This window comes from Rhinoderma darwinii, chromosome 3 (assembly GCF_050947455.1).
Source record: "Rhinoderma darwinii isolate aRhiDar2 chromosome 3, aRhiDar2.hap1, whole genome shotgun sequence".
NCBI lineage: Eukaryota > Metazoa > Chordata > Amphibia > Anura > Rhinodermatidae > Rhinoderma > Rhinoderma darwinii.
In genome coordinates this window covers 427,706,251-427,778,339 of record NC_134689.1, presented here as the reverse complement: position 1 = coordinate 427,778,339, position 72,089 = coordinate 427,706,251, and the positions used below count along the sequence as shown (strand labels likewise).

At 43.9% G+C, this 72,089-nt stretch overlaps 3 protein-coding genes across 3 annotated transcripts in view; all 3 read left to right on the top strand.

Annotated features, from left to right (window-relative positions):
* Positions 1-20,415: 20,415 nt before the first annotated feature.
* LOC142750724 (olfactory receptor 5G9-like) lies at positions 20,416-21,360 on the top strand. The gene has a single exon (XM_075859709.1). It carries the CDS (start codon positions 20,425-20,427, stop codon positions 21,358-21,360), a length of 936 nt encoding a protein of 311 aa, XP_075715824.1. The 5' UTR covers positions 20,416-20,424.
* An 8,959-nt stretch (positions 21,361-30,319) lies between these two features.
* LOC142750723 (olfactory receptor 5G9-like) lies at positions 30,320-57,308 on the top strand. Its single transcript, XM_075859708.1, has 4 exons — positions 30,320-30,391; positions 42,177-43,076; positions 56,223-56,389; positions 57,263-57,308. Exons 1-4 carry the CDS (start codon positions 30,320-30,322, stop codon positions 57,306-57,308), a joined length of 1,185 nt encoding a protein of 394 aa, XP_075715823.1.
* A 13,961-nt stretch (positions 57,309-71,269) lies between these two features.
* Positions 71,270-72,089, top strand: part of LOC142750722 (olfactory receptor 11L1-like) — a 936-nt gene continuing 116 nt past the window's right edge. The window contains exon 1 of the mRNA XM_075859707.1: positions 71,270-72,089. This exon is cut by the window's right edge and continues 116 nt beyond it. Coding sequence (XP_075715822.1) covers positions 71,270-72,089 — 820 coding nt within the window.

The window sequence follows — 72,089 nt, the reverse complement described above, 5'->3', positions numbered from 1 at the left end:
ACAATGTAGATATGTATATATATATATATATATATATATATGTATACATATATATATGTTTGTGTGTGTGTGTGTGTGTGTGTGTGTGTGTGTGTGTGATGGTGCTTTTTTCACAGTAATAAAGCTGCTGTAACAGTCAGTCTGCTTCTCTCTCCTCAGATAATATCGCTGTGACAGGGGGTTGAAAGTTCAGCAGCTGGTCAGAAGTTTGTTTACAAACAAACTTCTCTGTGCTCATCATAATTGGATAAATAATGATGATCACATGGCTGCAAAGTGAACCGATTGTTTCAGTTATCACTGGGGATGTCCGGCAGCATGAGGGGGGTGAGAGGAGAGCTGGCCACGGGAAATCGCGCCTCTTCATACTTTACTCTGTGATCATCATGATTGGTTAAATCATGATGATCTCATAGCTGATAACTGAACACATTGGTTTCATTATCATAGCAGAGGTCCTAAGGATGCCGGCAGCACAGGGGAGCTGTTCCTGAGAGCGTGCACGGAGGCATGCTTCAGGAACAGAAGAGTGACTTTAATTAACGTGGCTGCAGCATAAGGCATATGCTGCAGCGACGTTAAAAGGCAGAACAGCGGTTAATAGAGGCAATGGATATCCGCCTTAACTGTATACCTTAAATATACATTAGTGTGGATTTAAGGACCAGGACCTCCCGTCATGCTTTATTATTATTATTATTATTATTATTTTATAAAGTATGTTAAGATATATTATAACATTTACTGTATGTCCGGAACATTCATTTGGACCAGTCCAGCTCTTAAAAATTTAAAGAAAAATAAACATAATTTTTATTTTTGTTAATTGTAGCATAACTACTATTTGTTTTACTTGTAGGAAAATAATCTGACGTTGGTCACTGAGTTTTTCCTCTTAGGATTCCAAGTCAGTCACGGTATAAGAATTTCACTGTTCTGCCTTTTCTTTATGGTTTATTGTTGGACAATATTTGGAAATCTCCTGATCATCACCCTGGTGTCCATCAGCAAGAACCTCCACACTCCAATGTACTTCTTCATCTCACAACTGTCCATCAGTGACATCTTTGTAACCACAGATATTGTCCCTTACATGCTCCATATTCTACTGAGTAACGGGGGGACCATTACTTTTATTATCTGTATTACTCAGTTTTATTTTTTAGGTGCCTTGGAAGCATTTGAATGCCTTCTTCTCGCAGTGATGTCTTATGACAGATATGTGGCCATCTGTAACCCCCTCCGTTATACTTCTATCATGACAAGTCGACATTGTGTGATATTGACCGTCATCTGCTGGTTGCTTGGATTTTCCTTTAATTTGATTTTCATCATTACAACAACAAGGCTAATTTTTTGTGGACCAAATATCATTGACCATTTCTTCTGTGACATTGTCCCATTACTGGAACTTGCCTGTTCTGATAACTTCATTGTTCACTTGGAGATTTATGTAGTATGCATTCCAGCTATCTTTATTCCGACCACAATCATTGTAATATCTTATACTTACATCATTCTAGCAATCTTAAGGATTCCGTCCAGTACCGGTAGACAGAAAGCCTTCTCCACCTGTAGCTCCCACCTCATTGTGGTCTCCATATTTTACTGGACTCTATTCAGTGTTTATGTTTTCCCAACTAAAGGACAAACAGTCACCATGAGTAAGATCCTATCCCTGCTTTACACCGTGTTTACACCTTTAATCAACCCCATTATATACAGTCTGAGAAATAAAGACATCTTGAAAGCTGTGCAGGAAACACATCGTAAGCGTTCGATCTGGTGAATTGTGAGTTATAGTATATACATCCCTGAGTGTCTACCTGAAGTTCCATCAGGCATCAGCTTAGTTATAGTCATCTACTTTATCTTGTAAGGCTCTAATATATATTGTATAGGTCTAAGACATGAGTAGTACAGAAATGATTTATATCTTAATGAACAGAATTAAAAAGGTGTTTGTATATATTAAATGTGTTATATGTTCGTAGAATGTCATGTATATTTCAAATCTGTGCAAACCGATTGGCCATAACATTAAAATTGCCTGCCTAATATTGTGTAGGTCGCACTGAGACCCCCACCAATCACTCAAACAAAGCGGCAGAAGCACTCGTGTGAGCACTTAGCCGCATCGTGTCTGTTCGACTTTTTCCGGAAATCAATGTTTTAGAGTACGGGCTCAATAGAAAGTCTATGAGCCCGAACTCTGATACATCAGCTTTCTGGAAAAATCGTAGCAGAAACAAAGCGGCTGAGCGCTCACACGAGTTAATAGCCCCAGTACTCCTGAGGACGCTACTTGTGAAGTGAAAAAATGTCGGGGGGGGGGGTTCTGAAAAACTTTTTCAATTACGTGCATTGCTGCTAGCTTTTGAAATCAAACTTGTGATTGGGCTTGGCGTTCTACAGCCACCGACCATCTCTAACAATGTGCAATATACACTACGTGGACATTGTCCCGCGGTGTTAATCTTGCAGCAGCATGCACGTTTATGTTTTAAACATATATGTGGTTCGTTTGACCGCTTTAATCGCATAATAAAAGTTTAAAATTATTTTCTAAGGGTAGTTTTATTTTGCCGGTGGCAATTTTGTATATATGATGTGCTAGTGCCCGCCCACTACCAGGGTCTTTTATTTTTGTGCTATTCCCTATTAACACCCATGGTTTTGGAATTGGATGTCCAATAATCTCATAAGGCTGGATTCACACGAGCATGTGCGGTCCGTAATGGACGGACGTATTTCGGCCGCAAGTCCCGGACCGAACACCCTGCAGGGAGCCGGGCTCCTAGCATCATAGTAATGTACGAAGCTAGGAGTCCCTGCCTCTCCGTGGAACTACTGTCCAGTACTGAAAACATGATTACAGTACGGGACAGTTGTCCGGCAGCGAGGCAGGCACTCCTAGCGTCGTACATAACTATGATGCTAGGAGCCCGGCTCCCAGCAGGGTGTTCGGTAAGGGACTTGCGGCCGAAATACGTCCGTCCATTACGGACGTAATGTGCTCGTGTGAATCCAGCCTTAGGCCTCATTTACACGAGCGTGTGTGTTTTGCGCGTGTAAAAAACGCAGCGTTTTGCGTGCGCAAAAGGCACTTTGCAGCTCCGTGTGTCATCCGTGTATGATGCGCGGCTGCGTGATCATAGAGATGAGGCTAATCGATGTCAGTCACTGTCCATGGTGCTGAAAGAGTTAACTGATCGGCAGTAACTCTTTCAGCACCCTCGACAGTGAATTCCGATCACCATATCGAGTAACCTGTTTTAAAAAAAAAGAGGTTCGTACTTACCGAGAACTTCCCGGCCGTTGCCTTGGTGACGCGTCCTTAGTGACGCGTCCTTGGTGACGCGCCTCTCTTGACATCTGGCCCCACCTCCCAGGATGACGCGGCAGTCCATGTGACCGCTGCAGCCTGTGCTTGGCTTGTGATTGGCTGCAGCTGTCACTTGGACTGAATTGTCATCCCGGGAGGGCAGACTGGAGGAAGAAGCCGGGAGTTATCGGTAAGTCAGAACTTTTTTTTTTTTACACGTTCACATATATTGGGATCGGAAGTCACTGTCCAGGGTGCTGAACCAGTTTAACTCTTTCAGCACCCTGCACAGTGACTGTCTCCTGCCGGGTTCGGGCAAAACGAGTTCAGCCAAACCCGGTGAAGTTCGGTTCGCTCATCTCTAAGACACTCCGTTCGGATGTTTGTATACAGAAAAGCACGTGGTGCTTTTCTGTTTACATTCAGTTTGACAGCTCTTGCGCGAATCACGCAGTGCTTCCGTGCGACCTTCGTGGTTTTCACGCACCCATTGACTTCAATGGGTGCGTGATGCGTGAAAAACGCACGATTATAGAACATGTTGTGAGTTTTACGCAACGCATTCGCGCTGCACAAAGTTCACGCATTGTCTGCACTGCCCCATAGAGTAATATAGGTGCGTACGACACGCGTGAAAAGCACGCGCATCGCACACGCGTATATTACGCTCGTGTAAATGAGGCCTAAAAGTGATGACCAGGAGTCCACATAGTTTTAACTATATAATGTACTATACAGTTTCTAAAGACACCCAACTCATGAAATCACTACACAAAAGTGCTGCTGTTATCTAAATAGATGGCCTGTCTTGTCTTAAAGGCTCAGTGGAGCTACATGACACACAACACCTTAACCCCTTAGTGACCAGCCCATTTTAGGCCCTAATGACCAAGCTATTTTATTCGTTTTTCTATAGTCGCATTCAAAGAGCTATAACTTTTTTTATTTTTTCGTCTACATAGCTGTATGAGGACTTGTTTTTTGCGGGATTAGCTGTACTTTTTAATAGCACCATTTTTGGGTGCATATAATTTTTTTATTAACTTTTTTTATGGGGATTATAAAAAAAACCTGAAATTCCGCTATTGTTCTATGCGTTTTTAAATTGACGCCGTTCACTATGCGACATAAATAACATGTTACCTTTATTCTATGTGTCGGTACGATTACGGCGATACCACATATGTGGAGGTTTTTTATGTTTTATGACTTTTGCACAATAAATACACTTATGAACTAAAATTATTTGTTTTTGCATCGTCGCTTTCCAAGAGCCGTACCTTTTTTATTTTTCCATCAATGCAGTGATTTTTTGGGCTTGTTTTCTGCGGGACGAGACGTAGTTTTATTGGTACTGTTTTGGGGTGCATGGCACTTATTGATTCATTTTTATTATGACTTTTTTGGCGGGCAATGGAAAAAAATTTCAATTTTGCCGTTGTTTTTTGCGTTTTTTTTTTACGGTGTTCACCTTGCGGTTTAAATTACATATTAACCTTATTAATGGAGTCATTGCGGTCGCGGCGATACCATATATGTGTACTTTTATTTATTTTTTACACTTTTACTAAATAAAACCACTTTTTATGGAAAAAAATGGTTTTATTTATTTTTTTACTGTAACTTTTATTAATAATCTTTATTTCCCATTGATGACTTATTTCATTAGTCCCACTAGGGGAATTTACTGTGCGATCTTCAGATCGCTGCTATAATGCTCTGGTATACTTCGTATACCAGAGCATTATTGCCTGTCAGTGTAAATATGACAGGCAATCTGTTAGGACGTGCCTCCGGCGCGTCCTAACAGGCATATGTCCAGGGCAGACCCCCGGCTGCCATGACACCCCATCGGAGACCCACAATTGCATTCGCGGGCCGCCGATGTGTGACAGAGGGAGCTCACTCCCTCTGTAAACAAAGTTAAATGCCGCCGTCGCTATTGACGGCGGCATTTAACGGGTTAAACGGCCGCAATCGAAGTAAACTTTGATCGCAGGCGTTGGAGGAGGAGCTCAGCTGTCATCAGACAGCTGAGCCCCGGCTCTAGCCTGCACGGGAGACCCGTGCAGGACTTAGACGAGGCTCACGTGAAAAGGTGTCAGCCTAGCCTAAGGCTCCTAAGGCTCCTTAGTGACCAACGTAAAAAGGCGTATTGGTGGTCACTAAGGGGTTAAAGGGAAGGTGTCATGATTTTTTTTTTTATAATATTGCTTTTAGTATGATAAAAAAATAAAATTTATTTATTTGTGTTCGTGTGTTCTACTTTTTACTTTTTTTTTATTTTTACTTCTCTAAGGGGGCTGCCATTTTTTGTTTCATCTCTGTATGTGTCTATTAATACGGCACATAAATCCCCATAGAGAATGGGAACGGGAGCCGTTCCATTCACTCCCACACAGACCAAAACGAAACTCGTTAGCAGAGCGAAATCCGGCGCCATTTTCATGTGGACCGGAAGCTGCTGCCGGACAGTCAGATGATGACTTCCGGCCCCGGCTTCCAACCATATGTTCAAGGAAGTGAAGGTGCAAGGAATAGGAGCGGAGTCGGCAGCGGCGGCAGGAGCTGGTAGGTTATGTTTGTGTATGTCATGTGTGTATTATGTTCGTGTATGTTAGTGTTATACTGTCTGCTTAGCACTGTATCTAATCCTCATACACTGTGCATTCGCTCAGAAAATGGTGGCACACAGTGTAGGAGGTTTGAATATTCAACCCCCTCCTTCTCCTGGCACGAGCCAGAGTAAGGGAGGGGGGCTTGTGTGAGGACACTAGAGCGAGTGTGTATACCTCAAATTTTCAGCATAAAGCAATGAGGTTGCTTTACCACATTGACAATGCTGCAATTTCGGTAACTGCTCCCTCTAGTGACCAGCACATGGGAATGTTAGAAATTAGAATCTAATTTATAATATTTCCTGACTTGTGGAAAAATTAAAAAAATTAAAACAATGTGTAATCACTGAAATACTAATTGTTTAACTAAAAAATAAATAACACAATTTCTAGCTACAAATTCCATTTAAGCACCAACGTGGCATGGATTCGGTCCAGTGGGACATTCAATTCACATAGAAGGCTTGCTTTCATAAAAGTCATGCAATAGAAGATTATCTTTGGGCAACTATTAGATGTCTTAGTTTTATCAGGTTACAGATTCCCTTTATATATGATAAATATAATATTCGACTCTTTGTTTGGAGATTTTACAAAAATCAAATGATATTTTTTCATTTTTCAAAGACTTCAATGATGTCTTTGTTCCTCAAACTATAAATCTCTTCGTTAAGAAATGTCCAGAATTTAACATTATCTCTGTAGATGACAGGTTGATCTTTTGGCATCTACAGTGATGCCGGCTTCATCTTTTTGCATCACCAGAGATGCTAGATCCTGTTTTGTGGATCACCACAGATGCGTTGATGACCCAGATGCCACTTTACACACACTGTCTGATTAAAAATAAAAACGCTGATGCATTACTGATGTGGCACACTCACAGCAGTGTTCTGAGCCTTTACATGGAATTTGGGGGGCATACTCACATTTTGGGGTGACCGCCCCAAAATGTCAAAATTGCACTCTGGGTGCTATGTAAGCACTATGGCTTTACAGTGAGGGGTAGAGAAAGTACATTGATGTTGATGGTCACAGGATGAAAGTTCTGAAGCACTGAAACCAGCAGTTCTATTATTAACTGCCAGGTTCACTCATGGATCTCAGGCGATTGACATAGAGCTCACAGTAAAATAGCACATAAAGGTACTCACTGGTGAGGTACTCTGAGTCCTCGCAGGAAACTTGCACTCTGGGTGCTTTGTGTGCCCAGGGGATTAAATACCTTTCTCATGTGATTATACCATGTTAAATCTGTTTTCAGATAGATCTGTGAAATAAGACAGTGAAAACGATACTGCACTTATTTAATATTCATCGGTGGATTTTTATGAAAAACCGGTCATTTCAAAAATCCACATCCAAACAGCTCTTGCATGCATGCCTAACACCTCTTCCTAAGCCCTGTTATGGGATACACTCAAAGAAGTGTTACAAACCCTCACAGGAGACATGGGGGGAGGGAATGCACTCTGGGTGCTATATGTGCCGTGGGGCTTTAAATAGCTTTCTTGTGTGATAATACAGTGTCAAATCTGTTTTCAGATGGGTCTGTAAAAAAACACTGTGCAATCGATACTGCGCTTCATTTACATTCATCGGCGGTGTTTCACCAAAAAACGGTCTAAACTGCGTAAAAACAGGCGTTGCTGACGAGGGTTCTGTGGGCCAAGCGCGCGTCACAGATCCTTGAATTTCTTTAGGATAGGTCAGAGTGTCAAGGGCTACATGTGTAACAAATATAAGGGATATTCAACGGTTAGTTTTGGAGATGTTCATTTTGTAATAAAATAAATGAATAAGGGAATTCCACCATGTGATAAGAGACTCCAAGGCCTACTGAGAGCCTTGTCCTTTATTTGTATTTGTTTCTACAAAAACAGCCTGATGCAGTACCGATGAATGGTCTGTGTGCCCTGGACTGCACCCAGGGACCAAGCACAGAAGATGTAATGGGTTCTCGGCTGTTCACCCATCTCCCAATGTGAAGAATACCCTTGGCAGAGATTTGACGTTGCCATTTTTATGTAGAGGCCTCTTCAGGAATATAGACATATATGACTATTCACCAGAAATGTTTATCTGTTATGTAACACATGTTGTGGTTTCTTACTATGTATTATTCAGGTCTGGATGCCATGGTGTCGAGGACAACACCTATTTAAGAGGGGAGACATGTGGTACCCACAAAGTGGAGTCTTCGGAAAGCAGGAATACACTGTATTTTGTATATGTGATGTGTTTTACTACTGTAATCTCTGTAAAGTGATTGCAGGCAGTGCTCAAAGGACTACTTTCTTTACAAGGTTTTTTTAATACTTAAACCAGCTCAGGGTAGAATTCCCTGGAAACATTATGTCTTTTGGAGAAGCAACCAGCAAATCACAGCGCTCCTAACTAATAAGCCTGTGAGGGAGGAGTTAGATAGTGGAGTGAGAAAGGAAAAAGCGTGCTGAGCTAGTCTCCGCAGAGGGAGACATCTAACTCCTAAAGAACCCTGTGTACAGAGACATATTGTCCAGGGAGTAAAGAAATCTAACAGACAGAGAGAGATGAAGAGTTACAGCTGAACTTCTAGAGACGCAAAGACCTGTTGGCTGAACACTAACCTGAGAAAAGAAGAAAGGAACCTCATGAGCCTGCCTGTACTAAATGCTACATCCAGCCTGCCTGTACTCCATGCTACATCCAGCCTGCCTGTACTCCATGCTACATCCAGCCTGCCTGTACTCCATGCTAAGAATGCGACACAGACCCTTGAAATTTTTTGGGGTAGGACAGAGTGTCATCTGCTACAGGTGTCAGAAGTTTGATGGCTTTGAGGCGATTCGCTTTTTAAGACATTATTTTTTCATTAGAACTAAATTGTAAATGTGCATAAAAATAGCCGTCGCTCACAAGGCTTTTGTGGGCCAAGTCCGCGTCACAGAACCTTGACAATTTTTAGGATAGGTCAGAGTGTCAAGGGCTCCATGTGTAACAAATATTAGGTATATTCAACAGCTAGTTTTTAAGACATACATTTTTTTAATAAAAATAAATTGAAGCTGTGTGTAGAAACAGGCGTCGCTAGCGAGGAGTTTCCTCACTAACCGAGCGACGTATCGTCACGAGTCTTGGCGTACATACTCAGGAGATGGTGAGGTATAACTCCACATTGAGCGGTTACGGAAATAGTTTGGTAAAACTGTCAATATTAATGTAAAGGATCTGCCAGGCACAGCTTCGGGGTTAACTCCCTTAATTAATCAGTCAGCACCTGAATCTACATCCCTGAGACTGACTCCAGCTTCCACCACTCAGGCTGGCAGGCTTAGGAGTGGGTGAGCCTATCGCAGCCTGGCCAGACTCAGCTAGCTCCCGCCCTCTGTCTATTTATACCTGCATTTCCTGTTCCTCCTTGCTTGCTATTCTTTTTCGTGTGGTTTCCTGGCCCAGCTACAGCTCCTTCTATTTTGTACCTGCTCCATACTGACCCTGGCTTACTGACTACTCTTCTGCTCTTCGTTTGGTACCTCGCACACTCCTGGCTTGACTCGGCTCGTTCACCACTCTGGTTGCTCACGGTGTTGCCGTGGGCAACTGCCCCTTTCCCTTGCTTGTATTCCCTTGTATGTTTGTCGTGTTTGTGCTAGGTCCAAGACTCCCAGGTCCCGACCAGCGGGCTTACTGTGTTCGTTGCCCATTCCCCAGAGACCTTGGACACATATCTCCATGGATTTTATCACCGATTTGCCTCCATCCCAAGGCAAGTCGGTGGTGTGGGTGGTGGTAGACCGCTTCAGTAAGATGTGCCACTTTGTGCCCCTCAAGAAACTACCCAACGCCAAGACGTTGGCTACCTTGTTTGTCAAACACATCCTGTGTCTCCATGGGGTCCCTGTCAATATTGTTTCGGACAGAGGGGTACAATTTGTTTCATTGTTTTGGAGAGCCTTCTGTATGAAGTTGGGGATTGATCTGTCCATCTCCTCTGCCTTCCATCCTGAAACCAATGGTCAAACGGAGAGGACTAATCAATCTCTAGAACAATACTTAAGGTGTTTTGTCTCTGACTGTCAATATGATTGGGTCTCATTCATTCCCCTTGCCAAATTTTCCCTTAATAACCGGGTCAGTAACTCGTCAGGGGCCTCTCCCTTTTTCTGTAATTTTGGGTTTAATCCACGGTTCTCCTCCGTTTCACCTGGTAATTCCAACAATCCCGAGGTAGAGGTCGTTCATCGGGAACTGTGCACAGTCTGGGCCCAGGTTCAGAAGAACCTAGAGGCATCCCAGAGCGTACAAAAAACTCAGGCTGATAGAAAACGTTCTGCTAACCCCCTGTTTATGGTCGGGGATCTGGTGTGGTTGTCGTCTAGGAACTTGCGTCTCAAGGTTCCGTCCAAGACGTTTGCTCCCCGGTTTATTGGGCCGTATAAGGTCATTGAGGTCCTCAATCCTGTCTCCTTCCGGCTGGAGTTACCCCCATCTTTTCGTATACACGACGTGTTTCATGCCTCCCTCCTTAAACGCTGCTCCCCGTCCTTGGCACCCTCGAGGAGACCTCCTGTTCCCGTCCTCACCCCTGAGGGGGTGGAATTCGAGGTGGCCAGGATTGTGGACAGCAAGATGGTCCAAGGCTCCCTCCAGTACCTGGTCCATTGGAGAGGTTACGGGCCCGAGGAGAGGACTTGGGTACCCGCCCGGGATGTTCACTCTGGGGTATTGGTCAGGAGGTTCCACCTGCGTTTCCCCAGTAAGCCAGGTCCACTTAGAAAGGGTCCGGTGGCCCCTCATAAAAGGGGGGGTACTGTAAAGGATCTGCCAGGCACAGCTTCGGGGTTAACTCCCTTAATTAATCAGTCAGCACCTGAATCTACATCCCTGAGACTGACTCCAGCTTCCACCACTCAGGCTGGCAGGCTTAGGAGTGGGAGAGCCTATCGCAGCCTGGCCAGACTCAGCTAGCTCCCGCCCTCTGTCTATTTATACCTGCATTTCCTGTTCCTCCTTGCTTGTTATTCTTTTTCGTGTGGTTTCCTGGCCCAGCTACAGCTCCTTCTATTTTGTTCCTGCTCCATACTGACCCTGGCTTACTGACTACTCTTCTGCTCTTCGTTTGGTACCTCGCACACTCCTGGCTTGACTCGGCTCGTTCACCACTCTGGTTGCTCACGGTGTTGCCGTGGGCAACTGCCCCTTTCCCTTGCTTGTATTCCCTTGTATGTTTGTTGTGTTTGTGCTAGGTCCAAGACTCCCAGGTCCCGACCAGCGGGCTTACTGCGTTCGTTGCCCATTCCCCAGAGACCTTGGACACATATCTCCATGGATTTTATCACCGATTTGCCTCCATCCCAAGGCAAGTCGGTGGTGTGGGTGGTGGTAGACCGCTTCAGTAAGATGTGCCACTTTGTGCCCCTCAAGAAACTACCCAACGCCAAGACGTTGGCTACCTTGTTTGTCAAACACATCCTGTGTCTCCATGGGGTCCCTGTCAATATTGTTTCGGACAGAGGGGTACAATTTGTTTCATTGTTTTGGAGAGCCTTCTGTATGAAGTTGGGGATTGATCTGTCCTTCTCCTCTGCCTTCCATCCTGAAACCAATGGTCAAACGGAGAGGACTAATCAATCTCTAGAACAATACTTAAGGTGTTTTGTCTCTGACTGTCAATATGATTGGGTCTCATTCATTCCCCTTGCCAAATTTTCCCTTAATAACCGGGTCAGTAACTCGTCAGGGGTCTCTCCCTTTTTCTGTAATTTTGGGTTTAATCCACGGTTCTCCTCCGTTTCACCTGGTAATTCCAACAATCCCGAGGTAGAGGTCGTTCATCGGGAACTGTGCACAGTCTGGGCCCAGGTTCAGAAGAACCTAGAGGCATCCCAGAGCGTACAAAAAACTCAGGCTGATAGAAAACGTTCTGCTAACCCCCTGTTTATGGTCGGGGATCTGGTGTGGTTGTCGTCTAGGAACTTGCGTCTCAAGGTTCCGTCCAAGAAGTTTGCTCCCCGGTTTATTGGGCCGTATAAGGTCATTGAGGTCCTCAATCCTGTCTCCTTCCGGCTGGAGTTACCCCCATCTTTTCGTATACACGACGTGTTTCATGCCTCCCTCCTTAAACGCTGCTCCCCGTCCTTGGCACCCTCGAGGAGACCTCCTGTTCCCATCCTCACCCCTGAGGGGGTGGAATTCGAGGTGGCCAGGATTGTGGACAGCGAGATGGTCCAAGGCTCCCTCCAGTACCTGGTCCATTGGAGAGGTTACGGGCCCGAGGAGAGGACTTGGGTACCCGCCCGGGATGTTCACGCTGGGGTATTGGTCAGGAGGTTCCACCTGCGTTTCCCCAGTAAGCCAGGTCCACTTAGAAAGGGTCCGGTGGCCCCTCATAAAAGGGAGGGTACTGTAAAGGATCTGCCAGGCACAGCTTCGGGGTTAACTCCCTTAATTAATCAGTCAGCACCTGAATCTACATCCCTGAGACTGACTCCAGCTTCCACCACTCAGGCTGGCAGGCTTAGGAGTGGGAGAGCCTATCGCAGCCTGGCCAGACTCAGCTAGCTCCCGCCCTCTGTCTATTTATACCTGCATTTCCTGTTCCTCCTTGCTTGTTATTCTTTTTCGTGTGGTTTCCTGGCCCAGCTACAGCTCCTTCTATTTTGTTCCTGCTCCATACTGACCCTGGCTTACTGACTACTCTTCTGCTCTTCGTTTGGTACCTCGCACACTCCTGGCTTGACTCGGCTCGTTCACCACTCTGGTTGCTCACGATGTTGCCGTGGGCAACTGCCCCTTTCCCTTGCTTGTATTCCCTTGTATGTTTGTCGTGTTTGTCGTGCACTTACTGAGTGCAGGGACCGCCGCCCAGTTGTACCCCGTCGCCTAGGGTGGGTCGTTGCAAATAGGCAGGGACAGAGTGGTAGATCACTTGTCCGTTTCCCTACCCCCCGGTCATTACAATTAAGCTCTAAATAAGTGAATCCCGCCATTTTATGGGGCCAAAGAGGAGTCCCCTTTTAGAAAAGATGACCAAGTCAGGTGTCGTATTGTTTGGCTTTGCAAGGCGAACGAATGGACACCTAGCTCAGGTCCATCGGGTGAAGCGCTAGGTTTTCGACTCTGTCAAAGTTTTCAACTACGCATTTCGAACGTTTTTGTTGGGCATAAACCGAGCATGCCACCGCCACGAAACTGTTAATATTTTTTGGTGATACCTTTAATGGTAAACTTAAACTTAGTGGTAAAAGTTTTTAAAGTTTAACTAAACTTTTAAAAAACTTCTGACATGTCACAGTGACATGTCAGCAGTTTTGATCGCTAGGGGTCCGAGCCTAGAGACCCCCACCGATCACTAAAACGAAGCATCAGAAGCGCTTGGGTGAGCACTCTGCTGCTTTTTTTCTGATCGGCTTTCTTCGGAAAGCCGATGGAGCGGTGTACGGGCTCATAGACTTTTTATTGAGCCTGTACACCGCTCCAAGGAAACTTGATCAGAAATTAAGCAGTACAGCATTCACCTGAATGCTTTTGCATCTTTGTTTTAGCAATCGGTGGGGATCTCAGTGCTCGAAACCCCACCGGTCAAAACTTCTGACGTCACTATGACATCAAATGTTTTTTTTAAAATGTAGTTACACTTTAGAAATGTAAATCGTATAATAAAGTAAATAAAAGACGTCACAGAGAGGAGAACTGCTGATAATGTTGCTCTCCGTCTTGCTCAGATGGTTTATTATTACAGTTTGAGTTTTTTTAGGGAATAATTAGTATAATGAGGCCAAGGGGAATCCCTTACAGGATACTTAATAAACTCTCAGGATCGTTCATTCCCATGCAATAGAGGATGATTGTGAGGTGATTCAGCTTTCACATGAAGCATCAAGGATGTAACCGAGGTAAACTCAGAAGATACGAACCACAAACACAAGATTATCCATCTTCACATGTCTTCAGCTCCACTACCTTCTATTGAGTTTGTTCAGGTACCTGTGTTTAGTAAGATACAATGGATTTCTGGCACTGGAGGAGCTGATGTTCTCATGAGGAATTATCTGTGGTCTGCAGGTACTGCCTGTACTATGAGAGTCACCACCAGACACAATCGTTAAAATTTAAACCGGATCGGTCAAGAATCAATTAGCACTAAACAAGTGGGTGATACTGCCATAGCTATAGGGGGTGCAGTAGTAGCAGTCACACCGTGGTACCTCTGCAGTATATGAGAAGACTCCAGTATTATAAACTGCACATGGTCGGTGGGGTCCTGTTACAGATTTTGCATTGTGACACCAGAGCTTTAAGTTATGCCTTTAGCTACTGCACTCACTGAACAGCCCCCCCCCCCAAACTCCATCCAGAAAGCAGCACACATCATATATGCTAATCAGCACGTTGCTGTAATTTGAGCTTCAGAGAGAATTCAAGTGGCCTGTGTCATGGCACAAAGAAAGGAGTCACGGAGCTGGTCATGTAACTTATCTCAACCAATCAGCCAGAAGTTTGAGCAATTTGAATAATATGCCCTCTCTAATGGCAGTTTCAGGTGGTGTTAAGTGAGCTTAATAGCACAGATCTTACTCTTAGGGCTTATTCACACGAATGTTGAATACGTCTCTGTGACTTCCGTTAAAACAACTGCCGTCACACAGACACATGTATTTCAATGGGGCCGTTCGCGCGGCCGTTGTTTTAATAGACCGTGTGAAGAGTCGTTTGAAAAATAGGACATGTCCTATTTTCTTCAGTTTTCACAGATCCATCGATAGACTCAAGTCTATGAGGGATCTGTGAGAACGGGCCCCGCACGGGTGCAACTCGGACGTGAAAAATTTAGAATTTTCACATCTGAGTTTCCCCTAGTTCGTGTGAATAAGCCCTTATAAGGCCATAATAGCAGGGGGTCCTATGTTCAGGATGATTATTTCTTGGCTAGAGTGGAGATCGGTTATATAGTGCATCTCACAATGGACACTGTGTAATGCCTAATGTCCCCTGTGGTGGCGCTGCAGGGATACTGAACACTTACTCTCAGGTTTCCCCATAGATTACAGCTGATCGCTCGGGGTTCCAACAGGGAGAACACTCTGTGATCAGCTTATTGTTAAGGGAGCCTTCTAACAAGTAGGAAAGCAGAGAGCCCCTTTAAATCAGATCCTTTTGAAATCAATATTTCCTCTCGGCTCTATCTGTATGAACCTTTGTATTCAGCCACTCCACCATTATTTTTCGGGGATTTTCTTTATGCCAATTGTCATATGGTTTTAACGACATCTTATCTTTATTCTACGGGTTGTTTTGATTGCAACAATAGCAAGTTTTTTTTTAATATATATAGTATATATATAGTATATTTTACTATTTCTCCACAACAAAAGCAGTTTTTATTGAGAGAAGGGATTTATTACTTTAAATATTTTTTTCCCGATATATTTCCGGCTATTGCAGGGGGATGTTGACTTTATATTACAGCTGACACTTACTATTGATGGCATGGGTATAGCTCCTGTGCCCGCACCATCACTGCACCTTAAGGCTTTATTCAGACGAACGGGAAAAACATCCGTGCAACGCGCGTGATTTGCACGCGTGTTGCACGGAACTATATTAGTCTATGGGGCCGGGCGGACATGTGCGTGATTTTTACTCAGCGTGAGTCCGCTGAAAAAAAGTCACGACATGTCCGTTCTTTCGCCGTTTTTTCGCGCATCACGCACCCATTGAAGTCAATGGGTGCGTGAAAACCACGCATGCCGCACGGAAGCACTTCCGTGCGAACTGCGTGATTCGCGCAAGAGCTGTCAAAAGGATGAATGAAAACAGAAAAGCACCACGTGCTTTTCTGTTTACAAACATCCAAACAGAGTGTCTTTGAGATGAGCGAACCCGGACAACCGAACCGAACTTCACTGGGTTCGGCCGAACTCGTTTTGACCGAACCCGGCAAAAAAATTTCCGGTACGCGACGTCAGGAGATAGTCACTGTCCAGGGTGCTGAAAGAGTTAAACTGTTTGAGCACCCTGGACAGTGACTTCCGATCACAATATACATGAACATGTAAAAAAAAAAGAAGTCCTGACTTACCGATAACTCCCTGCTTCTTCCTCCAGTCTGACCTCCCGGGATGACAATTCAGTCCAAGTGACAGCTCCAGCCAATCACAGACCAAGCACAGGCTGCAGCGGTCATATGGACTGCCGCGTCATCCAGGGAGGTGGGGCCAGATGTCAAGAGAGGCGCGTCACCAAGGACGCGTCACCAAGGCAACGGCCGGGAGGGAAGTTCTCGGTAAGTACGAACGTCTTTTTTTTTTTTAAACAGGTTGCCCGATATTGTGATCGGAATTCACTGTCGAGGGTGCTGAAAGAGTTACTGCCGATCAGTTAACTCTTTCAGCACCCTGGACAGTGACTATTTACTGACGTCGACTAGCCTCATCTCTATGATGGCGGTTGCGCAAAAATCACACAGCCGCGCATCATACACTGATGACACACGGAGCTGTCAAGTGGTTTTTGAGCGCGCAAAACGCCGCATTTTTGCGTCCGCAAAAACGCCACGCTCGTGTGAATCCAGCTTAAGAGTACTGAGGTTTACAGGCATTACCCAATTACTGCAGCTTACTATTATGGTTCATGCAGTGAAGGGGTTGAATAAAACTTCACCTTAAGATTTCCATATTAATATCCATGGCTGTCACCATATGGTAAAACTCATCTTATGTGTTATAGACTAGAAGCCCTAAGTCCTAGGTCTGCCTAGTGCCACCAAAATGCTATGATTCGTCAAGGCATGGACTTCACAAAACCTCTGAAGGTGTCCTAAGGTAACTGGCACTAAGAAGTTAGCAGCAGATCCTTTATGTCCTGTAAGTTGTGAGGTGCGGCCTCCATGGATCGGACTTCTTTTTCAAACATATCCCTCAGATGCTTAATTGGATTGAGATGTAGGGAATTGGGAGGCTAAGTCAACACCATGAACTCTCTGTCATGTTTGTCAAACCATCCCTGAACAAGTTTTGCAGTGTAGCAGAGCGTATTATCCTGCTGAAAGGATCGGATAGGTAGGTGGTACATGTCAATGTTTCATCCTTATGAATACCAGAACCCAAGGTTTCGAAGAACAACATTGCTCAGCGCATCACACTGTCTCTGCCGTCTTGCCTTTTCCCCATATGTTATTATGGTGCCATCTTTTCCTCAGGTAAGCGACACACATGCAACCGGCCACACATGCACCCAGCCACCTTCTTTAATTGCTCCAAGGTCCAGTTCTGATGCTAACGTGCCCATTGTGGGTGCTTTTGTCAGTGGACAAGCATCAGCATGGGCACCCATGGGTTTAACTACTCCATACATAGCAAGCTGCGATGATCTGCATGTTCTTGCACTTTCTATCATAGACATACCCCCAGACAAAGGCTTCCGCCGAAACATGCGTTGGTGTGTGACGCCAGACAGCCGGACACTGTGCAATGGGTAAGACTCTTATTTGGTATTCAGGATATGTTGTATTTTGTCAAAACCACAAACACACTACACTGACACACATTTATCGCACACCTTTGAGCACTTAGTCCGCCACTCCCCTCAAGACTAGTGGGAGGGGCTATCACTATTTAATGCACACTCCTTCTGCAGCATTCTTTGACCCGTCTGCGTCCTGATGGGAACGGGTTTTCACCCACCCACCCACCTACCTAGTGAGTATGGCCTTTTTTGTGGTTTTGATATTTATGTCCCATTTTTTCTGTTTGTGTTTTTAAATTAGGAACGAAAAGTTCTGGTTAGGGACTCGCAAGGCACTGGGGACCCTTGACGTTGGGTTGCGAGCTTTGCGTATTTTGGCCAAAATAACAACTAATACCCCATGTTTCATGGATATTTCTTACTACGTATACTACACTTTTTTCAGGACGCAGCCGGGTCTTATATGCTGGGAGGGCATGATGTGCTGGCGTTTGGTTTGGAATGCAGAGCAGCCCGCTTTAGCTAACACTGGCGGCGTTACAAATAGGCTGTTATTCGGCATGATATGCCATGCCTGACGACCAGCACATTATCCCTCCACGTATTACACATAGTACTGACACCCCATGTACTATTCACAGCACTGACCCCTATTCATCACATTTATTTTATTTATTTATTTTTATTACATTATTTCACAGTTCTGACACTTTCATACATACATATTTATTTCTTACCATCCATTCACACCCTAGCACTACACTGACACACATTTATCGCACACCTTTGAGCACTTAGTCCGCCACTCCCCTCAAGACTAGTGGGAGGGGCTATCACTATTTAATGCACACTCCTTCTGCAGCATTCTTTGACCCGTCTGCGTCCTGATGGGAACGGGTTTTCACCCACCCACCTACCTAGTGAGTATGGCCTTTTTTGTGGTTTTGATATTTATGTCCCATTTTTTCTGTTTGTATGTTGTATTTTGTACCTTTGTGTTTATGTGACTGGCATTGTCCAGCTACTTCACCTACCATACCTTGTGTTTGGTGGGTGATGGCCTGACATGTCATCATATGTTTGTGAGCTTTACCTGGGCTATCACATAAGTGACTCCCCTATCGGTATTTCAAGTAAAGCTCTTATATACATTTTGTATTTATACATCCATATCCTCGTTTCTTGCCATATATGTATTACATGCATATTATCATTTCAGACTTATGCTGTCTGGCTTCCATGTTCACACACTGTGGTCGCTATCATCTCTGTAACTTTTTTATGTAATAGCTTTTATGTATTTGTACACAATAAAATGTATACATTTTATAGTAACTAGTGGTATATTGACTCCTTTTTAGGTTATTATTATCAATGATGAGTCATTACCAATGACCACATATCGGGCCTATATGTGCCTTTCCTCCTTGCTTCCTTCTGATCATCACTGTGTTTATATTTTGATCAAGTGGAAGTGGGGGTTTATGTTTGTCCTCCTTCTAGGTTTGGACTTTCTATCATGGGCAGCATAAAAAAAAAATCAGCAATTTGTGCTACAGTGCTTCTGTGGGATTGGAGCAGACGGGCTAGCCTTTTTTCCCCATGCACATCGATAAGCCTCAACCCTCCATCCTTGGACCAGTTTGGGTCTCTACTAACCACAGCATAGCGGAAACACCCCACAAGAGCTGCCATTTTGGAGATTCTATGGTGTAGTCAAAGTGGGTCAGATACTTATGCTTGTCAAATTTTACTGCTTTCTACACATGAAGTTCAATTTTTGGCTTTTCTTTTCGTTTCCCACCGCTGATCAGGCACCATTGTTACTTCAGCTGTCAGTAGTTTTAATGTTATGGTTTATCGGTGTATAGCCAACGATGGGGAAAATTTTAAGAGATTTGAAGCTCCCTGTAAGGGTATGTGCACACAGTAGCAGGCTTTTACGTCTGAAAAGACAGACTGTTTTCAGGAGAAAACAGCTGTCTCGTTTCAGACGTAAATGCTCCTCCTCGCATTTTGCGAGGCTTCTCTGACAGCCGTAAATTTTGAGCTGTGCTTCATTGCGTTCAGTGAAGAACGACTCAAATTATGTCTGAAAGAAGTGTCCTGCACTTCTTTTGACGAGGCTGTATTTTTACGCGTCGTCGTTTGACAGCTGTCAAACGACGACGCGTAAATGACAGGTTGTCGGCACAGTACGTCGGCAAACCCATTCAAATGAATGGGCAGATGTTTGCCGACATATTGTAGCCCTATTTTCAGACGTAAAACGAGGCATTATATGCCTCTTTTACGCCTGAAAATAGGTCGTGTGAACCCAGCCTTAGACTTAGTTATGCTGAAGGAGGAAATCCACTGCCTTTATCAGAAATTCCTTAGAGGGGCTATGCATGTCTAGATGGTGGGAAACAATGTGTGGTGCCAATGATGTGTGAAGAACATGAGTTGATAGCCAACCCAGGTTATCTACCCACTCCATTCTTCCAAGAAGGTCAACACTAGCTTAGTAACTTGTATAAAGCCTGTCATATCTTGGACTATTAATGGCAGGCAATGGTCTATCAGTGGCAGGCAATGGTCAACCCAGACACCTAATCGTTCACCTAGAGAACCAATGCTTGGAATTATGGGTCTAAAGGGAAGAACTTGTGTTCAAATCAGTAAGTGGAGGGAAACTTTTTTAGATCACCTGCAGAGCTAAATCTACGCCTGGATCTCATGCACTGTTATTAATATTGTATATCCTTATATTTCAGCTTGGCCGCAGATTTCATGTACGCAGCGGAATATGAGTTCTGATCACTGGGGATCTTAAGTTAAAACCTTTAAATGTTTATGTGTTCCTTCTGCAAATCTATGTGAATTATTTTTAGTTATGTGTGGGCCACTTTATTGTATGAGAGATATTTCACATTTCTGAGATACCTCATACCAGTGGCATGAAGTGGAATTTCCCTTTTAACCAGTCAAAGTGATGACATTTTTAAGATCCTATCCATCATTCCATCTTATGTGGATCTACCCAGATGTACAATGAATAGGACATTCATAACTGAAATAGTCCTCAGAGGTTTTGGAAACCTAAAGAATTTCGAGTTCTTCTTCATCTGTATGTGTCTGCTCCTCTACATGGTAACAGTCATGGGAAACCTTATTATTATCTTGTTGGTGTCAACCAGTTATCGCCTCCGATCTCCAATGTTCTTTTTTCTCGGTCACCTCTCCTTCTCGGATATATTGGTCACTTCAAATGTTGTCCCAGTCATGGTGAGCATTACTTTGGCAGATGGTAGCAGTTTGTTCCTCACAGGTTGTATAGCTCAGTTTTTCTTTTTTGGGGCTTTGGCAACTACCGAGTGTCTTCTGCTGACAGCAATGTCCTATGACCGTTATCTCGCTATTTGTAGCCCACTGCACTACTCCACCATTATGAACCACACACTGAGTATATATCTGGTTGTGGGCTGCTGGTCTCTTGGGTTTATACTTACCCTTATACCAATATTTTTTATACAGACATTGTGGTTCTGTGGTCCCAATGTTATTGACCACTTCTTTTGTGATTTTGGACCTCTTCTAGATTTATCATGCTCCGATATTTCCATAGTAAAATATGAGGTGCTGTCTCTCTCTGGTCTCGTTACCATTATCCCCTTTGTGTTTATTGTGGTCACCTATGGTTATATCTTTGTAACCATCTTGAAGATCACCTCAGTCACTGGGAGGAAGAAGACATTTTCGACATGTAGTTCTCACTTGGCTGTTGTATGTACTTATTATGGAGCACTCTTTGCAATATATGTAGTACCCCGCAGAGGTTATTCCACGACTGTCAACAAACTGTTATCTCTTATGTATACTGTGTTTACTCCATTATTCAACCCTATTATATACGGCTTAAGAAATCAGGAAATAAAAATGGCCATGCAGAACTATTTCTTTATGTGTAGGAAAAAATGGAGGAAATGAATGAAAAGATGTACCATCACTTATTATGTATATTGTATTCATTTGTATATGTTTATATTATATGTATAAAAATCATTCAGAGCTGTATGAAACTGGAGCCTAAATAGTAAATAAAATTGTCACCCTACACAGTAGACGGGCCCAGAGCCGTAAAGAGGGGTAGGCAACTTCCTAAAGTGGGGTGGCCCAGAAATAAACCAAAAAAATAAAACTTTACATTTCTTGGCACAACCAAATAGTCTGAGCTGATGATAATGCTGTAAGTGTTGGTGGAAGATGAGCACTTTCTTTTTAGTATCCTGGAGAGGAAAAAGAGGAGCAGGAGAAGCCGGCAGACCCGGTAGAGTAACCAGCTGGCTATACATTGAGAGCTTCACATGTCAGAACGGGATGGGGGTGGAGGTGTGTAAATATTCAAAGTAATACTTAGGATAGTTAGTGAAGGGAGATGATGGGAGTGTTAAATAAATGATCACCGATGTGACAATTATCATTCTGAGCTTCACGGCCTAAGAGTGATGGTAAAGAGAGAGCAAAAGACACACAGCGCCACCTTGTGCAGGTCAATATGTTGAGTGGGTGAAGCAAGGGGGCAAATACCATGCTCACCTAGGTAGGATGTTTAAAGCGTAAGGATAAATCCACAGTGCTGCTGCCAGATCCGGATCGGTTCCCCGAAGGGACCGCTTGGTTATCGGAGAGAGAAGGAGAAAAAAATGGATCTTATGGGGGCGCTGCTACGTGGCGAGCCTGAGGAAGACGCTTGTTCAGCGTTGAAACGCGTAGCCACCCATTGAAATAAAAGATTCTTATTTATTATATTCTGGATTTCATTTCTACAAATCTCGCCACGTAGCAGCGCCCCCATAAGATCCATTTTTGTCTCCTTCTCTCTCCGATAAGAGTGATGGTAGGGAACTTTCGGAAACCCCTGCTTTGGGCATCAAGAGGGATCATTCCTTCTCTGGACAGGTCTTTTGCAACTTGCTATTTATTTTTTGTGGAGACTAAATGGACTCTGAATGAGTCCATGGAAACTGATTTACAAGTTTTGTCATTGGAAGGTACAAATATAATGAAGTTAGAGCATACCCTCCAGTTGTGTTAATCCATTCATATAGTGGAGAACTCACCATCTGGCACAACTTCATTAAATATTTCCATTGACAATTTCACTTCTTCGCTGCTCCATGTGATCACGTGTTAGCATATGCTGCCAAGTGTCTGGAGTGAATGCAGCAGAGGAAACCGGTAACACGTTGATATGCCTGTTGCTACATGAGGGTATGAGAACCGCACGTGTAGGTAATCTATTTTTTTATGGTTATTTTAAGGCCTTACAAATTAACATGCTTTCCTGTTTGTCCATTATCTTTTTTTCTCCTACTATAACCCATGAAACCGTTTTGTTGTCAACTCTCTTCGTTATATTTTTGGAACACATCATAATTAAAGGGGGAACTCACAACAAAAACTCCTGTCCATATGCCCTATTAGGGGATATAGGCGTCATAGATAGGGCACTGGCAGACTTGGCGATCAAATGGTTAAAAAGCTGAGATCAGAGACTCCTCTGCTTCCGGCCATTACAGCGGGAACTTTTCTGTCATTAGACAGGATGGCACGGGATACCCGGAATAATATAAAGGCATATCAGTTGTCACTAAGGGGTATCTAGGAGCTTGTGTTCTTTGTCTACAGTAACCAGCATTTATTACAATGGGCTTGGCTTTCAGAACTTCTCACGTGACCCCATTTACACATTGCATAGTAATTCTCTATAAGCATTCCTGGGCATGGTCACCATCAGGACCGATTTAGTTAGTTAATGCAGCAAGGCCATGTACTAGCTATATCCACGGCCAGACAGCTTGTAGAAGGTAGGTAGATGAGGAGGTCAGACAGATTTATATGCTGATAAGAAAATATAGAAGGAGCTCTTTTTCTACCGCCAAAAAGCCCTCGCCACCTTTTAGATCCCCCCCCCCCCACACAGTTCTTGGCTCAATCCCAGTCCTACGTAACTATGACCTACATTGTTATTATTAACAACTTTATGCCATATATTTTTTGCGAAAATATATTTCATGGAAAATCATAAGGAGTTGTGTCAAATCACAAACCATCCCCCAAATATAAAAGCTGGAAGATTGGAGGGGAGAGGAAACATTTTGCGTATTTTGAGCCTTGCTTCCGGCAGTAAAAAAAATAAATAAAATTTGGCATCTGCTCTGTAGATATTTCACAACTGTCGTGCTCTATGGGTGTGTTATAGTTCAAGTGGCATGGGCCGCAATTTAAAAACATGTCATAGACACAGATTTCCCATCAGAATCATGTCCTATGGTGGCCACAACGAACCCCAGTCTGACTCGGACTATAACCCTCAGGGTAAAAGTTCTTGCATTGGGTATCATTTCACATAAATATATGACACACCATCTGATTGGAGACGCTGTCCTACATCAGACGTTTGACCCGTGTTCATCATTCCATATCAATATGTGAACTTCCCAGTAGGAAAGGGACACAGCAGAATTTCTTTGCAATATCAAATACTTTATAATAGTCCAGTTCATGTTTGTGAGATGAAGTTTCTTTAACCACGTCCAGTGTTAAGGCCCTTTTACACCAGCCGATTAGTTGCCGGTGCAGCGAGCGCAGATCAACGAGACATTGTTGATCGACGCTTGGTTGCTTCTGTCACACGGAGCTATGCATCGGGACGAGCGCTCGTTACTCCGATCGCTCAACCCCATACATTATTATCATGTTGGCATCGTGTCACCCTGTTTACACACCAAGATGTGCTGGCGACAACAATAATATTTCACTTTTTAAAAACTATACGACTAGCAGAGAATCGAGTGTTTGCTTGTTCATCTGCTGACCACTGCCCTTTTTACACAGGGCAATTATCGGCAACGAGCATTATATGAACCGATAATCGACCAGTGTAAAACCCCCTTAATTTTATCAGAGGTTTTAACCAATTCCACCTGCAGTGGTAAAGAGGAGCCTAAATCCCTGTCATGTGATCCACCATATCCATAATGGACTCTCTCTTGCCTGACACTGGTGCATTATTATCAGCTCAATCATATCCTGAGAATACAACATAATCTGCAGGCTCCTGTGCCAACCAGAACAATGGGGCACTTCTTCATCTTCTACGACCAGCTCCTCAACATGAGGTTGTTGACATGTCCAGAGGTGTAGCTAGGTTCTCCTGCACCCGGCTCACAGATTCATTTTGGCGCCCCCTTCGAAACTCTTTCCCGGCATCTAACGGGAAATCTAAAACAGATTGAATAACTGAGGCTAGTGAGACTATATGGTGACATAATGAACAGCCTCCTCTTGTAGAAACTGTCACCCCCTTGTAGATAGAGCCGCACACCCACTTACAGATAGTGCCTCCCTCTCCTTGTGGATAGTGCCACACAGCCTCCCTGTAAATAGTGGCACACACCCCCTAGTAGACAGAGGCATAGCTAGGTTCTCCAGCACCCAGGGCAAAGATTCTGTTTGATTTTGATTTCAATGGTGACAGAGCCGGTGCCCGTGGTTTCTGTTTGTCTCTTTTGTGCACCGGATCCGTCGTTTTGCCGGAAGCAATAGCGTAGTCGACTACGCTATTGCTTCTGGCAAAACGACGACTGCCGAATGTCTTTCATACTTTTGTTCTCAACATGTCTGATCCTTTATTGTTTTAAGAGATGAGATCCCTCTGGCAGTAACGATTGAAAAAATGATGGAGTCGGGTGAAATAGCGTTCAGCCAACATCTATCTCATGATGTTGTCAAGCTCAAGCGTTCGTCTATTATTACTCCTATAAATAGACTGATCATTGCAAGTGCACTCTGGTGACTAGTAAATAATTCTAAAAAAATAACAAAAAGTACCAAAAAAATTATAAAATTAAATAAAAAGTGAATCCACCCAGTGAAGCTTGTAGCACTCAATATACACACACCGCTCTTTATGTCTAAACACCTATACTGTAAGGGGGGATTAACACGAGCGTGTATTGGGTCCGTGCGGGCCGCGTGGTTTTCACGCGCCACGCACAGACCAATACAAGTCTATGGGGCAGTTCAGACAGTCCGTGCTTTTTGCGCAGCGTTTGTCAGCTGCGCAAAAAGCGCGACATGCTCAATATCTCCACGTATTTCGCACATCACGCACCCATTGAAGTCAATGGGTGCGTGAAAACCATGCATGCCACACGGAAGCACTTCCGTGTGAACCGACTGAAACAGCGCACCAGCTGTCAAAAGGATGAATGTAAACAGAAAAGCACCACGTGCTTTTCTGTTTCCAAACATCCAAACGGAGTGTCTTTGAGATGAGCGAACCCGGACAACCGAACCGAACTTCACCGGGTTCGGCCGAACTCGTTTTGGCCGAACCCGGCAAAAAAATGTCCGGTACGCGACGTCAGGAGATAGTCACTGTCCAGGGTGCTGAAAGAGTTAAACTGTTTCAGCACCCTGGACAGTGACTTCCGATCCCAATATACATGAACCTGTAAAAAAAAAACGAAGTTCTGACTTACCGATAACTCCCGGCTTCTTCCTCCAGTCTGACCTCCCGGGATGACAATTCAGTCCAAGTGACAGCTCCAGCCAATCACAGGCCAAGCACAGGCTGCAGTGGCCACATGGACTGCCACTTCATGCAGGGAGGTGGGGCCCGATGTCAAGAGAGGCGCGTCACCAAGGACGCGTCACCAAGGCAACGGCCGGGAGGGAAGTTCTTGGTAAGTACGAACTTTTTCTTTTTTTTTAACAGGTTTCTCATTATTGTGTTCGGAATTCACTGTTGAGGGTGCTGAAAGAGTTACTGCCGATCAGTTAGCTCTTTCAGCACCTTGGACAGTGACGGGCGTCGACTAGCCTCATCTCTATGATGGCGGCTGCGCAAAAATCACGCAGCCGCGCATCAAACACAGATGACACACGCAGCTGTCAAGTGGTTTTTGCGCGCGCAAAGCGCCGCGTTTTTTGCGCGTGCAAAAACGCAACGTTCGTCTGAATCTGCCCTAAGACTAAACATTTAGTAATGGATATTTGGCTACAAAGGGGATGATAACCCTGTTATTACTGAAGATTATGATGACATTAGGAACAATGCTACAACTTCTGGTCAGATTACAGATAAAGATAAGAAACATAAACCCGAAAATATTGCATATCTGACCATATCTGTAGGCAATCCTACGGTCCCAATGGCCCATGCATTATTTATTTCAAAATACTCAATAACAGCTCATTATCAGCAAAAGCTCAGAAAAAGAGAGGTCTACAGATGGGTGTCTCTGGTTTGACTGTTATCCTTAGTCATGTTTCAAGGCTCTTTAATGGTTTGGACATTGAATTACAGGGTAGCTATGTATAGGTGAAGGAAAGATATTTTGCATAACAGATCAGAGACTCTCACCGGGCAAATACTGTAGCTTGATATCTGAGAAATTTTTTTATTGTAATTTTTTACAAGTTGTACAAACATTTAGTGTAAACTGTCTCCACACAATTCTTTCTTTGAGTTCTACAGGCAGTTATTTCCACCTCATGGTTTGTTTTTTGCTCTGATATGCATTGTCAGCTGTGAGACACTGAGCATATTGGTGACATTACCGGCCTAAGATTTATAAGTATTGATCTTGTGCCCCCATCGGATAGAGGGGGAAACTGGGACAAAAATGTTCTGCAAAGGGAAACGGAGTGGATTTTCAAATTTGGGGACGGTCGCACTGACAGGGCTGAATGAGCAGATAAATTTTGGCTGCTTTCTATAATGGCCCGCTCGCTTCTCTGCCTCTCTTTTTAAATTCATCTACTATGGCTAGTTTCACATGGAGTAATCGGTTTATATGTGGCTCAGATATGCAGTGGTTCCAGCACTTTTCTGCTTTGGGGAAATGGAGGCGTGCCAATGTACTTGGATGAACTACTTGGGGCTTGTCCACACACAACGGAATTGCTGAGTAAAATTTCTGCAGCAATTCTGTTGTAAAACACAGACATTCGGTTTTTACGGCAGAAAACTGTGCGTATTTTGCTGCGTTTTTCTCAATGCTGGTATGAAAGATATAGTAATTCTGACCACTTTCCGCAGCAGGCCAATTTATGCTTGAAATTTTTACGCATCGTGTGGAAGAGATTTGTTAGATTTCATCCACTATGCTGCTACTGTATTCTGCTGCGTTTTTTCCGTCCGAAATTCCAGCCGGAAAAAAGGTGGCAATTCCACCCATGTGCACGTCTAATGTCAGACGTAGGGCATGGGCATTAGTTTCCCTCCTCCCTCCCTCTGTTGGACACCAATGGACACGGAGATGAGGTGGAGATGAGGTGGAGTTGAGGGGTATATAGGTGGGATAGACAGATGGGGCCACTGAGCGCATATTTTTGAATGGTTTTGTGCTGCCTGTCACAACAGGAGTCAGAACTCGCCTGCTGGACTGTGGCTTCCTGGTAACTTGCTTTGTCTGTTGAGTCCTCTGGGACTTGTGGTTCCACTGAATCCTGGCCCATTATTGCTTTGCTGCTGGTCTTCTGTTATTTATACTGAAGACCAAATTCCATTAGCATAACACTACACACCTGGTATTGACTCTTGTCTTATGTGTCTGAACAGGTTCATATACCGCTGTGCAGTGTATATATATATATATATATAGCATTCTATAGTTAGGCCGTTTCTTGAGGAATATCATCCCTTGTAACACAGGGACTCAAACTGTTCCTAAAATTGTCTGTGTGGAATCCCTTTGAAGTGTTGCATTTTTTTGCATTAAATTATTATATATTTACATTTTTCACTAATTCTTCTAGCAATTTTAAAATCCCCTGATGAGTCCCGTGAGGGATGAAACGCGTTGGGATAATGCGTGGGTTTATGTAGGGTTTGTGTAGTATAGGGTGAGGGCCCCCAGGGACCACTTTCCTGTTTAGGGTCAGATAAACAGCTCTGAATGTCTGCCCTGTTGTTCTCTTAGTTTTAGGGTGAGATAGGGACGGCTATGACTGTCTCCCCTTTCCACAGACTAACGCTGGCCACGCTTCTGCGCTGTCTCCATGTAAACGCTTTGAGCGCAGACAGACAGCGGTGATTCCGGTGAGATCCAGCCATTTTTCTGTAAACATGAACTCATGGTTTGATGATTTTGGTAGATTTCCTCTACATCTTATCTCATTGCTGCCGGTGGATTCTTTAGGGGTCTTCCAGTTATCATACACTGGAGGTCTCCACGTACGTTTATTTTTCTTGTTTGTCCTGAGAGTCTATACACCTGATTTTTGGGGTAATTATTACAGGTTATATTTTATAGTCGCCATCTAGGCTTTTTTCCACTTTCTGTAATATTGAGGTAACTTTCCATGCACATTTTCCATCTGACGCACGGTATTTTGGACGGGCTTGTCTATTTACCTTCTTAGATGTAGGTTATTTATTTATAACCTACAGGGCCAGCCGCCCAAAAAATATTTAAATGCAACCTAAGAACATGTGATATTTTTATTAACAGATTCCTGTACGGCTTTCTTAATGTCTGTATTTCTCAGACTGTATATAATGGGTGTACGAAATGAAGGTTTTGAAAAATGAAAGCCTTATATAATGTTATATATTATATCATGTCATGTATTTTAGTTGGATGAATCAAAGATGGAGGATCATGGGTATAGTTGAATGTCTCAATGAAATGCATCTCATAGTATGCGAGACACCTATTTTTTAATCTGATTGTCACAAGAAAGGATCTGGATATTCCCAGGTATCTCTTACAGATGACAACCAGTAGTGAGGACAACACGCATTATACAAGGACCAACTCAGGATCTCATAAATGATAAAGGTGGTTGATAAGTAGGACCAGTGTTCTATATTTGCCTGTAACACGAGGATGTTCTTTGTTTAGGAAGCTCAGACTATGTGTCTCCAAGAGGGGCAGAAAAAGGGCTATATAAGCATGACTCATGAGGAGGAACTTGGGGGGCACTAGGGAGCCACTTGGGGAGGGATCCATGGAGGAACATACTGGAGAGGAGACTTACTGGAGTGTGTGGAAAGTCCATGTATGTAACTATAATGTGCATTGTAATTATTGTTGATAAGGGAAAAGTGTCTATGGAGAGTTTATTGCTTATGACTGTCTTTGTACATATCTCCATATAAATCTCAGAATTCCGGTAACAGTCATTTCACTCTTTATACAATATACATTTTTATACACTCACTTTTGTATATCACTTATTGCGCCTGACCTTAGAATCTAACCCAGAGAGAGGGTGAAAGTGAAAATTCTTACATGGGGTTGATCAAAGGGGTAAGCGCAGTGTAGAGCAGGGATAGGATCTTACTGATGGTCGATGTCTGTCCTCTTGTTGGAGCGACATAAGCAGTGAACAGAGAGAAGTAAAATATGGAGACCACAGTGAGGTGGGAGCTACAGGTGGAGAAGGCTTTCTGCCTACCAGTACTGGATGGAATCCTTAAGATGACAGACACATTTTTAACATAAGATACAATGATTAATATGGTCGGCATGACTACAGGTATATCTAGCTTCAAGATGGATCATGAATGTATCAGAACAAGCAATTTCCAGCAAAGGAACGAGGTCACAGAAAAAATGGTCAATAATATTTTGTCCACAAAAAGTCAAAGTCAATATCATTACAGTGTTAACGAACCCACAGGAAAAACCCCAACAACCAGCAGATGACAACCAGTTTCATGCAATACGGACATGTCATGATAGAGGTGTAACGGAGGGGGTTACAGATGGCCACATATCTGTCATAAGACATCACTGTGAGGAGAAAACATTCACAAGCTTCTGAAGTACAAAATAAATAAAACTGAGTGATACAACCAGTAAAAGTGATGGTCCCCCCATTATTCAGTAGAATGTGGAACATTTCGGGGTAAATATCTGAGGTCAACAAGATGTCGCTGATGGACAGTTGTGAGATGAAGAAGTACATTGGAGTGTGGAGGTCCTTGCTGGTGGACACCAGGGTGATGATCAGGAGAATCCCACATATTGTCTTAGAGCATTTCACAACAAGCAATGAACCGCGGGTCTGATGGAATCGACCTAGGCATCCATTCGTTCGACTTACACTGACAAATAATAAGATACCTGACTCGGTTATTTGCTGTAAATGGGGAACCCTCTCTTGCCCCGAAACATGGTGCAGTTCCTTCATTTATAGCTAAATTTGAGCGGTTTTAGCAAAATATTTCCGTAACTGTTTATTGTGAAGTTCCGAGCCCTGGAACGTTCATGCATCACCATGTCCTGAGTATGTCTACCACAACTCATGAACCTGCGTTGTGCGGTTCACCCAGAAAAACCTTGTCACGACGGCTGTATTTTAGGATCGTTTACAATAAAGAAACAATATCTAATATAGAAACAATATCTGAGAAACGAATCGTCCAAAAGCCGTAACATTTTATATACTCGTAGCCTTTGACACTCTTACCTACACCCTAAAAAATCAGGGCACCCAAACAAACGTAAAATTGTTGAGCAAACATATCTCTGTGCTCAATAATTCATTGCTGTCAACCCTGGTAGTTTTTATGCCAGGCCATACAGGTGCGATGATCAATTCCTCCCAGGTCTCTGAATTCCCCATAGGCCCAATCAGCGTAGGAGAGGTTGGTCAGAATGGGCCAACCGATGGAGCTTCCCATCCGTTTGTAAATCTCTGTATTTAAATTTTTTTTTTCTTTTTTTTGAGTCAACTTTAGATGGTGCAAAAGTAAAGGCCTGGGAATGTTACGCCTGCACCTGAACCCACCTGAGCTCAGGCCTACTGTCACGAAGGCTCTGTGGACCCACTGGGCTGTACCGCCTTGGCGGTCAGGCAGCTGGCCAACAGGGCGCAGGGCAATGTCAATAGTTCATATAGGGTACCTGTGGCAGCTCAGACAGTAGCAGGGCAGGCTCGGCTGGGACTAGGCAGCAGGCAGACATCAGGCGAGGTGTAGCAGGTCAGACGTGGATGCAGCACAGCACGACTTTGGCACAATTCAGTGCTAGACCAGGGATGTATGGTTTTCTAGCAACAGGAACTGGAAACAGGTATAGGTAAAGGGACAGGGACTGGAACAGGAAACACACTAGGAGGCCATCACATAGACAAACTAGGGAACACAACAATGCTCAGGCATAGAACTAGGGGGCTGGACTCCTCTTATAGTCCAGGCTACTCACGGGTCAAAGTTCAACAAGAATGTCCAGTGCATGCTGCCCCTTTAATTGCGGGCACGAGCGTGCGCGCGCACCCTACGGGATCCAGCTGAGGTGAGTGGACGCGAGCGCTGGCTACTCCTGAGGAGGAGGCTGGGGTCAGCGCTTGCCGACTCGTGGTTGCGGCTGTCAGGGGGAGGTTGGACCTGCTGACAGTCCGCAGCCACGGACATTACAGATGTTATTTTGTTGACAGAAGTTTGCAGATGGGCTTCTCGATGTCCTGTGCCTATTTTGAAGCGTTTATTTCCTTCTTGGAGTGGGTTATTTGTGAGGAGTCGGGGGTGGCCTCAATCATTCATTACTTGGATGATTTTCTTTGTGTTGGGCCGGCAGGTTCCCCAAAGTGTAGCAATCTGTTATCAACAATAGAGTGGGTGTGTAGCCGGTCCGGGGTTCCGCTTGCGCATGCGAAAACAGAGGGGCCCAGGTCAGTGGCATTTTTCAGGGCGCTTCGGGTGGGGGAACTGGTGTTGCCAAGTGGCTTGCGACTGGAGGGTGTGTTAAGAGAGGATGTTACGCAGCCGAAGGGAGGATGGAGTTCTTAATTTGCCTGATCAGTCAGGAAGGGGCAAACGGGTGGTGTTGGATACAGCGTCAGGTGCAATCATGTGTCCGGTTTGCACCTTGATGTCTTATTTGGGGGGTACCAATATAGTGTCTGGTCCATTGCTGCATCATGCGGACAGAGTTTTTTTGTCTTGTTTTCAGTATTCAATATTCCGAGGGTTCGTGCTGCTGGCTCTTGTTCATGTTTAATGTTTTTTCTTGATTTTCTTTCAGACCATTCCCCGTGCCTGGTATGGATCTTTGGGCACTCGTATGTCCATTGGGCGGTGGTTCGGGCGGAGGTTCGGCCGGACGGGTGCCAGCTGGGTTTTGCAAGATCGGTGGTCACATTGCGGAGGTTTGGATTCCGTGGCAAGTCGTGGGAGAGGGTTTTGCCGGAGTTCCATCATTCGGCAGGGCTGGACAGGGCGCCGGATGTTCTGGTGCTTCATGTTGGGGGGAATGACCTGGGCATCCGTCCTTTTCAAGAACTGATTCGGGACATACATTTCGATCTGCTGTGGCTATGGTCCTGTTTTACCAGGGGGGTGGTGGTATGGTCGGAAATTGTACTTCGTAAATCGTGGAGGGCCGTCAGGTCCATGTCGGTGATTAATAGGGCACTGGTGAAGGTGAATCGGGCTGTGTCTGCATTTGTGGTGAGAAATGGCAGGGTGTTTGTGCGTCACTTTGATTTTGAGGATGGGGTGGGCAATTTTTGAGGGGGTCAAGATATGCTCGCTGTGTTGGTGTTGCAGGTCCTTGGAGTTGGTCAAATTTGGTGGGGAAGGGGATTATAGTAGGGATGGTCCCTCCCAAAATTATGTTATGGGGATCTGGTTGATTTGGACTCCTGCTGGGTGGTGTCCCGAGGAGTAAATACATGTGATGTTTTTAGTCATCTGCGGTTGGTCACGGTATCCCTGAGCCTGTGTTTTGGGCGGCTGAGGGTAAAATTACAGTTTTATGGACAGAGTGTCACCAGATCCTCCTTCCTGAGCTTCAAGGACCTCCCTCCCCAATTTTATGTCAATGGTGGTTATTTATTTCCAGTATATTTATTTGTGGAATTGTTTTGTTGTTTGTTAATAAAATGGCTGCTGTGTCCAATGCATTCCAAGCAAAAGTCTCTGTGTTTTATTGGACTAGTTAGCGTTATGTTAAGTGGGTAATATAAGGGTGTCAGAATTGGTACAGTAGCGTGATGTAAGGTAAGACTGGACCGCACTCTATTATCCCTTGTCATGAGTTACAGGGGTCTAGACAAGAAATTATTAGAGTCTGGATTAGTTATGTACAATGTCAGTGGTGACATAGGGACGGATTGGATAGATGTTTTTTTAGGTCAAGGACAAGATGTGATACTTTATTTATAAAACTGTTGTGAGACATTGACAGGTAAAGTCATTGAGGGAAGGTACATTTCCCCAAGAATCCTGTCATATGTATCCTAGGCTCCAGGGAATGAGTATTTTTTGCAATAGAAAGCTCTAGCTTTCCAATCTCGGCTTAAGGAAAAGCCGGAAAAAGGGCCTGGAGTTGGATTGGGGAAGAGCAGGGCGGGTTCCCCAATCCCTAGTCCATCTCTGTTTGTAGGACAAGGCTGCTGCTCAATTAGCTGCACCTGCAGCCTGTGTATAAAAAGGTGCAGACACAGTGTGTGTCAGTCTCACCCCTGACTCAGACCGGAGACTACTAAGTCTGGAGTAGCCTGTATTCTATGTGAGTAAAGACCTGTGTTACTTTGTGTCCAGTGGCTGGTAGGAAGGCACTTGGTATAGTTAGATAATATCTTGTTTAGTTAGTGCTCAGACGAGCAGGATTTATTTTGTATTTTGCCTTGTTGTACAAGAGGCTGTTTCTTTGACAAGAATAAAACACAGGCAAGGCCCTGTTATGATCTTTAATGCACGGTGTCCCTGTCTCTGGCTACTAAGAAACCGCTGTACCAACCTCTCCTGATGCTAAACCCTCACATATGGTGGCCGATGCGGGCACGGTCTTAAAGAGACAAACACCTATTTAAAAGGACTTTTGGTGCTCCAAGCGGAAAATCGTTGCTAGGGGCAACAACACAATTTTTTTTCTCCCCGAGAGTGCTTGGAAGTGTATGTCTTGGGTGAAGGCGGCAACAGGGCTAGAAAAAGAGACTGTTAAAATGGATGAAATACTTAAACAGCTGATTCAGGCTAATATCAACCAGGGGAAGATAAGCACAGCTTTGCAAGAAGCCAGCGGGACTCAGCGAATGGTGCATGAGGAAGTCATACGTGCACAGGCTGAAACCAATATTCTGCTGGGTGAAGCCCACAGACTGGCCTTAAAAGAACAGCAGCAAATTAATCGCCATTTGCAAGACCAAATTCAGGCCTCAGTGGAGAGGTCAGCGGGGCCTCATGGTTTGCGCCAAACCACTTGTGCAGTGGTACAGACATCTCTGCAGAAGATGACACCCACCGACGACGTTGAGGCCTATCTCATGGTGTTTGAGCGAGTGGCAGAACGAGAGAAGTTACCTTCAGATCAGTGGGCAGCAGTGGTGGCACCTTTCCTAACCGGAGAGCCGCAAAAGGCGTACTTTGAACAGGATGCCAAGGATTACTCCAAGATGAAGGGTGAGATCCTTGCCCGTCTGGGTGTTAATATGAATGTGCGTGCTCGACGGGTGCACAACTGGACTTTCTTGGAACACCTACCTGCGCGATCACAAATGTATGATCTTGTCCATATTGCAAGGAAATGGCTACAGCCAGAGGAATCAACCCCTGCGCAGATCATGGAGAGAGTGGTGCTTGACAAATACATCCGCTCCTTACCACCGAAGGTTCAGTGTTGGGTCGGTCAAGGAGATCCTACAGACGCGGAACAGCTGGTGAACCTGATTGAAAGGTACAGAGCTACTCAGGATCTACTCCAAGAAGTACCGCCTGGATGTTCTAACCCCAGGAACAGCAAATCGTGCGGAGCACCCGGTAAGACTGTCTTTAAGGGAGGTGGCTCAGAAGGGGAGCAGACGGAGGGAAGAAATCCCAGAGAGACACTGAAGGCCAGACCAGGGTCTCAAGTTGGGGACCGGGGCCGCATACAGTGTTGGCGGTGTTATGGACCTGGGCATATTGCTGCCAATTGTCCTCTGACTACTGAGCCAATGGAGTGTGATGCAGCAAGGCAAAAATCCTTGTTTGCACGTCCTGTTTGTTCTGCTGAGACGGTTTACGAGACTGAACAACAAATGTGTGTCGTAAAAGTGGAAGGGTGTACTGTGAGTGCCTTGCTGGATTCTGGGAGTCTGGTTACCCTGGTGCATGCCAGCCTGATAGACCCTGGAACATTCAGCGGACATAGTATAGGGGTCCTGTGCATTCATGGGGACACTAAAGAATACCCCACCGCTTTTGGTCACTCTAGAGACTTCCTGTGGAACCGCTTGCCATGAAGTGGGTGTGGTTAAGTCCCTGATGCACAGTGTGATCCTGGGGAGAGACTTCCCAGTGTTCTGGGACTTGTGGAGGAAGAAAGATGTAACCTCCACTGTAAATGTTAATGATGGTATTAATGTGTGCGCTGTGATTAGCCCAGAACCCTTTAACGAAGATGCTGAGGTGCCAGCAGTAGGGGTGACCACTGAGCCTGATAAATTTCCTGTCTGTTTTTGCTGGTGAAACAGATGAGCAGGAGGAAATTTCTGAGATACCAGAGTTAAATGTATCACGTAACAATTTTGGGACCGCTCAACTTAACGATCCCACATTGGTAAAAGCCAGGGAAAATACTAAGGTATTAAACGGAGTGTCTCAACATCCAGGGGCTGATAAGGTGTTTCCACACATGGCGGTTAACCAGGATTTGCTGTATCGGATAGATAACGTACGTGGGGAGGTTGTTGACCAGCTGGTGATTCCCCAACCGTATCGTAGAACGGTGTTGGACCTGGCTCATAAACACGTGCTGGGTGGACATCTAGGTTGCGAAAAGACCAGAGAGCGTATCTTACAACGATTCTTCTGGCCGGGGGTATATACGGAAGTTCAGAGGTATTGCGAGTCCTGCCCGGAGTGTCAGATAACGGCTCCTATGCCACATTTTAGGAGTCTGCTTGTGCCCTTGCCTATCATTGGGATCCCTTTTGAAAGAATTGCCATTGATCTGGTCGGCCATTTAGTCAAATCCTCTAGAGGACATCAATATATCCTAGTGGTGTTGGACTATGCCACACGCTACCCTGAGGCAGTGCCTTTGTGAAATTCCTCTTCAAAAGCCATTGCAAGAGAGTTGTTTTACATGTTTTCCCGTACTGGTTTACCGAAGGAAATCCTTACCGATCAGGGAACTCCCTTTATGTCCAAAATCACCAAGGAATTATGTAAACTGCTGAAAATTAAACACCTGCGCACCTCTATATATCACCCTCAAACTGATGGTCTTGTCGAAAGATTCAATAAGACATTAAAAGGCATGTTGAGGAAGGTGGTTAGTAAGGATGGGAAGGATTGGGACTGTCTTCTGCCCTATTTGATGTTCGCTGTACGTGAAGTTCCTCAATCATCCACAGGGTTTTCTCCTTTTGAACTTGTATACGGCAGACAACCCCGTGGTCTCCTGGACATAGCCAAGGAAACCTGGGAGCAAGAGTCCACACCTTATAGGAGTGTAATTGAGCATGTCACGTTGATGCAAGACCGAATCGCTGCGGTCATGCCGATAGTTAAGGAACACTTGGAGCAAGCTCAGGATGCTCAGAGCAGGGCGTATAACCGAACTGCTAAAGTTAGAAATTTTAACTCTGGTGATCGAGTGTTGGTCTTAGTGCAAACCGTAGAACGCAAATTTCTTGCTAGATGGCAAGGGCCGTATGAGATAATTGAAAAGGTGGGGGATGTAAATTATAAAGTTTACCAACCAGGTAAAAGGAAGACAGTGAAGTTATACCATGTAAACTTAATTAAGACATGGAAAGAAAGAGATACCCTCGTGGCAGTAAGTACCCCCTATAGTCTTAACCCAGATGTGTATGTGTCAGAATCCCTCGCAAAGCCACAGAAACAGGAGACAAAAGAGTTTGTGCAGAGAAATACAGACGTGTTTTCAGAACTGCCAGGACAGACTAGTATAATAAAACATGACATTGTGACCGAGCCTCAGGTTCGGGTCCACTTGAAACCCTACAGAGTCCCTGAAGCTCGTAGACAAGCCATATCTGAGGAGGTCAAGAAAATTCTAGACCTTGGGATTATTGAAGAGTCAAAAAGTGAATTGTCAAGTCCCATTGTATTGATTCCGAAACCAGATGGGTCATTACGTTTCTGGAACGACTTCCGCAAGTTAAATGAGATGTCAAAGTTTGACGCATACCCAATGTGCCAAGAGTTGACGAGTTAATATAGAGACTGGGCCATTCAAGGTATTTTTTAACACTTGATTTAACCAAAGGCTATTGGCAAGTACCCCTCACGGAGGGCGCCAAAGAGAAAACTGCGTTCATCACCCCGGATGGTCTGTTTCAATATATTTGATTACCATTTGGGCTACATGGGGCTCCAGCGACCTTTCAAATGTTAATGGACATAGTCCTCAAACCCCATCGTTGGTATGCTTCGGCATATCTGGACGACGTTATCATCTTTAGTGATGACTGGGAAAGCCACTTACCAAAAGTACAAGCAGTACTAAACTCCCTCAGAGCCGCGGGGTTAACAGCAAACCCAAAGAAATGTTCCTTAGGCTTGGAGGAAGCACGGTATCTGGGGTACATAATTGGGAGAGGGGTGATAAAGCCACAGGTCAACAAAGTTGAGGCTATCCAAAACTGGCCCCAGCCCTCAACCAAAAAGCAGGTCAGAGCTTTTCTAGGAATTGTAGGTTATTACCGCAGGTTCATTCCAAACTTTGTCAGCACAGCAGCGCTCCTGACGGATCTTACCAAGGGAAGTAAGTCTGTCATGGTCAAGTGGGACACGAAGGTTGAAAGCGCCTTTCAAGAGTTGAAACTGGCCCTGTGTAACCAACCAGTCTTAGTCACTCCTGACTTCAAAAAGGAGTTGATGCTTCTGATGTGGGGCTCGGAGCAGTTCTGTCACAAGAAGTGGGTGGTGAGGAACATCCTGTGACCTATTTGAGCAGAAAACTTACCCCGGCTGAGAAAAACTATAACATAGTTGAACGGGAGTGCTTGGCAATTAAGTGGGCCCTGAGATATTATTTATTGGGTCGTCGGTTTAGGTTGGTTACAGACCACTCTCCTCTTACGTGGATGTGTCAAGCTAAAGAGAGAAATTCAAGAGTTACACGGTGGTTTCTTACTTTGCAGAACTTCAAATATACTGTGGAACACAGAGCAGGAAAACTGCAGGGCAATGCTGACGCTTTGTCTAGGACACACTGCCTTGTAGCTAAATGTGTCCGATCCCACGGGCTCGAACAGAGGAAGAGGGTATGTGAGACAGTGACAGGTAAAGTCATTGAGGGAAGGTACATTTCCCCTAGAATCCTGTCATATGTATCCTAGGCTCCAGGGAATGAGTATTTTTTGCAATAGAAAGCTCGAGCTTTCCAATCTCAGCTTAAGGAAAAGCCGGAAAAAGGGCCTGGAGTTGGATTGGGGAAGAGCAGGGCGGGTTCCCCAATCCCTAGTCCATCTCAGTTTGTAGGACAAGGATGCTGCTCAATTAGCTGTTCCTGCAGCCTGTGTATAAAAAGGTGCAGACACAGTTTGTGTCAGTCTCACCCCTGAGTCAGACTGGAGACTACTAAGTCTGGAGTAGCCTGTATTCTATGTGAGTAAAGACCTGTGTTACTTAGTGTCCAGTGCCTGGTAGGAAGGCACTTGGTATAGTTAGATAATATCTTGTTTAGTTAGTGCTCAGACGAGCAGGATTTATTTTGTATTTTGCCTTGTTGTACAAGAGGCTGTTTCTTTGACAAGAATAAAACACAGGCAAAGCCCTGTTATGAACTTTAATGCACGGTGTCCCTGTCTCCGGCTACTAAGAAACCGCTGTACCAACCTCTCCTGATGCTAAACCCTCACACTGTATATATTGGGATGTATTAAATGAGTAAATACAGTGTTCAGTATTGATTTGGGTGTTTACCCAAACATTAAGGCCCCATGAACACGAGCGTAAAAATTGTCTTACGGTCTGCGATTATGAACCCATTCAGTTCTATTGGCCATGGAAACCTTTCCGTATCGCCACGGATGAGTGCCCGTGCCGTAGAAATATTCTGAAAATGAAGGAAAATGCCCGTTCTATTGCATTTTACGGGCCAAGCTCCCATACTTTGTATGGTAGCACAGCTCGAAAATGCGGGCTGTGATTATGGGCACAGCCGTGTGCATGGGGCCTCAGATAGATCTGTACTATAAGACTTAGTGGAGTGTCAATTAGATTGAGATCTACAGTAGGAACATCAAGCGAGTGTGTGGATTGGGGAGGGGGCACCCTAGCAAATTATAGAAAACTCAATGAACTTAAAAGTAAAGAATCTCACTACTGCTGTAAAGAGAGGAGGGGGTAGTTCCATTAAATACTGTATCAAGAAAGTAAACAAAGCATAATAAAAAATAAATGTATATGGAATGATTAAATAACAGTAAAACAAATCACTAGCAATAACTAAAATAAGCTAAACATATTTTTGACAGTACTAGCCCTTTGTCACGGAGCGGGTTAGTGGACCCACTAGGCCGTACCGCCGTAGCGGGAAGGCAGCTGGCCAAACCACAGGAAACCCAAGAAATACAATGTCCCGCACAAGGGTACCTGAATAGTCCAGATGGTGGCCGCAGCTCTGGCAAAGATGAGATTGGTGCAGCGGATGGCGCCAAACGTGGAGGATGACACAGGAGCCGCAAGTTGCGCCAGACGTGGCGGATTCCTCCGGACGTGGCAGATGACACAGGACGTGGCGGATTCCTCCGTACGTGGCAGATGACACAGGACGTGGCGGATTCCTCTGGACGTGGCAGATGACACAAGATGTGGCAGATTCCTCTGGACGTGGCAGATGACACTGGACGTGGCAGATTCCTCTGGACGTGGCAGATGACTCCGGATGTCGCAGATGACACAGGACGTGGCAGATTCCTCGGGATGTGGCAGATGACACAGGACATGGCATATTCCTCTGGACGTGGCAGATGACACCGAACGTGGCAGATTCCTCTGGACGTGGCAGATGACACCGGACGTGGCAGAACTTGATACTAAGGCAAAGCACGGGAAACAGGAACGGGGAACAAGGCACGGGTAACAACAGGAACGGGAAACACTAAGGGACCATTTGCAAGACAGACTGGGAAAACTAACAATGCTCAGGCAAGGATTAGAAGGCCAGGGGCCTTCTTATAGACCAGGAAATCGTGGCAGTTGATGATGATGACGATTTCCTTATTGCGCACACTGGCCCTTTAAGGCCGGGCGCGAGTGTGCGTGCGCACCCTACGGGACACAGCCGAACGGAGCGGAAGTGAGCACTGGCGTCTCCTAGGAGGGAGACGGGGACCAGCGCTCACAGATCCATGGCCGCGGGCGTCGGGAGGTGAGTGAACCCGACGGCCCGCGGCCATGGACGCTACACCCTTTAACTCCCAGAATTTATAACACGTTATTTTTTTTTCTGGATTTTTTTATTATAGATAAAATGTAAAACTATTTCTAAACAAATTAATGAGGATATTATTAGAATGCAGCTGGTAATTACACTATAATTTATATTCTTCAATTAACTTAAACAACGAAGACTCATGAGACAAAAATTCTCCCCAGACTTATTCCACCCGGCACCTTCCCTGCATTTTCTATATAAATATCTACAGGTCGTCCATTATCAGCTCATATTCTTCAGTCTGACGGACACACAACATGGTTTAGATGTTTTCTTAAATTTCATTTATTTGCCTCGGGGACAAAATTAACATTCATAGAAAACAAAAATGTTAAAATGAATGTGAAGAACAAAGAACATGATGTAAGTATTGTGAGGTGACCTCTGTGATACAAGACATAATAAAGACTTTCTAAGATGACGCTACAGAGTTCCAAACTGCGTCTGTAAGTGACATCAGCACAAGAAATGTTCGTCGGGAGCTTCATGTAATGGGTTTCGATGGTTATTACACACAAGCCTAAGATCACAATGTCAGGTGTCGGATGGAGGGATGTAAAGCCACTGGACCCTGGAGCAGCGTGTTCTCTGGGGTGATGAATTATGTTTCACTATCTGGAAATCTGATGGATCTATCTGGTATTGACAGACGCCAGGAGGACGCTAGCTACCGGAATACTGAATACTGCTGTAACATTTGGTGAAAAATAGATAATGGTCTGGGGATGATGTGACATTCCTTTTAAAACCCATGGTTATGGAACAGTCAAACACATATAGGTGTGATGTCAGGGGTCCACATACCTCTACCCAGATTGTGTACAAACATGTACATCTATTTATGTAGCTATGATCATCTATTTATACTTTAATATACATTACTCATTTTATAAGAAGGCAATTGTCTCATATTAGTTTAATTATTATTATTTTTATTTGTTTAATACTATTATTATTATTGTTATTATTTTTATTTTATAACAAGCAATTACATTGCCATAGTCAATACAGAAAAATACTCATTACCTCTAAAAAAAATGTCTTTAATTCTTAATGTAAAAGACGAGCAATATAATTAGAATTCTATGACATAATTAACTCTGATTGTGTTATGTCATCTAATAAAAAATAATTAAACTAGGGAATGTTGGTGGGAATAATGATGCACACATGTGATCGATCATAAATGGTAAATATTAAGTGAATTAATAGCTTAGAAATAATAGTTAGAACTGTCACTGTATGTGTAAGGGACATATTCGACATTTCTTATAAGTCTTTACGATATAACATGTTACAGTCTGGAGCAGTCTCGCTCTTGTAAGTTATGATAAAATAGTTTCAGTTTTTGGTTTATTACATCATAACTATCTGTTCTACTCACAGGAGAACAATCTGACGGCGGTCACTGAGTTTTTCCTCTTAGCTTTTCAAGTCAGTCAAGATTTACAAATTTTACTTTACTTTCTTCTCCTGGTGGTTTACTGTGGGACATTATGTGGGAACCTCCTGGTCATCACCCTGGTGTCCATAAGTAAGAACCTCCACACTCCAATGTACTTCTTCATCTCACAACTGTCCATCAGTGACATCTTGTTGACCACAACTATTGTCCCCAACATGCTCCATATTATACTGGATAACGGCGGGGCCATTACCTTTATCAACTGTTTGACTCAGTTTTATATTTTCGGTGTCTCAGAAGTATTTGAATGTTTTCTCCTCACAGTGATGTCTTATGACAGATATGTGGCCATCTGTAATCCCCTCCGTTACACCTCTATCATGACAAGTGGACATTGTCTGAGATTGACCGTCATCTCTTGGTTTCTTGGATCTTTTATTATTTTGATTAACACCATAACAACATCAGAGCTAAGTTTCTGTGGACCAAATATCATTGACCATTTCTTCTGTGATCTTGTTCCCTTAAAAGAACTTGCCTGTTCTGATATCTTTATTATTCAGCTGGAAATGTATTTACAGAGCATTCCCATTGTAATAATTCCAACCACAATTATTGGAATGTCTTATACTTACATCATTCTAGCAATCTTAAGGATTCCATCCAGTACCGGTAGGCAGAAAGCCTTCTCCACCTGCAGCTCCCACCTCATTGTGGTCTCCATATTTTACTCGACTTTGTTCAGTGTTTATATTTTCCCAACAAAAGGACAAACAGTCGCCATAGGCAAAATCCTATCCCTGCTCTACACTGTGATTACGCCTTTCATAAACCCCATTATATACAGTCTACGGAATAAAGACATTAGGAAAGCCGTGCAGGTAACTCTACATAAGCGTGTGATCTGGTAAATTAATACTAATATTTTATTTACTATCTGGCCAAAGGTATGTGGACACCTGACCATCACACCTATTTGAGCTTGTTGTACATCCTATGAAAAGCATGGGTGTTAATATGGAGTTGGCAGCTATAACAATCTCAACCTTCCAGGAAAGCTTTTCACAAGATTCCAGAGTATGTCTGAGGAAATTTGTGCCCATACAGCCAAAAGATCATGTGTGAGGTCGGGCATTGATGTTGGACGAGAAGCTGTGGTCCGCAATTAGCTTTTCAAACAATTGTAAAAGTGTTGGTTGGGGTCGTGGTCAGGGCTCTATGCAGCCACTCGAGTTCCTCAATACCAAACTCCTCACACTATGTCTTTATGGAGCTCGCTTTGTGCACAGGGGCAAAGTCACCCAAAATAATAGAAGTTGAAAATGCATAATATGTCTTTGTATGTCGTGGTATTAACATTACTCTTCACTAGAAATAAGGATCCAAACCCAGAAAAACAGCCTCAGACCATTATCTCTTCGCCACTAAAAGTTACATTAGGCACTATGCAAGCATCCACTGTTCTCCTGGCATCCACCAAACCAGATTTCTCTACCTACCTGCCAGATAGTAATTAATCACACTAGAGTGCACGCTGCTGAAGAGTTTAGTGGTGGGGTGCTTTACATCTCTTGGGCCTATGCTTGGCATTGTACATGGTGAGCTTAGGCTTGTATGCAGCTGCTTAATCATGGACCTACAGATATTGGAGGCATCAGCTTAAATGTTGACATTTGCTGTATCTGGGAAGGTTTTATTAGAAACTACTGTATTTGAAATTTAAAAAAATGAAATGAATAGAGAATGTTTTGCTTTTTCTCTTGATTTATATTCAAAATAAATATATAATATGTATTTATTAATGATGAGGTGTAACAAAAAAAAGCATATTACAATTAAAAATAAAAAGTTAATCCTCTGACACATGTCTGTGTTGTGAACTAGAAGTGAATGAATCTGTGATATTTTACTCTGCAGGTATTTTTTCCAACAGGTGATTTTTTTATTAATAGACCCAGACGATGGAGGCTGAAATACTATAACACAGATCCCTATTTCAGTCTCCCTTGTCTTGTAGCAGAAGTAATACTTCTCCACAACTTGAAAAATGCAGACAAATGTTTTTTTCCCACGGATTCTCTCATATCATAAACTATAATGATCTTTGTGCAAGGTCAACTTTTCCCCAAGCAATTATATCTTGAAATTTAACTGTGGAAGAACCCCAAGGTCAGGGTTAAGCTTTGGCATGCTTAGACCTATTCTAAAAAATTCAAGGTTCTGTGATGCGCGCTTGGCCCACAAAAGCCTCGTCAGCAATGTTTTTTTTTTAGAAACGTTTACAATTTAGTTCTAATGAAAAAATAATGTCTTAAAAGCGAATCGCCTCAAAGCCATCAAACTTATTATATAGACCATATAAACCGATCAGCGATAACATCAACATTACTGACAGGGGAAGTGAATATCATTGATAATATCATTTCAATCCCCCCTGACAAGGAGTGGGATATATTAGGCTGCACGTGAACAGGCAGTTCTTGAAGTTGATGTGTTGGAAGCAGGAAAAATGTACAAGGGTCCAGATCCGAGAGACTTTGATAAGGGCCACATTGGGTTGACTAGACGACTGGGTCAGAGCATCTCCAGAACGTCATGTCCTGTGGGGTGTTCCAAGTCTGCAGTAGTTGGTACCTACTAAAAGTGCTCCAAGAAGGACAAGCGGTGACCAGCAACACAAGGCTCATTGATGCATGTGGGGGTGAAGGATAGCCTGTCCGGTCTGATCCCACAGAACAGCTACTGTTGCACAGATTGCTGAAAAATTTACTGCTGGCAATGATAGAAAGGTGTCAGAACACGCAGAACATCGCAACTTGCTATGTATGTGGATGCGTAGCTGCAGACTGGTCAGAGTGTTCATGCAGACCCTTGGCCACTGCCGAAACCATCTACAATGGGCACGTGAGCATCAGGACTGGATCATGGAGCAATGGAAAAATATGGCCTGGTCTGATTAATCAGGTTTTCTTTTACATCATGTGGGTGGTCGGGTGCGTGGGTGTCGCTTACCTGGGGAAGACATTACTCCAGCCTCTAACAAGCGTTTTATGGTTCAAGTGGTGAAAAAATTCCAAGCGCGGTAGAGTGTATTTTAGAGTCTATTTTACCTTTTGGGACCGAAAGTTTTGTATGGACGGACACGGTTCGTTATGGACTTTTGCCATCACCACCGGTGGTGCAAAGTCAAAAATGAAATCTTCAGGGAAGCGACCGGCGTCGTTTCTGACTCCGGAAGTTTACCACTAAAGGTCTCACCAAAAATTATCTACAGTTTAGTGGCGGTGGCATGCACGGTTTACGGCCAACAAAAACGCGTAGTTGAAAACTTTGACAGAGTCGAAAACTGAACCGTGACCCCATGGACCTGAGCTAGGTGTCCATTTGTTCGCCTTGCAAAGCCGAACAATACGACACCTGACTTGGTTGTCTTTTCTAAAAGGGGACTCCACTTTTGCACCATAAACATAAACATGGCGGAATTCCCTTATTTAGAGCTTAATATTGACAGTTTTACCAAACTATTTCCGTAATCGCTCAATGTGGAGTTACGAGCCCCGAAACTATTATATGTCACCATCTCCTGGGTATGTACGCCAAGACTCGTGACGATACGTCGAGCGGTCAGCGAAGATATTACTGCAAAAATGTGCCAAGTAAGAGAATAAACTGCCCTACCTTTACCTGGTGTAAATTACAAACAGGGGCCAAAATAAAAATAAAAAACACTGGAGTGCCTCTTACTGTCTATGGCACTGATGGAATCCAAACCTGGAGGGGGGGTACTGATATTGGTGATAGCAGATTTTATATTATTAGTTGTGGTCATATTGTTCATATTGTTTGAGGTTTATAAGCATGATGTTTGTAAATATCCCAGAGTATGCCTACCACAACTCATGAACCTGCGTTGTGCGGTTCGCCCAGAAAAACCTTGTCACGACGGCTGAATTTTAGTCTCATTTACAATAAGGAAACAATATAAAATAAAGAAACAATATCTGAGAAACTAATCTCCAAAAGCCATAACATTTTATTTACTCGTAGCCTTTGACACTCTTACCTACACCCTAAAATATCAGGGCAGCCAAACAAACGTAAAATTGTTGAGCAAACAAATCTCTGTGCTCAATAATTTATTGCTGTCAACCCCGGTAGTTATTATGCCAGGCCATACAGGTGCGATGATCACTTCCACCCAGGTCTCTGAATGTAACATGTGAGGATCGCAGTCATACCTGATATATGATCATATCCTCATGAGTAGAGAAGGTATAAGGTATATAAGGAGTGTAAGGTGTTGGGATCGTAGTCATACCTGATATATGATCATAACCTCATGAGTAGAGAAGGTATAAGGTGTATGAGGAGTGTAAGGTGTGAGGATCGTAGTCATACCTGATATATGATCATAACCTCATGAGTAGAGAAGGTATAAGGTATATAAGGAGTGTAAGGTGTTGGGATCGTAGTCATACCTGATATATGATCATAACCCCATGAGTAGAGAAGGTATAAGGTATATGAGGAGTGTAAGGTGTTGGGATCGTAGTCATACCTGATATATGATCATAACCCCATGAGTAGAGAAGGTATAAGATGTATGAGGAGTATAAGGTGTGAGGATCGTAGTTATACCTGATATATGATCATAATCTCATGAGTAGAGAAGGTATAAGGTATATAAGGAGTGTAAGGTGTTGGGATCGTAGTCATACCTGATATATGATCATAACCCCATGAGTAGAGAAGGTATAAGATGTATGAGGAGTATAAGGTGTAAGGATCGTAGACATACCTGATATATGATCATATCCTCATGAGTAGAGAATGTATAAGATGTATGAGGATTATAAGGTGTGGGGATCGTGGACATACCTGATAAATGATCATATCCTCCTGGGAGAGGGACTCTAGGATGTGGACTGTACACAATGTGAAATGGAGTGGAAGTGGTGGACTTGTGTGGTTGTTGTATGAGAACTCGGCCCATGTAAGAAGCTGTACCCAGTTATCGTGCTGTGAAGAGATGAAGTGGCGGAGATAATTCTCCATGATCTAGTTGATCCTCTCAACTTGCCTATTGGACTGGGGGTGATACGCTGAGGAAAAGTCCAATCTAACATCCAGGAGTTTACAGAGGGCTCTCCAGAACTTTGAAGTAAACTGAACACCCCGATCGGACACGATGTGAAGAGACAAGCCATGCAAGCGAAAGATGTGTAGAGTGAAGAGACTCGACAAGTCGAGGAGCAGAAGGTAGGCCGGTCAGCGGGATAAAATGGGCCATCATAGAGAACCGGTCCACCACAACCCAAACGGTGTTGCATCCTGCTGAGGGGGGGAGGTCAGTGACAAAGTCCATCGCAATGTGCTGCCAGGGGGCATTGGGCACAGGCAGAGGTTGAAGCAGGCCGGCAGGCTTGGAGTGAGTAACTTTGTTAGAGGCACAAACCGTGCAAGAAGAGACAAAGTCCAGAACATCTTTAGGTAGTGTGGGTCACCAGAAGTGACGAGCAATTAGGTCTCGGGTCTTACGGACACCAGCGTGCCCAGCCAGTTAGGGGCTGTGTCCCCAGCGGAGAATTCTTCTCTTGTCGGCCAACCGAACAAAAGTCCTCCCAGGAGGGATGTCTCTAACCAGCAGAGGATTAGCAGTGACAATGCAGGATGGGTCTATGATAGTCTGAAGGGACTACACCGTGTCTTCCGTCTCAAATGATCTGGACAGGGCATCGGCCCTCACATTCTTGTCCGCGGGACAGTAGTGGAGCACAAACTGAAAACGGGTGAATAACAGCAACCACCTGGCTTGACGGGGATTCAGTCGTTGTGCAGACTGAAGGTACATAAGGTTCTTGTGGTTGGTGAAGATCAGGATGGGGTGAGCAGCGCCCTCTAGAAGATGTCTCCACTCCTCCAGAACCAATTTGATGGCCAGCAGCTCCCGATCTCCAATAGAGTAATTGCGCTCAGCAGAAGAATTTTTTTTTGAGTAGTAGCCACATACTACTGCTTTTCCTTTGGTGCTCCTCTGGAACAGATGTGCACCTGCACCAACAGAGGAGGCGTCCACTTCCAGTGAGAACTGCCGAGATACATCAGGATGATGGAGGATCGAAGCTGAAGTGAAGGCTTTCTTGAAGCTAATAAATGTGGACTCTGCCTCTGGAGTCCACACCTTGGCGTTTACACCCTTCTTGGTAAGGGTAGAGATGGGAGCCGTCAGAGAAGAGAAGTTAGGAATAAACTGCCGGTAGAAATTGGCGAATCCCAGGAACCGCTGTATGGCCCTTAAGCCTTGAAGATGTAGCCACTCCAGGACAGCTTTCACTTTCTCAGGATCCATCTTGATCCGAGATGATGTAGCCCTGGATGGGCAGAGAACTCTTCTCAACGACGCCCTTATCCAGCTTGGCGTATAAATGATTAATCGTAGTAGAACCTGACGGACATACCTCAGATGAGTTGTCGGATCTGGGGAGAAAATCAAAATATCATCGAGATAAACAACAACACAGACATAGAGGAGATCTCGAAAGATATCATTAACAAACTCCTGAAACACTGCGGAAGCGCCACACAGTCCGAAGGGCATCACTAGGTATTCGTAGTGCCCGTCCCGGGTGTTGAAAGTCGTGTTCCATTCATCACCCCGGCGAATCAGGACTAGATTATAAGCCCCCCGCAGGTCTAGCTTAGAAAAAATGTTTGGCTCCTCGTATGCGATCAAACAGCTCAGATATAAGTGGCAACGGGTATTTGTTCTTAACTGTGATCTGGTTGAGACCACGGTAGTCAATGCAGGGTCGAAGGGATCCGTCCTTCTTTTTAACGAAGAAGAATCCAGCCCCGGCCGGGGAGGAAAACTTTCGTATGAAACCCCTCTCCAGGTTCTCCTTGATATAGGCCGACATGGATAGAGACTCAGGCAAGGTGAGAAGATAATCTTCGACCACAGGGAAGAGAGGCATTAGAAACAAGTTCAATGGGCCAGTCATAAGTCCGATGTGGAGGCAGCGTCTCAGCCTCCATTTTGCAGAAAACATCTGCATACTGAGTAAACTGTGGAGGCAATGACTGAGGCAGAGGAGGCTTGACAGGATGGATCTACAACAGACAACGACCATGATACTTGGAGCCCCATTGGAGAAACTCTCCAGAATTCCAGTCCAGGACTGGGGCATGTAGTCGAAGCCAAAGCAGGCTCAGTAGAACAGGATTGATGGCCTTGGGCAAAACAAGGAAATAAATTTGTTCAGAATAAAGGACTCCATCCTGAAGCTTCAATGGCTTGGTTTTAGAAACGATGGGATCAGGCAGAGGCAGTCCATTAACTGAGGCAACAGCCAAAGACGTGTCTAGGGGGACTGTGGGCAACTGAAGATGATCCACAAGCTCTTTCTAGATGAAGTTTGCAGCAGAACCAGAGTCAAGATAGGCAGAAACTTGATGTGTCCTCTCGCCGGATACTAGGGTCACAGGAATAGTCAACTTGGAACAGAAGGCTTTATTAGGTACCGTTACATCTCTCCAATCAGTTCTAGGCAATGGGGTCTATCTGGCCTCTGGGGACACAGGCACACAATATGGCCCCCGAGGCCGCAATACAGAGAAAGTCCAGAAGTGCGTCTGCGTTGTCTCACCTCGGTAGACAATTTGACATAGTTACTCTGCATCGGATCCTCTGCTGGGACGACTGAGGAGGGTTGCTGAAAAGTAGAATCCAGTCTAGGAAGTTCTCTCTCCTGGAGAACCTCTTGGGAACGCTCCCGGATCCTCATGTCAACCCGGGAGGCGAGTAGGACAAGATCGTCCAGGGTAGATGGCAGATCGTGAGCAGCCAGCTCGTCCTTGATCCCTGAAGACAGTCCCTGCCAGAAAGTGGCCACCAAAGCCTCGTTGTTCCAGGTCAATTCAGCAGCCAGGATACGGAACTGAATGGCATACTCGCCCACGGAGAGGTCTCCCTGATGTAGGGTCAGCAAGGATGCAGCAGCTTAAGAAAATCTTCCAGGTTCCTCAAAGATTGAGCGGAAGGTCTGTAAGAAGCACTGCAAGTCACGGCTCTCTGGTCCCTGATGTTCCCACAGAGGATTAGCCCATTCCACGGCTTTCCCAGTAAGGAGAGAGATGATGAAGGCGATCTTGACGTAATCCGAAGAGAAGGACTTGGCATGTAGTCTGAAGTGGATCAAGCACTGATTCAAAAATCCCCTGCAGGACCTCGGATCTCCGTTATAGCATGGAGGTAGCGTCAAGAAACACAGGGGATTGGTACAGACAGGAAGTGTAGCAGGAGGAACCGCAGGAATGGGTGTGATGATGACTATGATCTCGGCCAGCATGGCTTGTGTCGTCCAAGTCTCAGGTTGACCAGCGGGGTCCATGGCCTGAGCGTACTTTCACGAAGCGGGTTAGTGGACCCACAAGGCCGTACCGCCGTAGTGGGGAGGCAGCTGGCCAAACAACAGGAAACCCCAGCAATACAATGTCCCGCACAAGGGTACCTGGATAGTCCAGACGGTGGCCACAGCTCTGGTACTGATGGAGACAGTTGCAGCACAGGTGCCGCAGGTTGCGCCAGACGTGGTGATGCACAAAACTGGGTCTAGCATCTTTGGTGATCCCAAAAGATGAACCTGGCATCACCCTAGATGTCAAAAGAGGAACCTGGCACCGTCAAAGATGTAAAGTCAACCTATGCTAGCTGTTCAACAAGTGGTGAGACTTCATGGTATTCCTGAAATTATCGTATCTGAAAGGGGTTCACGTTTTGTGCAAATTTAGGTATTGATTTGGGTTTCTCCACTGCCTGTCATCCACAGACCAATGTTCAGACTGAGAGAGTAAACCAGACATTAGAACATTATCTCCGGTATTATGTTTAATAACTACATGATAATTGGGTCCAGTTTCTGCTCATAACAACTTGTGCCATGAATTCACTAATGTCCCTCTGTCTTTCTGTAAATATGGTTTTCACCCCAAGTCGTCTTAATTTGCCGGCTGTGTGGGTTTTGACATTATATTGCTTAGACTGAGGATTAAGATGTTTAAGTCAGTGTGGTGTAAGGGCCATTGGGCTTTGGGCTCAGCTGCCCTTTGTGCTAAACACAAGTTTGATCGCCACCACACGCCACATTAATTCAAAGGGGAAGATAGAGTGTGGTTGTAGACCAAAAACATCAGTATAAAACAATCATGTGGCAAGTTGGGGCCTAGATTTATTGATCCTTTGAAGATTTTAAGACAAATTAATACAGTTTCCTTTATGTTGGATTTAGCACAAAGCATGAGAACTCCAGGACTTTAAACAATGCTTCGTAATATGGCATCTGATGGGACATGAGAATGTTTTTTTAAACCGGAATACAACAGAATAAAACCTCTGCACGAAATTAGGGGCATAAGGAGGTACAGTAAAGGACCTAATACATGGGCCAATGTTTAGGCAAACAAGCGTTCATATGAACGCGCCTTCCCGATCATTGCCCTGTGTAATCAGGGCAACTATCAGCCGATGGGAGAGCAAACGCTCATTCATCGGCCGATCTTCTCTTTTATGCAGAATTAAACATCACCGTTGTCAGCATCACATCTCCCCATGTAATCAGAGAGCTGCTCTGCCGACATGATGAAAATGTATGGGAACGAGCGATCGGAGTAACGAGCATTCGTCTCTATTCGTATCCAATCATTGCTCCATGTGAAAGGAGCAAACAAAAGCCAATCATCGAGCTGTCTCCTTGATCAGCGCTCATTTACAGCCCCCATTTCAGGCAATGAAATAGTACCATAAGGCCCCATAGAATGCTATTGGTGTCATAACATTGTTCCATATAACTTGATTGGTCTATAGAGCCGTACTATAGCCGAGTACATGAGGCCTGTGATTATATTTTTTATATTTTCTTATTATGATTTATATATGGTGTTAATCTACGTGTGAAGTTTTCAATACAACATTTCTTAAACTTTTTACTTTATCAAATAAAAAGTTTCCTCTTCTAATAGTGTTTTACTTTCTGACCTTTTTCCCCTTAATGGTAAACTTTATTTCCATAAGGATGAAATTAATTGATCTGCGAATCAAGAAAGTAAAGTAAAAGTTAATGATGAATAAGTTGATTTTTATTTTCTTCACTCAACAGAAGCTCAGGAGACAATGAGAAACCATCTCCATAGAGTTTATCTCCACGTCACCTGTGTTCATTCTGTGTATATATACAGGTAGTCATCACTTTATGCTTCATATGTTATTACTGTGATCATGTGTCTGATCACTATATATTATATCACACAACTTCATTAACCCCTTAATGACCAGCCTATTTTAGACCTTAATGACCAAGCCATTTTTTACGTTTTTCCATCGTCGCATTCCAAGAGCTATAACTCTTTTATTTTTGTGTCGACATAGCCGTATAAGGTCTTGTTTTTTTGCGGGTCAAGTTGTACTTTTTAATAGCACCATTTTGGGGGACATATTATTTATTGATTAACTTTTATGAACTTTTTTTTGGGGGGGAATAGAAAAAAACCTGAAATTTCGCCACTCTTTTTCGCGTCTTAAATCAACGGCGTTTACCGTGTGATATAAATAACACCATAACTTTATTCAGCGGGTTGTTACGATTGCAACGATACCAAATTTGTATAGTTTTTGTATGTTTTACTACTTTTACACAGTAAAAACGCTTTTTTTTCAAAATTATTTGTTTTTGTGTCTCCATATTTGAAGAGCCGTAACGTTTTTATTTTTTCGCCGATGCGGTTGAATGAGGGCTTTTTTTTTTTCGGGAAGACTTGTAGTTTTTATTGGTACCATTTTTGAGTAGATGCGACTTTTTGATCACTTTTTATAACATTTTTTTAAAGTCAGGATTCACAGAAAACAGCAATTTTTCCATAGTTTTTTATTAAATTTTTTACGGCGTTCACCATGCGGGTTAAATAATGTTATAGATTTATAGTCGGGGTCGTTACGGACGCGGCGATACCAAATATGTGTAACTTTTTTACTTTATTTTGGTTTTTTAATAGTAAAGCAGTCTGTAAGAGGAAAAGCTGGGTTTTTCATTTTTTTCACTTTTTTTTTTTCATTAACTTTATTAAACTTTTTTTTCACTTTTTTACTAGTCCCACTAGGGGACTATAATATGCGATTCTCCGATCGCTATTGTAATACACTGCAATACTTTTGTATTGCAGTGTATTACTGCCTGTCCGTTTAAAACGGCCAGGCATCTGCTAGGTCATGCCTCCGGCATGATCTAGCAGGCAGTCGCTCCATGCAGACCTGGGGGCCTTTATTAGGCCTCCGGCTGCCATCGGAGAATTAGACACTCGGCGATCTTATCGCCGGGTGTTGGTGGGAGAGAGAGGGAGCTCCCTCCCTCTCTCCAAAACCACTCAGATGCGGTGCACGCTATTGCGCACCGCATCTGAAGGGTTAAACGGGTGAGATCGATACTAATATCGATCTCACCCGGCAGAGCAGGGACGCTCCCAGCCCTCAGCTGCCTCTAGCAGCTGAGAGCAGGGAGATTTGACACTCCCTGCTCTGTTTACTTTATCCTGATGCAGCGCCGTGAAAAGGCAAAGGCATCAGAATAAAGCCCGTTAGTGGCCGCCGTTAAAAGGCGTATTGGCGGTCCCTAACGGGTTAAACTGGAAAGCCTCTGATCTTGAACAGTCCTCAGCTACATCCTGGGATCTTCTCTATTAATATTGATTATAATTGCGATACATTATTTATCTATAAGAAAATGTTTGTTCCAGAACATGGACATGGACATGGACCGGATGTAAGTTCTGTTAAGTAACTGCTCATTTTAAGGAATTTTAATGATTATTGTAATTTATTTCATTTTAAAGGGAAAATCGCCTTAAAAGTCCCTGGACTTTTAACACAATTTCATTGTATGTATTAGATGTGTCTTCTGTTTTGAAGACAAGTAGAATAATGATGTGTCCAGCTTGATGTAAGGGAAATCCCAACCCTAACGCCAGTTTCTAATAAGTGTATAATGGCCGTAAATTTAGGCCCTAAAACCTATAGACCTGGGCAAAGATTTACAGCATTAATACTCTTAAAGAAATGCACCCATACTTATCTCATATAAAACTGGCCATAGAAATGTATGTTAATCAATCACTTGCTGTACATTTTGATTCATCTCATCACTACAGTATACGAGGCTGGATTCACAATAACAGTTTTAAGATTAAAGTTCTCCTGCTATTTTTACGTTCTTTTGGACGCACTCCTGGCTGTGGCTAAAAATAAAACAAATTGAAAAACTGCCTCAAAAAAATGTTGCTTGCCATTCTATGCTGTCCGGGCAAAAGATAGGACCTCAATGGACAACTTACATATGTGTCTCTCTCTCTCTATCTATCTATCTATCTATCTATCTATCTATCTATCTATCTATCTATCTATCTATCTATCTATCTATCTATCTATCTATCTATCTATCTATCTATCTATATATATGTATATATATAATTTTGTAATTATTTTTTTAAATTTAAATTAATTTATTTAATTATTTATTGAAATTATTTGTTTTTAAAATTGGAACTCAAAAGCAAATTGATCCAAATATATGGTGATGCCTTTAGAAAAAAAATAGCTCCTCTGGTGAGGTAGAGAGTGTGAAGGATTTCCTTGTGAGTGGTACAATAGGAAGGTTGGAAAGTTTAAAGAGAATGTTTTAGAATTTAATATTTTGGCAGAATATTTTTTTTTAGAATACAAAAAGTTGTTCTTTTTGGAGACTTTTTTTTTTTACACTTTATTTTACTTTTGTTCCTTAGTGTCACCAGTAGAGTTGATTTAATCAATTGTATTAATGCTCTGGAAAAATTAATACTCAAAATCATTAGTGCCTGTCAGTATTACACAGATACCACTGGTAGAACTAGGGTCCTTTCATAGGCCCCCAACAGCCGTGGTAACCTTTTGCGACCTCGCAATCAGCTCTAATGGGATGTCAAACTCTTTAGCTACTGCGGTCTGGCATCTAAGGAATTTATTGGCCGGGATCGGAGTTATCTTCGAGCCCGGCTGCTAGAGTGGCATATTGGCTGTCCATTGGTGTCAGCTGTACAATACATCTGACACCCTTAAAGAGGCTCTGTCACCACATTATAAGTGCCCTATCTTCTACATAATGTGATTGGCGCTGTAATGTAGATTACAGCAGTGTTTTATATTTAGAAAAACTATCAATTTTTGACAGAGTTATGACCTATGTTAGATTTATGCTAACGACTTTCTTAATGACCAAATGGGCGTTACTTTTTGACAAAGTGGGCGTTGTGGAGAGAAGTGTATGACGCTGACCAATCAGTGATTAATCAGTGACCAATCAGCGTCATACACTTCTTTCCATTCATATATCCTGCACATAGTGATCTTACTAGGTCACTATGTGCAGCCACATACACACACACTAACGTTACTGAAGTGTCCTGAGAGTTAATAAACATCAGTTCCAGCTAAGACGTGATGTCTATTCACAATATATGTAAATAGATACTTACCCCCTCTATCTCCATTAAAAGGGGACTCTTCCCTTTACACACTGCGAAAATTGTTCAAATTGGTCTGAGGAACATGACAGAGAGTTCAAGGTGTTGACTTGGTCTTCAAATTCTCAAGATCTCAATCTCAATCCAATGAAGCATCTGTGGGATGTGCTGGAAAAACAACTCTGATCCATGGAGGTCACACCTCACAACCTACAGGACAGAAAGGATCAGCTGCTAACATCTTGGTGCCAGATATCACAGAAAAATGTTAGAGGTCTTGAGAAGTCTATGAGTTGATGGATCAGAGCTGTACGGGACCTACACAATGATAGACAGGTGGTTTTAATGTCATGACTGATCGGTGTATAGTAAAGTCGTTCACATCATATGGGCCCGGGACAATCCCACCAGTACTATTCCTGACCTGAGTAATATAACACATGGCTTATTGTAACTTGAAGTCTACGTTATTATTCTACTTGCAGAGAAATCTGACTGTGGTCACCGAGTTTTTCCTCATCGGATTTCAAGGCAGTCACCTCTTAAGAATTGTACTATTCCTTTTATTCTTTATTGTTTTTGATGCAACAATATGTGGGAATCTCCTGATCATCACCCTGGTGTCTATCAGCAAGAACCTCCACACTCCAAGGTACTTCTTCATCTCACAACTGTCCATCAGTGACATATTATTAACCACAAATATTGTCCCCAAGATGCTCCATAGTCTACTCGTAAATGGAGGAACCATCAGTTTTATTGGTTGTATGACTCAGTTGTATTTTTTCAGTGTCTTTGAAGTATTTGAATGTCTTCTCCTCACATTGATGTCCTATGACAGATATGTGGCCATCTGTAACCCCCTCCGTTACACCTCTATCATGACAAGCGGGTATTGTGTGAGATTGACTGCCATATCCTGGTTTTTCTGTGCATTCAGTGACACCCTAACAATAACAAGGCTAAAGTTCTGTGGACCAAATATCATCGACCATTTGTTCAGTGATCCTCTTCCTTTACGGGAAATTTCATGTTCTGATATGTTTATTTTAAATCTACAACTGTTTTTAATGGGCGTTCCATTAGTGATAATTCCCAGTATAATAATTGTTATCTCTTATGGTAACATTGTCGGTGCTATATTACGGATTCCATCTAATATCAGTAGACAGAAAGCCTTCTCCACCTGTAGCTCCCACCTCACTGTGGTCTTCATATTTTACGTGACAATATTCAGTGTTTATTTTCTTCCAACAAGTGGACAATCATCGGACATGAATAAAATCCTATCCCTGCTGTACACTGTATTTACTCCTCTGTTCAATCCCATTATATACAGTCTGAGAAATAAGGACATTAAGAAAGACGTACAGGAAAATATTCAGAAATATGTGTAATCTGTTGTTATTTTCTCTTAACCCCTCGTCTCTGCAGCCAGTATTTTATTTACCTTTCTGACAGGGCCACATTTTTCATATCTGACATTGTCTGTGACATCTGACTGTCACTTTGGGTATGTCCACAGGTTTCGAAAATACATCAGATTTTCTGCAACGAATATCATTGCATAAAGTAAGCAGCATGGATGAGATGTGAACAAACATCCACGCGTTGCGTAAAAAAACCACCGAAAACCGTTTATAGCTTGACCTGCGATGCGGTCTTTTAATTCGCACCATGTCAATTTATGAATTTAATGGGGAGTTAGAACCCACAACAAATAGCAGATGTTTTCAGCGGAAAACCTACGAATCCGCCGCAAAAATCGCAACTCAGAAGAAAATAGTCCATAGCTACGTCCTGCAACCCGGCCTCCAGAGATGATGTTTCATCCTGTGTGACTGCTGCAGCTAATCACAGGCTTCAGCAGTCACATAGGATTAAACATCATCCCAGGAGGTCGGGCTGCAGGACGTCAGAGGGTCGCGACACCATGACTATGGATAAGTATGGACTTTTTTTTTTTTGCCTGCTATTTTCCGCAGTGGACATTCCGGCCAAAAAACAGCACCAGAATTTGGTGCTGTTTTTTAAAGTAACATCTACTATTCCCCTAAGATAATGTAAATATATACAACCCCAGAACCAAGCTCAGTACATAAATATACAGCCACAAAACCAAGCTCAGTACATATATACAACATCAGAACTATACTCAGCACACATATATACAGTACCAGAACCAATCTCATTACATAAATACAAAACCAGAACCAAGCTCAGTACAGAAATACAACACCAGAACTAAGCTCAGTAGATATATACAGTGCCAGAACCAAGCTCAGTATATACAGTGCCAGAACAAAGATCAGTACATATATATAGCACCAGAACAAAGCTCAGTACATAAACACAGCATCAGAACTAAGCTCAATTCTAGTGCTAGAACCAAGCTCAGTATATAAATTCAGCTCCAGAACCAAGCTCAATACATATTTACAGCGCCACAACCAAGATCAGTACATATATACAGCACCAGAACAAAGCTCAGTACATATATAAAACTCCAGAACCAAGCTCCGTACATATATGCAGCATCAGAACCAAGCTTAATACATAAATACAGCACCAGCACAAATGCAGCTCCGTACAGAGATCATTTGCAAATTCAATTTAACCCCTGCCATATAAGTTTGTACGACATAAAACTACAGCTCCCAGTATAGCCAGAACAAAGGCTAGGATATCCTGGGAGTTATTTCACAAAAAAGAATGATACACCTATCATCTCGCTGCAGATCATACAGTGAATACATTACTGATCAGTCACAGGGAGAATAAACATTTATATTGAGTGACTCACAGGTCACACCTCAGATTATTTTTTCGTTATTTTTCTCTTTTCTTCTCTATCCGGTCCAGACCTATATGATGACTTCTCCCGGCCACAGCCCATTTCTGCAGAGTTTCCCGCTCAGATGTCTTTAGCTCCTCACTTTTCCAACATTTCCGCACCTATAAACGAAGATAAAATTCTAATGGTACCCACTCTATGTCCCTATGCCCTGTGTAGATAATGCCAGTCACAATGCCCTCTGTAGATAATGGCAGTCACAATTCCCAGTGTAGATATTGCCGAGTGTAGATATTGCCTAGTGTAGATAGCCCCCTGTATATATTGCCCCCCCATTGCTGCCCACAGAGAAAAAAAAACAAAAAAACTTTCTCACCTGTCCCCGTTCCCGCACCATCCTCCAGTGAAATAGCGCTGGTCAGTAAACAAGCAGCGTCATCCACAGGTAATGGTGCAGTCAGCGTGGTGACGTCATAGCGCTGACCACATCCTTGTTAAAGCGCCGAATGGCAAGGTGGGAACTGATAGTTCCTGTCTCGCCAGCGCAATAGTAATCAATCCTAAGGACGCGGATACACAAAATTTACAACGGATATGTTACAACGGCTGAATGGGCTACACCTTGATGATAACATGTTCTTGGTAACATACGACGTGAAGTCCCTGTATATGTCTATATGCCACGACCACGGGGTGCATGCGTCAAGGCATTTCTTGCATGTGACTAATCATGACCCGGATCTCATTGAGTTTGTCTTATGTCTTTTGAATCATGCTTTGACTCATAATTTTTTCACTTTTAAGGACCGCCTTTTCCTACAGCTCCAGGGCACGGCAATGGGGGCGACGTGTGCGCCCTCGTATGCTAATCTGTTCCTGGGGATGTTTAGCAGACTCCGGGTCATGATGCGTTACTCTTGTGGTCGAGGTACATAGACGATATTTTATTCATCTGGCAGGGCTCCACATCTCAATTAGAATTATTTCTGGCCTCCCTTAATCTTAACGATTTCAACATAAAACTTACGTGGAAATACAGTAAAACCTGTGTGGAGTTTTTGGATATTCTTATTATGAAGCATGATAAGGGGTCTATTTCCACTGACATTTTTAGTAGCAAAACTTCGACCAACACCCTCCTTCATGCTAATTCTGCACATTACCCAAAGTTTAAGAAGGCCATACCTGTGTGCCAGTTTTTGAGGGTGAGGCGTATCCGCTCCAGTGATAGTAGCTTTGAGCATCAAGCATCCGACAAGACATCAAGGTTTAAAAATCGAGGCTATAGCCAGAGAGACATTCAAAGGGGCTATCTAAGAGCGAAGCATTCAATCCGTGATGGACTTTTGGTGAGTAAGCCCAAAAGGAAAAATGTGGACCAAAATGTTAGATTTCTCACTACTTTCAATCCACAATGGATAGGGATCTGTGACATCCGACAAAAACATTGGAGAGTCTTACTCACTGATTGGTATCTGGCAGGAGTCTTGTCCTGTTACCCTTCCATCACATGGAGAAGTTCTAAGAATTTGAGGGATCCTTTAACATCCAAATACTATGTTCCTAGTGCCCCTTAAAACCTGTTTGGTAGTCGAGGTCCCCTCTGGGGATCCTTTAATTTTTGGAAACTGTTCTGCTTGTAAATACATCCCACGTGTAATGCTGGGGGTAGGGAAACAGACAAGTGAGCCCTAATCTACCCGCCACTCAGTCCCTGCCTACTTGCAACGACCCGCCCTAGGCGACGGGGTACAACTGGGCGACGGTCCCTACGCTCAATAAGTGCATGACAAACAAACAGACAAGGGTACACAGAAGCTAAGGGAAATGGGGCAGTTGCCCACGGCAACACCGTGAGCAACAAGAGTAGTGAACGATCCGAGTCAAACCAGGAGTGTACGAGGTACCAAATGCAGAGCAGGAGAGTAGTGAACAAGCCGAGTCAAACCAGGAGTGTACGAGGTACCAAACGCAGAGCAGGAGAGTAGTCAGTAAGCCAGGGTCAATATAAAGCAGGGACAAATAGTTCAAGAAGCTGCAGCAGGGACAGAGAAGAATCACAAGCAAGGAGGAACAGGAAAGGCAGGTATAAATAGACAGAGGGCGGGAGCTAGCTCCGTCTGGCCAGGCTGTGATAGGCTCTCCCACTCCTAAGCCTGCCATCCTGAGTGGTGGAAGATGGAGTCAGTCTCACAGACATAGAAGCAGGTGCAGACTGATTACCTATGGGCGTTGATAAAGAAGCTGTGCCTGGCAGATCCTTTACAGTACCCCCCCTTTTATGAGGGGCCACCAGACCATTTTTAAGTGGACCTGGTTTATTGGGGAAACGAAGGTGGAACCTCCTGACCAATATCCTAGCGTGAACATCTCTGGCGGGTACCCAAGTCCTCTCCTCAGGCCCGTATCCTCTCCAATGGACCAGGTACTGGAGGGAGCCTTGGACCATCCTGCCGTCCACAATCTTGGCCACCTCGAATTCTACCCCCTCAGGGGTGAGAACAGGGACCAGAGGTTTCCTCGAGGGAGCCAAGGACGGGGAGCAGCGTTTAAGGAGGGAGGCATGAAACACGTCATGTACTCAAAAAGATGGGGGCAACTCCAGTCGGAAGGAGACAGGATTGAGGACTTCAATGACCTTGTACGGCCCTATAAACCGGGGAGCAAACTTCTTGGACGGGACTTTAAGGCGCAAATTTTTAGACGATAGCCACACCAGATCCCCGACCATAAACAAGGGGTTAGCAGAACGTCTTCTATCTGCCTGAGTTTTTTGTATGCTCTGGGACGCCTCTAGGTTCTTCTGAACCTGGGCCCAGACTGTGCACTGTTCCCGATGAACGACCTCTTCCTCGGGATTGTTGGAACTACCAGGTGAAATGGAGGAGAACCGTGGATTAAACCCAAAATTACAGAAAAAGGGGGAGACCCCTGATGAGTTACTGACCCGGTTATTAAGGGAAAATTTGGCGAGGGGAATGAATGAGACCCAATCATATTGACAGTCAGAAATAAAACAACTTAAATATTGTTCTAGAGACTGATTGGTCCTCAAGGTAGCTAACGTCTTAGCATTGGGTAGTTTCTTGATTGGCACAAAGTGGCAAATCTTACTGAAGCGGTCTACTACGACCCACACCACCGACTTGCTTTGAGATGGAGGCAAATCGGTGATAAAATCCATGGAGATATGGCTCCAATGTCTCTGGGGAATGGGCAAAGAACGTAGTAAGCCCGCTGGTCGGGACCTGGGAGTCTTGGACCTAGCACAAACTTCACAAGCGGCGACGTAGGCCTTAACGTCTTTAGGCAACCCAGGCCACCAATAGTTTCTGCCAATGAGGTGCTTGGTACCCAGGATGCCTGGATGACCAGATAGTGCGGAGTTATGATTTTCCCTAAGTACCCTTAGCCGGAATTGCAGGGGAACAAACAGCTTGTTCTCAGGAAGGTTCCCGGGAGCTGAACCTTGATCAGCCGAAATTTCAGAGACTAAATCAGAATCAATAGAGGAAATGATTATACTTGGAGGCAAAATACAAGCAGGATCTTTCTCCAAAGGAGGGCTGGCCATGAAGCTACGCGACAGTGCATCAGCGTTAATATTTTTAGACCCAGCCCTATAGGTAACCAAAAAGTTGAATCTGGTAAAAAATAACGCCCATCGAGCTTGTCTCGGGTTTAGCCTACGGGCAGATTCTAGGAAAACCAGATTCTTGTGGTCGGTAAGGACCGTTACCTGGTGCCTAGCCCCCTCCAGGAAGTGGCGCCACTCTTCAAATGCCCATTTAATGGCTAAGAGTTCACAGATGCCAATATCATAGTTACCCTCAGTGGGAGAAGTAGGCACAGGGACGGAGATGGGTGAGGGACCTGGTACCCTGGGACAAGACAGCCCTCACTCCCACCTCGGACGCGTCAACCTAAACGATAAATGCCTCCATTTGGTTGGGCTGAACCAGCACCGGGGCCGAGATAAAGCACTTCTTAAAAAAGACGGTTCCCTGCGTCCTTGTATTGATTACCGAGGATTAAATAATATCACGTTAAAGAACAAGTACTCATTACAATTGATCTCAGAACTCTTTGACCGTCTACAGGGGGCGAGAATCTTCACCAAACTAGACATTCGTGGAGCTTATAATCTCATCCGTATCCGCAAGGGAGACGAATGTAAAACCGCCTTCAATACTCATGATTTTGAATACCTTGTCATGCCCTTTGGACTTTGCTCCTGCGGTTTTCCAGGCCTTTGTTAATGACATTTTTCGAGATCTGTTATACAGATGTGTGGTGGTATACCTAGATGACATTTTAATATTTTCTCCCAATATTCAAACTCATCGTGTGCATGTGTGCCAAGTGTTACTTACAACGTCTGCGAGAGAACTCTCTGTTTGACAAGCTAAAGAAATGTCTCTTTGGGAGAACCAGCCTGCCTTTCTTTTGGTATGTAAATTCCGACCAGGGTCTTCAAATGGATCCAGCCAAGCTGTCCTCAATTCTCAACTGGCCTCGTCCGCAAGGACTCAAAGCAGTCCAACGCCTACTAGGATTCGCAAATTATTACCGCCAGTTTATTCCTCAATTCTCCTCTATGACAGCTCCTATTTCTGCTCTGACCAAAAAAGGGGTTAATGCTAAAGACTGGACCGTGGAGGCCGAAGCCGGATTCCAAGCTCTCAAAGCTGCCTTCTCTTCTGCCTCATTCCTGCGTAGACCAGATTCCACCAAACCATTTGTTCTGGAGGTCGATGCTTCTTCTGTGGGAGTTGGAGCTATTCTGTCACAGAAGACTTGCAGAGGGAGACTCGTGGCCTGTGGTTTTTTCTCCAAATCGTTCACATCTGCTGAAAAAAATTATGGAATTGGAGATAAAGAACTTTTAGCTATTAAATTGGCCCTGGAGGAATGGAGACATTTGCTTGAGGGTGCACGGCACCCCATCATCATTTACACAGATCATAAAAACCTCCTATACTTACAAACTGCTCAACGCCTAAACTCTCGCCAAGCTCGGTGGGCATTATTCTTCTCTAGATTCGATTTTCAGCTTCATTACAGACCTGCTGGAAAGAATACCAAGGCTGACGCCTTATCTCGCTGTTTTGACCCCACAGACCAAGAGCCCAGCCCACAGTTTATTATAGATCCGAAATGTATTGTGATCGCTGCTCTTGCTGAAGTGGTACACATTCCCAGAGGAAAGACCTACGTACCCCCGAAACAGAGGGATTGTGTTCTTCGTTGGGGTCATGCCTCCTGGGTTTCTGGGCACCCTGGCATCAAAAAGACTCTAAATTTGATTGGTTGTCAGTACTGTTGGCCGTCCATGTCCCAACATACTAAAGACTTTGTTTCTGCCTGCTTCACTTGCTCTCAAAATAAAGTCTCCCATTCAAGACCTGCTGGCCTTTTGCACCCCCTGCCCGTGCCTGACTCTCCCTGGTCACACATTGCCATGGACTTCATCACCGATCTGCCTAGTTCTGCTGGGTGTACCGTGATCTGGGTTGTGGTGGATCGCTTTTCCAAGATGGCGCACTTCGTACCTCTCCCAGGCCTTCATCTTCCCGACTGGCAATGCTGTTTGTCGAGCACATCTTTCGCCTGCATGGTCTTCCTAAGCATATTGTTTCTGACAGAGTAGCTCAATTCACATCCAAGTTCTGGAGAGCCTTGTGCAAACTGCTGGACGTCAAACTAGACTTCTCTTCCGTGTACCATCCCCAATCCAATGGTCAAGTCGAGCGGATAAACCAAATACTTGAAGCTTTCCTCATGGAATTTCGTGTCTGCGCGACAAGACAACTGGGCAGGTCTGCTTCCATGGGCCGAATTTGCCTACAACAAACATACGGGGGAATCTACCCGCTCTTCTCCCTTCTTCTTGGTGTATGGCCAGCACCCAGGAATTCTCCTACCAGTCTCTGTGCCTTCTGAGGTACCAGCTGCTAACACGGTCCACCACGACTTTGTGCAGATTTGGCAGATGGCCAAGGACTCCATCCACAGAGCCATAGCCAGGTTTAAAAGAGTCGCGGATAAAAGATGCAGGATACCGCCACAGCTCCTTCCTGGGGATAAAGTCTGGCTATCCATCCGGTGCATAAGTCTGAAGACCCCTTGTTACAAGCTCCCTCCTCGGTTTCTGGGCCCCTATGAAATAACTAAACATATTAATCCCGTAACTTTCAAACTTCGCCTTCCTCAGTCTCTAAAAATCTCTAATTCCTTCCACATTTCTCTGCTAAAACCCACTATACTCAACTGGTTTTCAAAGAAAATTCCTGTCCATCCTGCGCCAGCGGCTGATGCCGAATTTGAAATTCAAGAGATCCTGGATGTCAAACAATCACGGGGGAGATTATGGTCCTGAGGAGAGATCATGGGAGACCGTGGAGAATATCAACGCCCCAGCTCTCATCAAGGACTTTGAATTAAGGTTTCCAAGCAAGCCTAAAAAGAGGGGCCGTAAAGGGGGGTACTGTAACGGCTGCCGCACCGTTCCCCGCCATCCCCACGGCCTCTGCTCCGGTTCCGGCGTCTTCCATCATCCCGAGCTCTACTTACCTGGTCCGGACGCTCTGCTGGCCCTGGACGGTGTCAGGTGAGTGCATCCCTTACCTCCCTCCGCTGTCGTCATCCTCGATGTGCGGCTGCAGCCACTAGAGGGCGTGTCTTAAAGGGCCATTGCGCGCCTTAATTCCTAAGAACTTCCTATTTAAGGTTCCTCCTCCCTTGCATCCCTGCTTGTTCAACCAAGTTACCTGTGAGTTCCCTGTGCCCTGGTTCTCTGTTTTCCATTCCTTCTGCCTTTGTCTAGATTTCCCGTTACTGACCTCTGCTTGAACTTGACTATCCTTGTCTGCCGCCTGCCTTGACCTATTGCTGCCATACCCGTTACGACATCTGCCACCTGCCTTGACCTATTGCTGCCATACCCGTTATGACGTCTGCCGCCTGTCCTGACTTCTGCCTATCCATCCGACTGCCTCTACTCACTGTGCCAAGCGTTGCCTGGGTTCCAAGCACTATCTCCCAGACGACACAGAGGATCCACGAACAAACCGGTGAGAACCGTTATACATAGTTGTCTATTCTGGGAATATTCTGATATATAAAGTGTTATTGGTTTATCTAGAAACATGTCTTTATCTTTTGTACTACTAGTGATATGTCGTATAGTCGCTAAACATTGTGAAACAGAAGGCCGCCTTTTATTTTGCTTTTAACTTCATTGGTTTATTTAACCACTATAGAATTGGGCCTCCTTAGTCAAATTCCCATCTTTTACATGCAATTGTGAAAGGTCATCTCATAGATATTATTTTAACAAGAACACGTCTTGAGAAGCAAAATGTAGTTATGGTTTTATAAACTTTATTTATTAGTAGCATAGTACTTTACCAGCTTGTGGCGCTTCAAGGCCGCTTTCAGACTGGTGTAACACGTGTGCTTTTGGAGAGCATGTTACAGACGCAACACCGGGACCTCCGTGGTTCAACAGGACCGGAGTTAGGTTTGCATGGGGCTCAAACGCTAGTTCTGATGAAGTGCGGGAGGTTTGGGCGTTGCATCTATAATACAGGTAGTGACAGATTACCAGAGGGGCGAATGGGGTGACCACCCAGTGCCAAAGTGCCTAAGGGGGTTAGGTGAGTATACCTTCTTTTATTTTTCAGGGGCGCAAAGTGGGCACTAATATTGGGGGAGGAGACATTACTGTAAGGGGGCATTAACGGACTGGGTGGACACAAAAGGAAAAGTACTATTACTGTGTGGGGCACAAATGGTTACTATCTGGAGGACTATGTATGGGGATTTTGTGTAGCGAGTGGGGAATGGGTGTAAAGTGTGCTGGAAAAGAAAGAAGCCAAAGATATCAGTGTGTCAAAATGCAGACGAGTCATGGCTAGGAGAAGTCGTCCTGGCGGTCTTGGCTAGGTGAAGAAAAAAAAGGGAAAGTGACCTTTACTGTACATAAAATTAGTGCCAAACAGCCACAATTATATCTAAAAAAAACATAGAATCTTTTATGCTGCAGTCAAAACAATCATTAAAACCAATGATGAGTCTCACAAGAATCGGCATCACAGGGGCACACGAACTAGACCCCTAAGTTAGTTCAAACCCCTGACCAGATCCATAAAGTAATCCAAACCCCATACAAGACCCCTAAATCAGACCACAAAATTTAATCAGACCCCAGATTAGACTAAAGGAAATGACTGCTCTATTTACTTACTGTTCCTCGCTGGCTTCTCTTCTTTTTTGGACACCACTGCACACATGGTCCTGCTGCCAGCCAGCACAAATACCTTGTATGTACCACAACACACAACAACCTGGCGGTGACTACATCAAGACCCTGTGTGGCGGGCTGTGAAGGGCTTGATGTAGCTATGGTGCCCACTCACAACTGCCACCAATGTGCCCTCTATAGCTCTGCCACTGCTTCCTGTTTAGAATCTATAGCAATGAAATAATAAATTCAATATATCTTATGCATGACTTTCATCTGAATGGACACCATGTAACAACGTAACACTACATTTCTCTACCTATGCCACCAGTATACTAATAGTTATGTCACTGTACATAGAGATCAGGACAATACATAGTATATAGAGAATTGATATCATAGAAATATATATGGCTATGAATGGATGACATATGGGGGCACATGTATAACAACAATGCCAGTCAATGTCTTGTAAATCTGAATAGAAATGATAAAATCCCATTATAAAGCTTCTGCTCCTGTTTTTGCACGTTTTACCCACGTCCAACAGATTTTTGGATTTGAGGATGCGCCAAATTGATGAGAGGCCGGCAAGGTGTTAAATGGTAAAGATGACGTCCTCCGCCAGGTCAGACATCAGTCAACATGCCGGAAACTCCAGCACCTACACCAAAGTTACAGACATTCATATATCAATTGTAAGAATCCTGATCACATGAGGTAAATTTATCAGAAAGACACTTAATATACATGACCATTCTGCATTACCCATGGAAACCACATAGTACAACATGGCGGCTGCCACAAATGACACCAGATGGAATAAGGATGGAAAATACAAGGATGACAACGTTTTTCTATGCAGTGATTCAGAAGCCTTATATTAAAACGCACCATGACATTATTTCCGTGTACTTTCCCTTTAAATTTGCTGAGGCATGAATCATCATGGCAAGTGCCGCAAACAACAACCAATAGAATCACAGGATTTGAATTGAAGGATAGAAAAAAAAAATCATCAGTTGGTGCCGGTCTGTGATCGCTCTTTTTAGAGATCAGACCGCTCCATTTTGTTCTTCAAAGCGACTTTCCAAACGTTTCTTTTTATTGGAGGAGAAGACACTACTGCGTATCTGCGTCTTCTGAGAGACAACACCAACTGTCTTCAAGACTTCACCGGTAAAGTGCCGCCATTTACTACCCATAATGACTGATCCACGTCACCCGGACACAGACACAGACGCTTCTTCCACTGCTGAAATTCATCACATTTTATTAATAAACTCAAAGGTTTTCACCGAAATACACAAAATCTGGATAAACTCTGGAGACAAGAGTAAAATAACCCGACGTATCATCTCCTGCCTCAGATCTTTCTGATGGATCCCAAGCTGTAGGACCAGATGGTTATTATTATTCTGTATTTAAAGGGGTTTCCATTCTAGAAGACGATATCAATAGGATCTTCCCCCATATTCTGACCAGTCTGCCAGGACCATCACCCCATTTCTTCACTTTTGCCAATCCTTTGCAGGTTAGAGTCATCCCTGGCATGGTTTTAACGTCATCTTTGTAGATGACAGGTTGATCTTTTGGCATCTACAGTGATGCCGGCTTCACTTTTTTGCATCACCAGATCCTGTTTTGTGGATCACCACAGATGCGTTGATGACCCAGATGGCACTTTACACACACTGTGTGGTTAAAAATAAAAACACTGATGCATTACTGATGTGGCACACTCACAGCAGTGTTCTGAGCCTTTACATGGAATTTGGGGGGCATTTTCAGATTATGGGGTGACCGCCTCAAAATGTCAAAATTGCACTCTGGGTGCTATGTAAGCACTATGGCTTTACAGTGAGGGAGTAGAGAAAGTACATTGATGTTTGATGGTTACTGGATGAAAGTTCTGAAGCACTGAAACCAGCAGTTCTATTATTAACTGCCAGGTTCACTCATGGATCTCCGGTGATTCAAATGTGTGACAGATGATGTGGTATTCTCATGTTATAACCGTAATGTCCGTGGCTGCGGGCTGTCAGCTCCGTACCCCTCCTGATAGCCGTGGCCATGAGCCGGCAAGCGCTTGCCCCAGCCTCCTCAGGTGACGCCAATGCTCGCGTCCACTTACCTCAGCCGGATCCTGTAGGGTGAAAAAGGTATCATTTTTTTGGCCAGCTGCGCGGGCTACATCTGACTTGCTAGCCTGAGTTTTTATATGGTAGGTCAGAGCATCAAAGGCTAGATGTGTATAAAAAATTAGGGCTTTTGCACTACTATTGTTTATAATATTGTTTATTTATTAGAATTAAATTGTAAATTACGCACTCTGTGCGTAAAACAGGAGCAGCTAAAGAGGCTTTGGAGGGCTAAGAATGCGACGCAGACCCTTGAAATTTTTTGGGGTAAGTCAGAGTGTCAACTACTACAGGTGTCAGAAGTTTGATGGCTTTGAGGCGATTCACTTTTAAGACATTATTTTTCATTAGAACTAAATTGTAAACGTGAGTAAAAATAGCCGTTGCTCACAAGGCTTTTGTGGGCCAAGCGCGCGTCACAGAACCCTGAATTGTTTTAGGATAAGTCAGAGTGTCAAGGGTTACATGTGTAACAAATATTAGGTATATTCAACAGTTAGTTTTTAAGATATAAATTTTTGTAATAAAAATAAATTGAAGCCGTGTGTAGAAACAGGCGTCGCTAACGAGGAGTTTCCTTGCGAAACCGCTCAACGTATCGTCACGAGTCTTGGCGTACATACTAAGGAGATGGTGGCGTATATTAGTTTCAGGGCTCGTAACTCCACATTGAGCGGTTACGGAAATAGTTTGGTAAAACTGTCAATATTAAGCTCTAAATAAGGGAATTCCGCCATGTTTTTGGAGTCCCCTTTTAGAAAAGATGACGAGTCAGGTGTCGTATTGTTCGGCTTTGCAAGGCGAACGAATGGGCACCTAGCTCGGGTCCATCGGGTCACAGTTCAGTTTTTGACTCTGTCAAAGTTTTCGACTACGCGTTTCGAGCGTTTTTGTTGGGCGTAAACCGAGCATGCCACCGCCACAAAACTGTACTTATTTTTTGGTGAGACCTTTAGTGGTAAATTTCCGGAGTCAGAAACTACGCCGGTCGCTTGCCTGAAGATTTCATTTTTGACTTTGTACCACTTTGTACCACTCTAAAACACACTCTATCGCGCTCTGAATTTTTTCGCCACTTGAACCCTTGACCGCTCGTTAGAGGCTGAAAAATATGACAGACCCATTATACGTAGGTCAATGGGATCCATTATTGTAAAGTCTCTGCCTACCATTGTACTTTAGCATTGGTCTCACCGACCTAAAATGTGACTAACGCTAACGGGTTGCTGCCCCTGCCTACTTGTGTTGGCCCCACATGCTGCCTATTTGGACCCATGAGGCCCCTTTTAGATTTTTTCCAGGGCCCCTTTAAGTTTACAATCCGTCCCTGTTGGTGGTACACCATTATTGATTATTATTTCCTTATATCTTTTATTTATTTTCATTTACATTTTATGATATTCTGGATAAACCATAAATTACCAATACATTTTTTTGGTCGTTATACCTCAATGGACCGCTACCCAAGAGACGAGGAAGCTAATGACAGAACAATCTCCACAGAGTTATTACGCACAGTCCCTCGCCTTCGTGTTGTGTATATATACTGGTAGTCACTTTGTGTTTTATTTTATATGAATTGTTCATGTGTCCGCTAGGACAATATTTTTGCAAGTACATGGAAACCCCCAATGTAAGTACAAACAGATGATCTTCTTAGGTAGCAAACAGATCAAAAGCAAGAAGATGCAATGTTAAAAGATAGATGAGGATTCCTCAATAATGTTGTCTATGAATCTTCATTCTCATTGTCCAATGGCTTTCTCCAACCCTATATCTCATATAGATTTCCATAAATCACTGATAGGTCACACAACCACAATTATAGTTAGGATAAATTCTAGAAAAGTCATCATTGGTTGTCATGAGGTCTTGTCTTCAATAGTCCTTAGGAATATGTGTCTGGTGCTGTATAAACATTTGTGTGTATTAGACTTATGCATTTAGACACCGGCACACGGGACGGAAATGCTGCATATTTTCCACATGGATTTTTCGCATGGAAAATCTGCAGTGGATCACAGTCCCAGCCATGTGCATGAGATAAGAACAAATCTTATCGTCATGCTGTCGAACATTTTCAGTCCGGAAATCATGTGGATATTCAAATCTTCAGCACGCTTTTTCTGTTCCTGATGTTCACCGTAGACTTCGCACTTTTCAATGTAGAAGGGGTGAATCTGCAGCAAAATCCACTGCACAATCTGCACATAATCCATGCTGATTTTGCCAAGGAAATGCTGCTAATTTGCTGTGAAAAATCTGCAACAAAACCACTACTTTTGTGGGTACCCTAAAAATAATATAACTTACTTTAACTTTGCTTTTATTCTAAATATACAGGGAAACAATATGACAGTGTTTTTCCTCATAGGCTTTCAGGGCAGCCAATGGTTACGAATTTTCCTGTTCTGTCTTCTCCTTATCGTCTATTGTGGGACATTATGTGGGAACCTCCTGATCATCACCCTGGTGTCCACCAGCAAGAACCTCCACACTCCAATGTACTTCTTCCTCACACAACTGTCCATCAGTGACATCTTGTTACCGACTGATATTGTCCCCAACATGCTCCACCTTCTACTGTATAATGGGGGGACCATTACATTTGCTGGTTGTATGACTCAGTTGTATTTTTTCGGTGCCTCTGAAGGATTTGAATGTCTTCTCCTCACAGTGATGTCTTATGACAGATATGTGGCCATCTGTAACCCCCTCCGTTACACCTCTATCATGACACATGAATGTTGTGTGAAATTGGCCGCCACATGTTGGTTGCTCGGTTTCTCCATGGTATTGATTGACAATTTAACAACATCAAGGCTACAATTTTGTGGACTGAATATTATCGACCATTTTTACTGTGATCTCGTTCCCTTACAAGAAATTTCCTGTTCTGATACCTTCATTGTTAAACTAGCAATCATGTTACTTAGCATTCCATCAGTTATCATACCAACGATCATAATAATTTCATCTTATGCTAATATTGTACTAGCCATCCTAAGGATTCCATCTAATACTGGTAGACAGAAAGCCTTCTCCACCTGTAGCTCCCACCTCACTGTGGTCTCCATATTTTACTGGACTCTGTTCGGTGTTTATGTTGCTCCAACAAAAGGAGAATCATCCAGCATTAGTAAGATCCTATCCCTGCTCTACACTGTATTTA

What these genes read in the sequence shown, in the direction of transcription:
- LOC142750724 (XM_075859709.1), top strand. Translation starts at nt 20,425, where the DNA reads ATGAATAGGACATTCATAACTGAAATAGTCCTCAGAGGTTTTGGAAAC.
- LOC142750723 (XM_075859708.1), top strand. Translation starts at nt 30,320, where the DNA reads ATGTCGCTGATGGACAGTTGTGAGATGAAGAAGTACATTGGAGTGTGG. An exon ending in ACATTAGGAAAGCCGTGCAG is followed by an intron (nt 43,077 to 56,222) that starts GTAACTCTACAT and finishes TTCTACTTGCAG; the next exon opens with AGAAATCTGACTGTGGTCAC. An exon ending in AAGAACCTCCACACTCCAAG is followed by an intron (nt 56,390 to 57,262) that starts GTACTTCTTCAT and finishes GTATGTCCACAG; the next exon opens with GTTTCGAAAATACATCAGAT.